This window comes from Camelina sativa, chromosome 20 (genome assembly GCF_030686135.1).
Source record: "Camelina sativa cultivar CO46 ecotype springtype chromosome 20, ASM3068613v1".
In the NCBI taxonomy this organism is placed as follows: domain Eukaryota; kingdom Viridiplantae; phylum Streptophyta; class Magnoliopsida; order Brassicales; family Brassicaceae; genus Camelina; species Camelina sativa.
Window position 1 is genome coordinate 31,789,115 of NC_141899.1, and position 60,169 is coordinate 31,849,283.

At 37.4% G+C, this 60,169-nt stretch overlaps 6 protein-coding genes and 1 pseudogene across 16 annotated transcripts; 4 read left to right on the top strand and 3 right to left on the bottom strand.

The window, feature by feature from the left end:
- The first annotated feature begins 254 nt into the window (after window positions 1-254).
- LOC104773970 (disease resistance protein RPS4B) lies at window positions 255-5,329 on the top strand. 3 transcript variants are annotated; one of them, XR_765226.3, is made up of 7 exons: window positions 255-844; window positions 966-2,148; window positions 2,242-2,556; window positions 2,655-3,467; window positions 3,566-4,328; window positions 4,415-4,743; window positions 4,882-5,329. XR_765226.3 is itself a non-coding variant. In XM_010498643.3 (6 exons), the coding sequence occupies exons 1-5, from the start codon at window positions 381-383 to the stop codon at window positions 4,283-4,285; spliced, it is 3,495 nt and encodes a 1,164-aa protein (XP_010496945.1). In that variant the 5' UTR covers window positions 255-380; the 3' UTR covers window positions 4,286-4,328; window positions 4,415-4,842. The 3 variants fall into 3 exon arrangements, 2 of the variants coding, with proteins under 2 accessions (XP_010496945.1, XP_010496944.1); XM_010498643.3 differs by lacking the exon at window positions 4,882-5,329 and having other exon boundaries at window positions 4,415-4,842; XM_010498642.3 differs by lacking the exon at window positions 4,882-5,329 and having other exon boundaries at window positions 3,566-4,842.
- LOC104771684 (uncharacterized) lies at window positions 4,963-11,884 on the top strand. 6 transcript variants are annotated; one of them, XM_087504526.1, is made up of 12 exons: window positions 4,963-5,102; window positions 6,571-6,595; window positions 6,668-6,819; window positions 6,900-7,173; window positions 7,323-7,413; window positions 7,504-7,628; window positions 7,724-7,805; window positions 7,901-8,018; window positions 8,135-8,298; window positions 8,400-8,514; window positions 8,623-11,553; window positions 11,678-11,884. In XM_087504526.1, the coding sequence occupies exons 3-11, from the start codon at window positions 6,670-6,672 to the stop codon at window positions 10,222-10,224; spliced, it is 2,721 nt and encodes a 906-aa protein (XP_087360652.1). In that variant the 5' UTR covers window positions 4,963-5,102; window positions 6,571-6,595; window positions 6,668-6,669; the 3' UTR covers window positions 10,225-11,553; window positions 11,678-11,884. The 6 variants fall into 6 exon arrangements, with proteins under 6 accessions (XP_087360652.1, XP_087360653.1, XP_087360654.1 ...); XM_087504527.1 differs by having other exon boundaries at window positions 6,738-6,819; XM_087504529.1 differs by having other exon boundaries at window positions 4,967-5,102; window positions 6,371-6,595; window positions 6,738-6,819.
- LOC104772815 (uncharacterized) lies at window positions 5,476-20,607 on the bottom strand (annotated as a pseudogene).
- On the top strand, window positions 10,380-11,556 carry LOC104771682 (uncharacterized). Its single transcript, XM_087504530.1, has one exon. It carries the CDS (start codon window positions 10,380-10,382, stop codon window positions 11,547-11,549), a length of 1,170 nt encoding a protein of 389 aa, XP_087360656.1. The 3' UTR covers window positions 11,550-11,556.
- Window positions 20,608-28,403: 7,796 nt separating the features above from the next.
- Window positions 28,404-29,716, bottom strand: LOC147919713 (auxin-responsive protein IAA13-like). Of its 2 annotated transcripts, none has more exons than XM_087505987.1 (2): window positions 29,160-29,716; window positions 28,404-28,882 (listed from the first exon to the last, which is right to left on the bottom strand). In XM_087505987.1, the coding sequence occupies exons 1-2, from the start codon at window positions 29,378-29,380 to the stop codon at window positions 28,468-28,470; spliced, it is 636 nt and encodes a 211-aa protein (XP_087362113.1). In that variant the 5' UTR covers window positions 29,381-29,716; the 3' UTR covers window positions 28,404-28,467. The 2 variants fall into 2 exon arrangements, with proteins under 2 accessions (XP_087362113.1, XP_087362114.1); XM_087505988.1 differs by having other exon boundaries at window positions 28,404-28,879; window positions 29,160-29,712.
- A 176-nt stretch (window positions 29,717-29,892) lies between these two features.
- Window positions 29,893-32,773, bottom strand: LOC104771676 (asparagine synthetase [glutamine-hydrolyzing] 3-like). Of its 3 annotated transcripts, XM_087505990.1 has the most exons (12): window positions 32,591-32,676; window positions 32,326-32,383; window positions 32,090-32,236; window positions 31,947-32,003; window positions 31,604-31,739; window positions 31,419-31,502; window positions 31,136-31,161; window positions 30,959-31,046; window positions 30,813-30,864; window positions 30,636-30,722; window positions 30,444-30,551; window positions 29,893-30,353 (listed from the first exon to the last, which is right to left on the bottom strand). In XM_087505990.1, exons 11-12 carry the CDS (start codon window positions 30,537-30,539, stop codon window positions 30,138-30,140), a joined length of 312 nt encoding a protein of 103 aa, XP_087362116.1. In that variant the 5' UTR covers window positions 30,540-30,551; window positions 30,636-30,722; window positions 30,813-30,864; window positions 30,959-31,046; window positions 31,136-31,161; window positions 31,419-31,502; window positions 31,604-31,739; window positions 31,947-32,003; window positions 32,090-32,236; window positions 32,326-32,383; window positions 32,591-32,676; the 3' UTR covers window positions 29,893-30,137. The 3 variants fall into 3 exon arrangements, with proteins under 3 accessions (XP_087362116.1, XP_087362115.1, XP_087362117.1); XM_087505989.1 differs by having other exon boundaries at window positions 32,326-32,773; XM_087505991.1 differs by lacking the exons at window positions 31,947-32,003; window positions 32,090-32,236; window positions 32,326-32,383; window positions 32,591-32,676 and having other exon boundaries at window positions 31,419-31,498; window positions 31,600-31,739.
- Window positions 32,774-36,287: 3,514 nt separating this feature from the next.
- On the top strand, window positions 36,288-38,847 carry LOC109131252 (uncharacterized). The gene is made up of 5 exons (XM_087506641.1): window positions 36,288-36,919; window positions 37,404-37,533; window positions 37,624-37,908; window positions 37,996-38,232; window positions 38,325-38,847. The coding sequence occupies exons 3-5, from the start codon at window positions 37,906-37,908 to the stop codon at window positions 38,688-38,690; spliced, it is 606 nt and encodes a 201-aa protein (XP_087362767.1). The 5' UTR covers window positions 36,288-36,919; window positions 37,404-37,533; window positions 37,624-37,905; the 3' UTR covers window positions 38,691-38,847.
- The last annotated feature ends 21,322 nt before the right edge of the window (window positions 38,848-60,169 follow it).

Sequence of the window (60,169 nt, forward strand, 5' to 3'; positions counted from 1 at the left end):
AAAAAAATAATTTATGTCTGAACATACGAACTAATATAAAAATTAAAAAAATTAAACAAGGTTTTAAAATATATAAAAATTTTAATTCCACATTTTAAATAATTAAATTAATTTTTTTTTCTTTAATCACCTAGTTATAATTATATCAAGTGTACTCAATACCACCTACATGGTTGGTTAACTATTTGTATCACCCTTTTACCGTTTAATAAAATATCCGAGGTGTTAAAAAGAAAAAAGAAATTATTATGACCAAGAAAAAGAAAAGATTAATTAATTTGGAAAATAGAAATCTGGACTAAATAGATGATTCAACTTGCAGATCGAACCCTGTTTCTCTGAAGAATCTGACTACCTAGAACCGAAACAGTGTTCTCGCCATGGCGGCATCCTCCTCCGATCTCCCACCGCAACACCAAGTGTTTATCAACTTCCGTGGAGAGGATCTACGCCTCGGATTCGTCAGCCACCTCGTCGAAGCCTTAGAAAACGATAACATAAAAGTCTTCATCGACAACTACGCAGACAAAGGCGAACCTCTAGAAACGCTGTTAACGAAGATACAGGAGTCTCGAATCGCTCTCGCTATCTTCTCCGGCAAGTACACCGAATCAACATGGTGTTTGAGAGAGCTAGCGATGATCAAAGATTGTGTGGAGAAAGGTAAACTAGTTGCTATTCCCGTCTTTTACAAGTTGGAACCGTCAACTGTGAGAGGCGTTAGGGGACAGTTCGGTGATGCATTTAGGGATCTTGAGGAACGTGATGTCACCAAGAAGAAAGAGTGGAAAAAAGCTTTGAAATGGATTCCTGACTTAATTGGCATCACTGTGCACGAGAAAAGGTAACTGATTAACCCCTAAAGCTCGATCCTTTAGTGATTACAATTTTTAGATTAGTTAAGGAACCTTTAATGGGAATCTAGGAAGGTCATGGTGATCTTATTTTCCTCATTCGTGTTGCAGTCCTGAGAGTGAAATACTCAACCAAATCGTCAAGGAGGTTAAGAAAGCGTTGAAGAGAGTTTCGTCGGAGGGAAGCCCAAAGGCCTCTGTGGAGCCATCAGAAGACATTTTCACTCGAACTTCATCAGGAGGCGAAAAGGATAAGACTTTTGGAATCAAAGAACGTCTCAAAGAGTTGGAAGACAAGTTGGATCTTGTTAAATACAAGGGAACTCGTGTCATTGGAGTTGTTGGGATGCCCGGAATTGGTAAAACCACACTTTTGAAAGAGCTCATTGAGACGTGGGAGGGCAAGTTTTCTAGGCATGCGTTAATTCATCAAATCCGTGAAAAGGCAAATAACTTCAGGTTAGAGTGCTTGCCTACATTGCTTTTAGAAAAGTTACTACCGGAGTTGAATAATCCCCAAATAGATTGTATAGAAGAACCATACAAAACTCATAAGGGTCTGCTGCGCGAACGTAAGGTTCTTGTCGTTCTTGATGATGTTAGTGGAAGGGAACAAATAGATGCTCTTCTTGGGAAATATGATCTTCACAGTAAACATGAGTGGATCAAAGATGGCAGCAGGATTGTCATTGCAACAAACGATATGTCCTTATTAAAGGGTCTGGTTCATGACACTTATGTGGTCAGGCAATTAAATCACATAGACGGCTTACAACTTTTTCGCTATCATGCCTTTCATTATGATCAAGCCATTCCTCCAAAGGTGGATTTCATGAAGCTTTCTGATGAGTTTGTGCTTTATGCCAGAGGCCATCCACTAGCTCTGAAGATATTGGGTAGAGAACTTTATGAAAAAAATATAAAGCATTGGGAAACAAAACTGAAAATACTCGCTCAAAGTCCCACTACTTATATTGGAGAGGTCGTGCAAGTAAGCTATGATGAATTGAGTTCGGCGCAGAAAGATGCATTTCTCGACATAGCCTGTTTCAGATCGCAGGATGTGGATTATGTAGAAAGTTTACTGTTTTCTTCTGACCCTGGATCTGCTGAAGCAATAAAAGTCCTGAAAAATAAGTTCCTGATTGATACTTGTGACGGCCGTGTGGAGATGCATGATCTGCTGTATACATTTTCTAGGGAACTTGATCTTAAAGCATCCACTCAAGGTGGTAGCAAACAACGGAGGTTGTGGCTTCATCAAGACATAATCAATGTACAGCAAAAAACAATGGTGAGACTAGAAGTTCCTATAGATTTTTATTGACCAAACTTAATCTGTTTTTCTCTTTGCTAATATTGTTCTCGTTATTGTTGTTGTTACCAGGGAGCTGCTGATGTCAGAGGTATTTTCCTAGATTTGTCTGAAATGAAGGGTGAAACAAGCTTAGACCGTGAACACTTCAAAAATATGCACAATCTCCGGTATCTCAAGTTCTACAATTCTCATTGTCCTCACGAATGTAAAACCAACAATAAGATAAACCTCCCTGATGGGCTTAAGCTACCATTGAAAGAGGTCCGATGCCTCCAGTGGCTGAAATTCCCATTGGAGGAACTTCCAAACGATTTCGACCCAATTAATCTCGTTGACCTTAAGCTGCCATACAGTGAGATTGAACGGCTTTGGGATGGTCTTAAGGTGTGTTTCTTGACAAACAGTTTCTTAGCCTTTTTGCGTTATATTAGTGAACCTAGGTAGTTTTTTCTGACTGGTATATAAATGTTTTGCTGTCACAGGATACACCAGTTTTAAAGTGGGTGGATCTCAATCACTCAAGCAAGTTAACCAGCTTGTCAGGATTATCGAAGGCTCAAAATCTTCAAAGATTGAACCTTGAAGGGTGCACAAGTCTCTTATCTCTTCGAGATGTGAATTTGATATCTCTGAAAATTCTCACCCTCAGCAACTGCTCAAACTTCAAGGAATTTCCGTTGATTCCAGAAAATCTAGAGGCTTTATACTTGGACGGAACAGCGATAAGTCAACTTCCTGACAATGTGGTGAACCTCAAGAGACTTGTCTTATTGAATATGAAGGACTGCAGAATGCTGGAAAATATCCCGACCTGTGTTGGTGACCTGAAATGTCTTCAAAAACTTGTACTCTCTGGTTGTTTAAAGCTCCATGAGTTTCCAGGAATGAATAAGAGCACTTTAAAAGTTTTACTCCTGGATGGGACATCCATAAAAACGATGCCACTGTTACCCTCAGTGCAGTATTTATGCTTAAGCATAAATGATCAGATCAGCTACATTCCAGCGGGTATAAATCAACTTTCTCACTTAACACAGCTGGATTTGAAGTATTGTACGAAGCTTACATCTATTCCAGAGTTGCCACCAACTCTCCAGCACTTAGATGCACATGGCTGTAGCTCACTGAAGAATGTTGCAAAACCACTGGTCCGTATCATGTCAACCGTGCAGAACCATTGCGCTTTCAACTTCACCAACTGTGGTAACCTAGAGCAAGCTGCAAAGGAGGAAATCACATCATATGCTCAAAGGAAATGTCAGTTGCTGTCAGATGCTCGTAGACACTACAATGGGGTCTCTCTCTATATTCTAACTCTATCTCCATGTCGCTCTCTGTATCACTCTGATTCTTATATTTCAGGAAACTCCACAATAATGATTTTCATTTTCAGGGTCGTAGTTCAGAGGCTTTGTTCAGCACTTGCTTTCCTGGATGTGAAGTGCCTTCGTGGTTTGGTCATGAAGCAGTTGGATCTCTGTTGCAACGAAAACTTCTCCCACATTGGCATGTCAAGAGGCTTTCTGGAATAGCTCTCTGTGCTGTAGTCTCGTTTCCTGACAGCCAAGATCAAATCAGCTGCTTCTCGGTGGCATGCACCTTTAAAATAAAAGTTGAAGGCAAGTCTTGGGTCCCCTTTACATGTCCAGTGGGAATTTGGACTAGAGAGGGAGACAAGAAAGACAAAATTCAGTCAGATCATGTTTTTATAGCCTACATTAGTTCCCCACATACAATAAGGTGTCTCGAAGACGAGAACTCTGATAAATGCGCTTTTAGTGAAGCCTCCCTTGAGTTTACTGTGACAGGTGGTACAAGTGAGATAGGAATATTCAAGGTGTTGAAGTGCGGTTTGAATTTGGTGTATGAAAATGATAAAAACAAAAACAGTTCTCATTGGGAAAAGTATGATGTTCCTGTTGAAGCGAGCTTTCAAGAACCAGAACACAGGATAATGGAGGAGGAAAGAAATATACACAAAGGAAGATGTGACGATAAACGGCCAAAGAAGAAGCGAAAAACAAAAAGGGATGATATTATGATAATATCCACTCTCACTCAAACTTGTGTCTCAAGTGTGACTCCAAGAATGGAAGATAAACTCAGTGGTTAAGCAAATGGTTGAAAAATCTCCAAGGTGGGATGATATGTTTCAGGTAAACCACGTTCTTACAAACACTCCAACTAGTCATTAAGCAGATTCGTGTATTGGTAAATTGTGGTTCATGAGAGTTGTCTCTAGGAGGTGTATCATCGAAGAAAGATACAAATATCATTGGTAGAGCAAATCCATCTGGAGCTGTTGGGTTCATTTTGCTCTCTGTGTGAAGTTAAAGCATCCGCTTCAACCAAAATCCCTTCTTTTACCATCAAGCCAAAGGACTTGGCAGAGCGATTTCTGTTTACCAAAGCTTCTCTTTTGCCATCACTTTATTTCCTTATGAGTTCAGTGGTTCACGGGACATCCTGTCGAGTTACAGAGCAGAAAGGTAATATTTTGTATGAGACTTTAAATGATATCTTGAAGTCAAGCTCAACTGTCACCTTTCAGCCCTGAAGCTGTTATACCGGGTAAGGTTGATCCCTATGTTGTTTTCTTATTTCTATGTGTAACAAAATAACTCAACGTGTTAATTATAAGGGTTCTAAGGAGTTTATGCTGTTACTAAAGGAACCTGTTCTTGAGTGCAATCTGTTTTTGTTTCCTAGCTCTGAATTCAAAGGAAATGTCCATTGATGTTCTTGGAAAAGCTAATGATGATTAACCCAAAAGACGCACTTGAACATGATGGGGCAGAAAAAATTACAAGAAAGATGCTGCATCTACAATCCCTAGAATTTCTACCAAAGGTTAGCTTACATATTACATTTAGTGTCAAGCTGAAACCTGGTGCGCCTCTGGTAGCAAGAGCCTAGAATTTCTACCAAAGGTTAGCTTACATATGTTCGTACACTTTCTCTATATTCTCGTATATTTCTCTGCTGTCAGTTCTTTCATGTTGAACTTTCCTTTCACGCCTAAACCAGTAACCAGCAAACTTAACCGTCTCAAGCTGTGTTTACAAAAACCATTAAAAGAAAAAAGAAAAAAGTTTTCAAGTATAGGAAGAGAAATTTGCTTAGACTTTGAATGGTTGCAAAATGTAAAATCCAAAAACCAAAATCTATAATCCAAAAACCACTAAAGAACTTACGAACATTCAGGTCCGTTAATAAATAAATTCATTGGTGAAATATATCATCCTAAATTTTTCATGTACATTTGTTTTAACTCTAGAAATTTTGGCCATTCTGCAAAAAAAATTAAGCATAAAAAAATCATTTACTGAAAATCCGAAAACCTTTATTTTTCCTGAATATTACATGCAAAGAGAATTACAAACCATTTATTTAAAAACAAAAAACACTTTAAATTACTATAGATTATAAATAGAGAATTTTTGTTTTATTTTTGTTTTTGTCATCTTCACTAACGAAATGATCGCCATTAGTTTTCTTTGACAAGTGTGCCCTTAGCCGCTTTCAAGATGCGTAGCATATCTCTCATGTTCATCCGTTCACCAGCTGCATTCGCAGTGCAAGCCAAACCAACTTCCACAATTTTGTTAAGGCAATCAATTTTTGTATGAAGTTCTGCACCACAAATATCGTCCATGAGTCCTTTAAGTCTAAGGTCAATCACTTCCACAATTGCATTATTTTGAAACCCATGACTTATCCATTTCACCAAACTTTGATCTCCTTGGAAGCTCTCGTCCATTGGGCTTTTCCCACTAAAAAGCTCTAACAACATCACTCCAAAGCTATACACATCTCCTGCTCGTGATGGCTTTTCTCCAAGTCCATACTCTGCATGCATGTATACGACAGAATATATATCTATATATATAAAGTTAACTTTTTCTCTCTTTTTGTGCAGCCACCTCATCCACTTCTCATTAATATTTATGGATTTTCGATTTTTATTTGGCCCAGAAAAACAATCACATAACAATCAAACTGACCCAACACCACATCCACTTCTCTCTAATATTTTTATGGATTTTCGAATTTTATTAGACCCAGTAAAACAATCATTTACCTATCTAACTGATAAAGTTTAAAGGCCCAAACCATTTCTAAATTCATCTAAACCTACTAACGCATTTACTCGCCGTCATGTTCTTGGTCGTTGGTGTCGGGGACGCTCCACCTTCAGACGTTTTTCCCTTCATTTACTCGCGAGCTATGGCGTTTAATATCTTCTCTTCCTACACAAACTATTCATATTCAATTCCTCCACTCCTCCATATTTTGATCGATCTTTCCATGTGTTTCACTACAAATTGGAAGTTTTTGTTGGTAACGGCTGATGATGTTGTTTCATCTTCTCGCATCTAATTCGCATCTAATGCACAGACCTCTACTTCTTCCTTAAATCTTCGTAAGTCCTTCTCTTATTTATAGCAATCTTTTGCAATTTACATTGTCTCAACTTACTGATCCATTCTCACAGATATGAATTCTGCTTTCGTTCCTTTCGCTGACCTCAAACTTGGTCGACTTGATCAACAAATTGTTGGTAGGATCCTCCGTTACTGGCCAGCGCGAAACGTCAAAAAAGGTGGACAACTTATGGGTGTTGATTTCCTACTCATTGACGAAAAGGTACCATTAATCTCTGTTGTCCCCTTTTGATTGAAACTCAATTATTTAGTGACCCTTTCTAATTTTTCCCTTGGTTCCAGTCTACTGTCATGCAAGGTTCCATCTACATCACCCACCTTCACAAATTCGAAGATGCTCTGCGTGATGGGGCAATTTACACAATCTCTGCGTTAGACGTCACCAGAAGCAACACCCGTTTCAAGCTGTCGGACTTCCACTTTTCCATATGCTTCACAGCAGCCACTCTATTTGTGGAAGCAGAAGAGTCCTTGTGTCTTATTCCTAAAGAGTTTTTCCGCATAAAGACACATGAAGAGTTGCTAAGGCTTGCGAACACCAATATGGAGCTGCCAGGTTTGTTCATGTTTTGAAACATTAAATATGTAGACTATTCTGCAAAAGTGTGTTTACTAGGTTGCATTCATGGTAGACTTTCTTGGGAATGATATGTTATAATATATCTGGTTGGGGAATTGAATTTCATATGTTTATGCCCTTAATAGATGTTATGGGCGAAATTGTATCCACCAAAGTGTATCGTAATGGGATGTCAGAAACTTTGGAAAGGATGTTAGTCCACATGCGTCTTGCAAGGTTCACCCTCACCCTCTTTCATCAAATACATCTGTTAATGTAATTCTTCTGTCGATATGTGTACTTACCAGATGTTGCCTCTTGTTTCAGTGGGGAGAAGGTCCGTTTAAGTGCATTTGATGATCATGCAACCTCACTTGACAAGTTCTTTAGCAAGAAAGAGGAGGGAACTTTCATTCTATTAGCGACCAATATAAACCCAAAGATTTTCGGAGGTGAAACACTTCATCTTATTGATTGTTTGTCATCAGATATTGTTTAACCCAGTATAAAAAAAATCTTTGATTTCAAACCCACCCATACTCTTCAGGTGAACTTTATCTTAATGCCACATCTGGGACTAAGTTTTATGGTGATGGAGACTACACAACAACACAACAGTTTGCTGAAAGGTATTTAAAAGGTTGTTTAAAATTTTTTATATTTGACAAACTTATTAAATTTAAATATTTAACCTCTACCAACGCTTAATTACACCGAGAAACAGGTTGAAGGGGAGAGATAAAGATGGGACCAATTCGATCGCACCATATCATGGAGTAGAGAAGATTGAACATGTATCCATCGAAGAACTCAATCAGTTTCTCGCCACTGCAAATCCAGAGGTGTTTTCCATCGCAGTTTCTTCCTTTTTGTGTTGGTTAAATAACTACATTGCTGTGATTAACATCTTATTATCACTCTTTAACCTCTTTATTATCACCATGCTGGTTTATTATAGGAAGCTGAATTTTTATGCACGGCGACAGTGACGGACATACAAAGTCAGCATGGGTGGAGTTTCATTTCCTGTGGAGAGTGTGGGACGAAAATGGTCAAGAAGGAGGCGTCCTTAGCATGCAATAACTACAAGTGCGGTTCAACATCTGCAATCGGAGATGTCAAGTAAAATTACTAACAGCAACATAGTTTACAATTGTTTTTCTAATCAGTTAGTAACTTGATTTCTAACTATTCTCTTCTTTGACAATGTCATAATTTCGAAGATACCGTGTTGAGTTGGTCGTTAACGACGGGATGTCAAACGGCGTTTTTGTCGCTTTTGATAAAGATATGGTCAAGTTAACCAACATACAAGCAACAACACTGACTTCGCAGATGGTATCTATAGAATTCTCAACTCTTTTAACGTTTACACAGTTCATTCTACGAATATTGTTACTTTGTGTACCATATAACACTTACTCTTTGCACTTCTCCTTCTACTAGGTCGACACCCATCAAAACTCTGAGTCTGACCCACATGCACACATTCTTCTCTGGCTAGAAGGTACAAGCAAAAACCCAGAACCAGCTGTCATAGACAAATTCATATCGGCTGAACTACCAGATCAGGAAGAAGATCCGGAAGGATTTCAACTGGTAGAACAACATATGATGCATGGACCCTGTGGTCTAGATAGACCGTACTCACCATGCATGGAAAATGGTGTCTGTAGTAAAAAGTTTCCACGAAAATTTGTGGAGAACACAACCATTGACAAATCTGGTTATGTTGTCTACCGACGACACAACGATGAGTCCAAATCTGTTTTGAAAGGTGGAACAAGATTAGATAATCAACATGTAGTACCACACAACCTACCTTTGCTGAAAAAGTATAAGGGACATATCAATGTCGAATGGTGTTGCAAGACAAGCGCAGTAAAATATCTTTTCAAGTATATTACAAAAGGTGTGGACAAAGCTACGTTTGTGATTGTGAGACCCAGAAAAGGGAAAGAAAAACAAGGGTCGAGTAAAGAAGAACCTCAGGCTGTAGATGAAATAAGTGAGTACCTTGATTGCCGCTATGTGTCTGCATGCGAAGCAGTGTGGAGAATATTTGCTTTCCACATCCATTATCACAAGCCAGCTGTGATACGACTGCAGATACATCTTCAAGATCAACATAGACTGCTTTTTGACCAGAGGCAACGTTTACAGAGCATTCTTACAAGAGATGATGTAGAGAAGACAATGCTCACTGAGTGGATGGCAAATAACAAAAGAGAGAAAGAGTCACCTAGCAAAGCACACAGGTCAGAAAAGAAGGCATTTGAGCTTACATATGTGGAATTTCCAAAATATTATGTGTGGAACACTACTAAGACCTGGAGTAGGAGGAAACAAGGTCTCGCAATTGGTAGGATAGTCCATATCCACCCCTCAGCAGGAGATTTGTTTTATTTCAGAGTATTATTGAATATTGTCAAAGGTCCTACATGTTTTGACGACATTAAGACAGTGGCTGGAGTTATATATGCAACATATAAAGAAGCATGCTATGTTAGAGGACTACTGGACGACGACAAAGAGTGGCACGATGTACTAAAAGAGGCGTCTTTTTGGGCAACAGCGTACCAATTACGCTATTTGTTTGTTACCCTACTGATCTATTGTGAAGTAGCTAAGCCAAGAGAACTATGGGACAAAAACTGGAGATACCTAGCAGAAGATGTGCAGCATAACAAAAGAAAGGTCTTTAATTTCTCAGGTTTGGAACTCAAAGACATTGAGATGGAGCAATATGCTTTGATTGAAATCGAGCAGTTACTAATAGAGAATGAAAAATGCCTCTCGAATTTCGAAGGCATGCCATTGCCTAACAAGGTTATTTTGAAAAAAATGAAACAAAGTTGCATCACAGAAGACTTGCAAATTGACGCTGACAAAGAAAGAGATAAACACAGCAAATTATTTCCATCGCTTACTGAAGAGCAGAAACGGGTCTACAATGCAGTTTTTAAATCCGTAGAAGAGATATCAGGGAGACTGTTTTTGTCCAAGGAGCTGGAGGTACAGGAAAAACTTACCTATACAAGACAATAATAGCAAAGTTGCGTTCGATCAGCAAAGTTGTCATCCCAGTTGCGTCAGCAGGTATAGCTGCTCTGCTCCTACCTGGCGGAAGAACGGCACACTCACGATTCAAGATACCAATAACAGTCGACGAAGGTTCAACATGTGAAATAAAGTCAGGTACAATGCTAGCTTCTTTAGTTACCAAGGCTGACTTGATAATATGGGACGAGGCACCCATGGCCCATCGCCATGCCTTTGAGGCTGTAGATCGAACAATCAGAGACCTGATGGCTTTAGAAGATGATTCAGCACTTAACAAACCATTTGGAGGGAAAACAGTTTTACTTGGGGGAGACTTCAGACAGATATTACCTGTTGTTCCCCAAGGAAGCCGCCAAGACACCGTCCAAGCTGCTATTAATCGTTCTCATCTATGGCCTGCATGTCAAATATTCAATTTGTCTAAAAACCTCAGACTTGACCAATCAGACGCAGAATTTGCAGCATGGATTTTAACAGTAGGGGATGGAACCTCAATGTCAGCAAGCACTACCCCTGATGAAGATGGAGGAGGTCGCAGAATAGCAATAAACCAATCTCTAATTCTACCAAACAAAGGGAACCATCTAGAAGAGATTACAACAGCTGCGTATCCAAGGTTCCCTGAGAGCTACAAGAAACGACAGTACCTAACCGAAAGGGCTATTCTCACTCCTCGCAATGAGACTGTACTCAAAATAAATGATTATCAACTATCAAAAGTTGCAGGTGACATTACAGAGTATTTAAGCTCAGATTCAATTCAAACAGAGCTGGCACCAGGAGGCGACTGGAACAACTTATACACAGTTGAATATTTAAACTCACTCGAGTTTCCAGGCCTACCAAACCACAAGATAAGGTTGAAAGAAGGTGTACCTGTAATGCTCCTCCGAAATCTAAACCAGAAGAAAGGGTTATGCAATGGTACGCGGCTTCTTATCACGCGACTTGGGCAAAGGATAATCGAGGCAGAAATTCTCACGGGCACCCATGTTGGTGAAAAAGTCCTCATCCCAAAAATTGTTTTGTCTCCTAATGACAGCAAGCATCCTTTCACCCTAAGAAGAAAGCAATTTCCAATTAGGGTGTGCTATGCTATGACCATCAATAAAAGTCAAGGACAAAGTTTGAATCAAGTTGCTCTCTATTTACCACATTCAGTCTTCACTCACGGGCAGTTGTATGTAGCTCTATCTCGTGTAACTTCGAACTCAGGTTTGAAAATCCTAGACGCTACCGCAGACAAACATGGTACTGGAGGGGTCATGAATATTGTCTACAAAGAAGTATTCACCAACATTACAACTTAAAGAGGTACTAAGCTAACTCACGCTGCTTAAGCACTTTAATATATGTCGAAGAAAGGAAATTTTTTTATAGGAGCTCCTCTTTTAAGCTGACGGAACTTCAACTAACTTTCTTCAATTATTGATCTCAGGTAAAAGAAGAGGACAGAACTCATTGGCTAATTCGCCTCTATTCCAACCCCCAAATTGCAGCAAAAGCAATTACGTACACTTTTTAAAAACTCCAGAGAAATGAACATTTTCAAATACAAGACTTGCTTAATCTAAATTCGTTAACGTTCCTTTTAAATTATCACATATGTATTATACATCTTTATAACGAACCATTATTTGACAAATGATGAGACTACTAACTTCTATTGCTTATAGACCACTAGAATAATGGGCTAAAATAGATTGAGATAATAGAAAAAGAAACAACACCAATCCAGAATAAGTTATGAAAAGGGCCTGCAAAAATATACCAAATGCGGCAAATACAAACAGAGTAGCAGAAGACCAAACGGAGACCCACAACATCCGCTCAATTAAACTAAAAAACGGAGATAAATCAACAATAAAGATCCGCCTGCCCACTACTCCCACTAACATAATTGTAATCAATGGCCACTACCTCCAGTAATGCAATTCTAAAAAAGTAAATTGATGTAATGCAAATCTGAAACGCCAAAGAGATCACAACTATATAACCAGGATAATGAGCACAAACGAAAAGGCAGATTCATACGACATAATCAACAGCGAAAATGCCTCCAAATAAAAAATTATCAGTCTTAGAAAGCTTACCACAAGATCTTCTTGGCGAAATTATGTCCAGAGTTGCAAAAGCTGGCCGTCAAGAAATTGTTCATTGCATGCGTGTCTCTCATGAACTAGCAAAAGCCTGCAAAGATGAAAGAGTTACAAAAAAACTCAGCCTCAAGCCACTAGACATGCATCCATTAGCAACATTACACAACTTTCAAGCACTTATGGAGAGATGTCTACAAACTGGAAACGCTGAAGCTCATTACATCGAAGGCATCAAACAATATTTCTACCATGACAACACAGACATCGGCCTTCATCATCTCCAAACATCTGCTGAAGGTTTGTATGAAAAAGGCATTTATCTATATGGAATTCTCATGTTATGCAGGGGAGACATAGAGAAAGGTAAACAACATTTGGATAAGCTTGAATGGGTAAAATCAATGACAAGATCTGATCGTTGTTGGAGCAACGTCAAACTATCTCTCCAAGGCATCCAAATCATCAAGAAACCATGCTACTTTCAATCCATAAGAAACAACAAACCAAACAAGATATGCAAGCTCAATGACATGGATACAAGATGCAAGAAGTGCTACTACTACAAACAGATGAGGAAGTTTGTTAACCTCAATTAGCATTAAAAAAAAAATGTATCTGAACTACTTTCAGCGATTTTCACTTTCTCTGCTCTTTTTCATATTGCTTTGTCAGTACTTATATTTTAAAACATAAGGTTTAATTTAACTATGCCCAGATTCACAGCAACATGTTTCCATATCAATGTTTGCCACAAACAAAAAAAAAATTGACAGGTCGAGTAACAGTGAGACCTAAGTAGGAATAAACAAGTTGTCCCCAACTCATTATTACCGAAATAAAAACAAAGTCAACATTAGCATGTCTTATTACTGCAACTACACTAAAAATACCGAAATAGTAGCAGCTAACGAGCAAAAAAGCGAACCACATCATGCAATTGGTCTACAAACAGAAAACAAGATACTGAAATATCCGCTGGTTTACAACAGGTTCTCTATTACCTTGTCATCATATCTCCCAAAAAAATGGCATAAAACAGTAAAGGAAAAAATTTACATTTTTCAACAAGAAACAACTTTGCAAAATAAAAAGTTAAGAAGCAGCAAAGAAATTAAACAAAAGTACAAGGACGGCAACTTCAATTACAAAAAAACGAATATTAAAAACACTAAAATGGACCTTCAATTCGACGGACAAATTGGGCTACAGCCTATTAACAAAACGCTACGGTAAGAAAAAAAGACAGCCCATATACAAATTTAAATAGAAATGATCCGGTACAAGCATGGTGAATTATTTATAAAACCAATACGTCAACAATTTTAAAGCTCATCAAAAATAAAATGATATATTGAAATTCCAACACATACGAGGGATCGGTTTGACATATGAGAAGAACGATATAACTACAACTTTAATGCCCCACTATACATTACAGGAAAAACGAAACGACAGCCACTTAAAAAAACCATATGGTCAAAACTTTTTATAAGCATAAAAACATTAATGCATGACCCTTTAAAACAACCCGAGGCCATCTATATATATTGCCTGCATATAGTTTTCCCTAAGAACAATAACAAAATCTTAAAAAATACAATCAGAGAGCAAAAATGGCCAACTACCAAAATAGAGATTACACCTTTTCCTATGTAACTCAGCCTACTACAATACAGAGCGTCAATACAATCATCCTGACAATCAGAAGGCCACACACAGGTGAACATCTAATCGAGATCCACATCCCGTTCCACAGAAATTACGAGGGATCAACATTGGTAAGCATAAGAGGTAACCTACTATACCATCTAGCATCTCATGGAATACCAGTCAACGAGGCAAGAGTAAAGATAGGATGGTTCCTACAATTTCTCAACGCAGTACTAATAGCAGAAATCCCAAGCGATAGGACCATTCTTATAAATTTCATAGTTACAGATTACAACTTCCAGGCAAACAACATCGTTACAACAGAGATGCTCATTGCCAATCTGGAGACAACAAAAAAACCACCAAGCGAAGCAGAGGAAAATGAAGATTGCGTTATTTGCTTGGAATCATTTAGAGGGGTTGCTGAAATCAACAGACTGAAATGTAACCATATCTACCACCATGAATGTATTATTGCATGGCTCTATGAAAGTAGAATTTGTCCAATATGTAGGGCAACTGATTTATAAGAAATGCATCAATGAGGAACAATGTTGTCAATTGTTACTTCATTTTCTAACAAACTTCTTTGTTTAGAGAACTACAATATAGTATGTTTTCCAAAAGTATGACCTTCGAATTTTGTAATCTTAAGTAATATATGAGATTAGAAAGGGAACAAAAGGCCAACAAAAGGTACCCCAACAGTAAAACCAAAATATCGGGAAAATATTAAACAAACATACATTACCTAACATAATGAATCGTAGGAGTCAGACTACCAAATTAAAACACATACTAAACGGAAAAATTAAAAATAGGTTTCTATATTGTTTAAAACATTCAAAATATAAAACGTTTAATATACATACCATTCATTTCTTACCATTCTAATTTTTTAACAAACACAACTTAATTTACATACCTTTAAAACGGTAGAAAATATAGAAGGACACCAAAATAAATATCAATACCCACTCAGCCAAATAACTGAAACATTAATGTTCTAAATTAATGATTATAACGAGTAACGGACAATACTAATTAACACGTCAATATGAAAGGTCGAGTTTAAACAAATAAATGGCATGCGGAGAATAATATTTTAACCACGAAGAAACGAAACTGCAAGGAAGACCGACCCTATAAATCACCAAAGGGAAAACACTTAAAAAATATACTTCTCAACTTCACCAAAATGATACCAAACACCTCCTATTCACTTGACGAACTACCAACCGACGTCCTAGGAGATATTATCTCAAGAGCTGCTCGGACTTCACGAAGGACAGTCAGACATGTTATGCTAACATCACCAAAACTAGCCAAAGCAGCCCAAGATCATCGAGTGTACAAGAATATCAACCTAAGGCCACTAGCAATGCATCCACTAGCAGCACTAAACAAATACCAAGATCTGATGGAAAAATGCATAGCAAGTGGGAATGCCGAGGCCCACTACATCAAAGGGATCCAGGAATATTTTCACAAGAACAACACAGAAGAAGGCTTGGAACACTTGAAAATAGCAGCAGCAGGTAGTTATGAAAACGGTATGTACCTTTATGGAATTGTCATGTTGTGCAGAGGTGACACAGAAGAAGGACAATTGTGGCTGGATAAGCTAGGCTGGAAACAGAACAAAGGAAAAGGAGATCAATGCTGGAAAAATATCAAGAAGTCATTACACAAAGTTAATGTCGAAAAGCTACACTGCTACTACACAACATTGGCATCAGTTCACCCAACCATCAACTGCAATCTACATAACATGGAAGCTAGATGCGAACAATGCTACTACTACAAGCAAATGATCAAGTTTGTATTCTTCATGTAACTTAACAATCGGAAATATGGTTTCCAAGTTTTATCATGATGTAATAATTCTCAAAATATCCACCGTTCGACTTCTTTACAAGTTTGTTTAATAAAAAACCAAAAACAAGCGAAATAGACGTTCTTTTAATAAAAAACCAAAAAGAAGCAAGACACGAAACATAAATGTTTTTAAAAAAATCAAAGATGGCAACAAAGATCAGCAAAATGGTCTTTGCCTATAAGGGGAAAAATTAAAATGTATTAAGAAGCACTACAAACCAAAAACACAGTTAAGCAAACCCAGAATAAAAAAGAACATTAGAGAAGACAGATCATACCAGGGGAACAAAAGAAACAGATAAATACAGCTGATAGTAGGTTCCATAGGTGATAAAAATTCAGACATTGTTACAGCACAAAAACAGGATTTCAATTAAAATTGCAAAGCGATTCCAAAATCAATTGAACAGAACCGAAAACTGACAATATAAATAAAATGAAAAAATCATAGGGAACGAAAACCACAGCTAATCAAAATACAATCACAAACGGCACTACTAAATCAACTTCGTTAGACCAAGCCCCAAAAAACATCACCTAATTAAATAGAAAATCAAGAAGAAGTCGAATTAACAGTTCTAATCAAGGAAGAAACCAGGGAAGAACCAATTACCCACAAGCGATCGGAAGGCACAAAGAAGATGAAGAAGACTGACAAGAACAACGAGATCCTTGTGGATCGGGAAGACAAGATCGTTAGTGAAATGGTTAATGCTACCGGCAGAACAACGGAGGTTGACAGTAGAAGGCGGAAGAAGAAGAAGTGCTTAATGGTAAGGAAGAGTCTCCATCCTTCATTGAAGCGAATCAGAGTCTATATTCTGATTTCGTTAAAAAAAGAGATAAAAGAAATAATTACTAATTCCAATTAACAAAATACAGTTACCCTGAGTGGATATGAAAGAGGATAAAATTAAAAATTCAACTGTCAAAAATTCAGAGCTCAACCTCTCCTGTACATCAGAAGAATGGATGGTCGGCATACCATTAATGACCTCACAAATTAAAAAAAGGTGACATAAGTAATACCAATACAAAAATCGTACCACTAAAGGGCCTAAAACTCAATGAAATACAAGCCCACACCATCAACCAAATAAAATAAAATTCCGGGAAAATACAAATGTAGCAATAAACATTTTTAAAAAACTTTAACAATACTCCACTAACTAATTAATCCAAATACACAAGTATTGAGAAGCAAATACTAATATGATATCGTACAAGCTCATATAATAAAAGCTATTTAAAAAGAAACAAAAAAATACAAACACATTTAAGAGAATCTGAGTCGTAGAGAAATAAATAACTCTATCACACCAGTTTCATTAATTTAAAATTCTCTAACTATATAATCAAACTATATACACAAATTTACCTACACAACTCAGTCTTTTTGTTTACTAAACATTAGGATGATTTGTTAGTAATAAATATAATAGATATATTTCAGAAGATTAATTCATTCACTTTATAAGCACCCATAAGTTTACTCAATAAACTATCTTTAACCAAAAAGCATCAGTAGACATTATAAATAATATAAAAAGCATCAGTAGACATAACGTAAACAGAAACAAATAATATACAAAAGTAAAACTACATCTTAAAGTAACTACAGCGCGTACCGCGTGTCTATTGCAATTTAAAAACAATGGTAAAATTAATATAGAAAAATTTAGCTTAACAACTCCATCTCTTTGGTTTACAAATTATATGTTTTGTCTTCTAAAGTTCTATATTATATATTAGTTCTTACTATTTGTAAAATTTCCCCAAAAAATAATATATATATATATATATATTTATTACTTTATACAATAAAACTGGTATTACACTTTAATCTAACTACCGCGCGTAGCGCGGATCCATTGCTAGTAGTTTATAAAAGCGGCTAAGGGCACACTTGTCAAAGAAGATACATAGCATCATGAATTCATGATCGTCAAATTTTTTTATTTAGTTATAAAATTTACTAGGCAATTCATATTCCACAGAAGAATTTATTGTTTTAAATTAAATAAAATATAAAAATTAATATCCGAGTACATACCTGGAGGAATATAACCAATGGAGCCTTTCAAGACGTGTGTGGAACTTATAGAAGCATGGCGACCATCATCAGATGCGTTGAATAACACACGAGCCAGTCCGAAGTCTCCCACCTTTGCAACCATCTCTTCGTTTAGAAGAATATTGCTTGGTTTCAGATCACAATGAACAACAGGAACCTCACAATCATTGTGCAAATAATCCAAAGCAGATGCAATGTCAATGGCTACATTCACTCTTTCTTCAAGACTTAAACCTACACTCCCATCAGAGTTTACCTTCCTGCCTTTGATCCATTCTTCTAAGCTCCCATTGCTCAAAAACTCATACACCAAAGCTAGAAACTCACTGTTTTTGAAGTCTATACTTGAGCAAGAAGTCATTAGTTTCACAAGATTCCTGTGCCTTACACTCCTCAAAGCCTCACACTCTGCGATAAAGCCTTTATAGTATCCTTGAGCTTTGAGATCGATGAATTTTACCGCGACATCAACTCCTCGTATCACCCCTTTGAATACTGATCCAAAGCTTCCAACGCCGAGAAGGTTGCTAGAATTGAAACTATCAGTAGCTCTCCTGAGCTCATCATATGAGACATTCATAAATGGTTCCTTGGAAAGTGAGGTACTTGATGTTGCAGATGTGGTAGACTTTGTTACTTTTCTTCTCAAAAGCAAGAAAGTTACCACGCCTATCGCAATTAAACCTACCACGCATATAACAATGATCACTATCAAAAGCTTTTTGCGCATCCGAGTTTTTCCACAAGTGGTGCGAGTGCATAGCTTCGGATTTCCCTCCATAGAAACGTTACTCTTATCCTTAAAAATCCCATTACTTGGGATCCATCCTTCAAGATTGTTGAATGAAAGATTCAAGGACTTCAAAGCTTGTAAATCTTGAAGCTTCAAGGGAATAAAACCAGAAAACTGGTTTGAAGATAGATCTAGAAACTCTAAACCTTTCAGTTCTGCTAACGTTTCCGGAATTGGTCCAGACAGATGATTCCTAGCCATGTTTAGCTTCTCCAAGCTCTGACAACCTTTGATAGAAGAAGGAACGTTGCTTGATAACTTGTTATCAGAGAGATCTAGGCTTACAAGGTTTTCGAGGCGACTTATATCTTGAGGAATAGGACCAGATAATAGGTTGTTAGATAGATTCAAGATGGCACTCAGGCTGTGAAGATTGAGAACTCCATTTGGTATGCTTCCATTTACTATGTTGTTGGATAAGTCCATGGATAGAACATTCTTGAAGTTTTCAAACGATGGTGGGATCATACCTTCTAGTTTGTTATGAGATAGATTGATCTCATTTAATGCGCCAAGATCGCCCAAAGAATTTGGGATTCTACCAAACAAGTTGATTTCTTGCGAGTTCTAGCACTTGTAACCCTTTCAAACTCCCAATCTCTCGAGGGATTTCACCAGTGAGTGAATTGTCACTCATGTTAAGGAGTGTCAAGCCTGTGAGATGCCTAATAGATTCAGGAATTTTACCCGTGAAGCGGTTCCCTCCCATGAAAAGTTTCGAAAGATTCTTCGAAAGATTGCCGATAGATTCCGGAATAACACCCTCCAAGAGATTTCCATCAAATGCGAGGAAGTTAAGATGAGAGCTATTACTCAAAGATTTGATGAAATGATCGAGATCTTGATCTTTATCCCAAACTAACTTGTTGAATCCAACATTGTACATATCTAGAAATGGGAGATTGCCTAGTCTTGATGGTACGGTCCCTTCTAGAAGGTTATGCGCAGCACGGATTACCTTAATGTTTGTGAGGTTATATAGAGAATCTGGAATCTCTCCGGTGAATTTGTTTAAACATATGTTGAAAACCAAGAGATTAGGAAGTGTGTCTCCTATGTTTCTTGGAAATTGACCATATAAGTTGTTTGAAGCAAGAACCAAATAGACTAGAGAAGATATGTTGTAAATACAAGGAGGAATTGTTCTAGTGAGGTTGTTTATGGTGAGATCAAGGACTTGTAGCTTTTGAAGACGACCTAATTCTTAAGGTATTGGACCACTAAGAGAGTTTGTGCCCAGGCTTAAAACAGTGAGTGATGAAATGTTTGAAAGAGATGGAGGAATTGGTCCATAGAAAAGATTTTTGCCCAAGTTTAAGATATTGAGGTTCTTGAGATCACCAAGTTGGTTTGGAACAAGACCAGTGATCGTGTTTGAGGTTAGATCGAGGATTTGGAGATTGACTAACTTGCTTAAGCTGGAAGGTAAAGATCCTTCTAAGCTGTTGGAGCTTAGATTAAGAACCTTTAGCCGGAAAAGATTTGTGATCTCTTTTGGAATTGTACCTTGAAGTTGGTTATTTTGAAGTTGAAGAGATGTGAGAAAAGAGAGATTACCAATACTTGGGCTTATGGAACCAGTGAGACCGCGACTAGAGAGGTTGATGGAAGCCACTCTTCTGTTGCGTGTGTTGCAAGAAACGCCAGTCCAGTTACAAGGAGATATGTTTTGGTACCAAGAGAAAGAAAGGGTTTGTGGGTTTTGGCTTATATTATGAGCCAGGGCTCATCTATGTAATTAACATATAAATGTTGTATATTTGGGTTATTTCCATACTTTGGTATTAGGTTAAATATTGTACTTGTATATAAGGCTTTGCCTACACAACTTGAGAAATGAGAAAACCTTTTATACCGAATAAGGTTTTTGACATGGTATCAGAGCTAAACCTAAAATTTTAGGCTCTTCGATCCTCTATACCCATACCTGTTAAAGCTTAAATTCTTTGTTTCATTTCTTCTTTTTCTTGACCTTAGTATACTCGATTATTCTGTCGGTATACATATCTTAAATCATGTCACAAGAAGACTCTGTTTCTAAGATGAGTTCGTCTCTGTCTTCCGGATCCAAGGCACGGGTTGAATCAGCACGGCGTCGGATCGATCCATATGATCTCTCTGCTGGAGATAATCCCGGGTCTGTGATATCACAACCGCAACTTCTTGGCCCTAACTATGATGAGTGGGCGATGAACCTTCGACTTGCTTTACGGGCAAGAAAGAAATTTGGTTTTGTGGATGGTACTATTCCTAAACCTAATGATGATTCCGATGATCTTGAAGACTGGTGGGCAAATAATGCCATGGTGGTTTCTTGGATCAGACTCACGGTGGCACCGGATTTGAGCAGCTCTTTGTCTCACCATGAAATCGCTCATGACCTATGGTCTCAAATACAAAAGCGATTTTCTGTTAAGAATGGACAGAGAGTACAACGGATTAAGACTGAATTGGCCAATTGTCAGCAAAAAGGATCTGCTGTTGAAGCGTATTATGGGACGCTGACCAAGCTATGGACGAGTCTTGCGGATTTTCAACGTGCCAAGACGGTTGAAGAAATTGCGAAGGAACGGGAAGAAGATAAGCTGCATCAATTCTTGATGGGGCTTGATGAAAGTCTGTTTGGGGCTGTCAAGTCTTCTCTTCTCTCCCGTGATCCACTTCCGTCGGTGGATGAGGCATATCAGGTTGTATCGCAAGATGAGGAATCTAAGCGTGCTAGTCGATTGTTGGGAACACGAAATGAAGGAGCTAGTTTTGCTGTTCAAACTGCTCCTCGTATGGCTGGGTCATCACCATTACGTGATCCGTCTGCGTTATGTACGAGTTGTGGGCGAAAAGGACATTTAGCTGATCATTGCTTTCGCAAGATCGGTTATCCATGGTGGTGGGGCGATCGCCCACGTTCTAAACTTCCAACTACTCTGCGCGGTGGTTCTAATCCTTCCGCTGTCGATCGTCGGGTGACTACTCTTCCTTTAAAGCGTGTTGAGACGTCACAAGTTCATCATGTCGCGACTTCCTCACCAGCGTTTGTGGGCTCAACATCGATCACAGAGGCAGATCGTGTGGGGTTTAGTGGTTTGAGTGATCAAGAGTGGAAAAAGCTAAAGGAGATGCTCAATACAAGGAAAGCTAGTACTAATGATCATCTTTCGGGTAAGTTTTTCATTGAATCTTGGATCATTGACACCGGTGCATCGAATCATATGACGGGTAGTCTTGACTTTCTGTTGGATGTTTGTGATATGGCACCAATGTTCATAAAATTGCCGGATGGTCGGTTCACTATTTCGACTAAGCAAGGGACAGTTTCTCTTGGGTCTCATCTTCGGTTACTGAATGTGTTTTTTGTTGATGGATTGCAATGTCATCTCATATCGGTTTCTCAGTTAACTAGAGATAGGAGCTGTATCTTTCAGATATCTGATAAGATTTGTGTTGTTCAGGACCGCATCACACAGACGGTGATTGGAGCGGGTGAACAGGACAATGGTTTGTATTTTTATCGAGGGATGGCCTCTGCAGCGGTAACAAGAGCTTTGGATCACCAAACTAAGGACGTATGGCACTGTCGCTTGGGACACCCCTCATCTACGACCATGGAGCTGATGCAGTTTTCTGTTTCTAGTAGTAGTAGTAATGTTTTTGATTCCAAAACATGTGACGTTTGTATTCGTTCCAAGCAAACACGAGACTCTTTTCCTTTGAGCAATAATAAAACTTCTTCGGTTTTTGATCTAGTTCATTGTGATTTGTGGGGTCCGTATCGGACAACGACAATCTGTGGTTCTCGATTTTTTCTCACCATTGTTGATGATTATTCTCGTGCTGTGTGGTTGTATCTATTGCCAAACAAGTCTCATGCTGCCTCTACTCTGCGCGATTACATTTCTATGGTTGAACAACAGTTCGCCAAGCAAGTCAAAACCATTAGAAGTGATAATGGATCCGAGTTTCTCAGTCTCGGTGGTTTTTCAGCGAGAAAGGCATAATTCACGAGACCTCTTGTGTTGGTACTCCACAACAGAACGGGAGACTCGAACGGAAACATCGACACATCCTTAATGTTGCACGGGCTTTGCGGTTTCAAGCACATCTTTCGGTGGAGTTTTGGAGCTTTTGTGTTCTTACCGCAAGTTATTTAATTAATCGAACGCCTACGGTGGTTTTACAAGGTAAGACTCCTTTCGAGATGCTATACAACAGACTACCGCCTATGAATCATTTACGAGTGTTTGGTTGCTTATGCTATGCTCATAATCAACGACATGGCGGCGATAAGTTTGCTTCTCGGAGCAATCGCTCTGTTTTCCTTGGTTACCCTTACGGGAAGAAGGGTTGGAAGATATATGATCTTGAGAGTGGTGTGATTTCTACATCCCGTGAATTTGTGTTTCTTGAGAATGAATATCCTTTTGCTAAGAATTCTTTGGAGTCTCCTACTCCCTTGACTCCTTTGACTTCTTGCTCTCCTATACCGGATGATGAGGATGATTTTTTGGCGCCAGTTTTGGCTCCGACTCTGCCTACTGCAGTTGTACCTGCTGATAGTCCTCGTGTTGAGGTCTCGGGGATCATCACTGATCCTACTATACCGGATGTCTCTTCTCCGGCATCTCCTTCTGTGAGTCCTACGCTGTCTTCACCAGAGAGTGATGACTCGTTTTCTCCGATATCCCCTGTTTCTCCCGATGTCTCTGCTGAGACCTATGAGTGTATTATCTCTTCTGTTAATGATGATAATGATGTTGGTGCTCCTATGGGAAGAGGATGTCGTGAGAAGTTTAAATCTAAACGTCTTGATGGTTACGTGACTAACACGACTCATTTGGAACATGAGGATGTTTTATTTGAATCTGGTTGGTATCTGATTGACTCGTATGTGGATTGTTCTCAGTTCTCGGCCAATCATCGTGCGTTTCTTGCTGCGATCACTGTGGGTGTTATTCCTCGCACATATGCTGAGGCTTTTGAAGATGAAAATTGGCGTGAAGCAGTTCGTGTTGAAATCATAGCTCTTGAAAACCAAGGTACGTGGACGGTTGAAACCTTGCCTCCAGGGAAGAAAGCCCTTGGTTCCAAATGGGTGTTTACTTTGAAGTACCGATCTGATGGAACGCTTGAGCGTTACAAGGCTCGTCTTGTGGTTCTCGGTAATCATCAGACTGAGGGTCTCGATTATAAAGAGACTTTCGCACCTGTCTGTAAGATGACGATGGTGCGGTCATTTTTGGAGGTTGCGGTTTCTCGAGATTGGGAGGTACATCAAATGGATGTCCATAATGCCTTTCTACATGGGGATTTGGAAGAAGAAGTCTTCATTCGTCCTCCTCCGGGTTTCCGTACTGCTGATAAAACACAAGTCTGCCGTCTACACAAGTCCCTTTACGGTCTCAAACAGGCGCCTCGTTGCTGGTTTTCGAAGCTTTCGACTGCTCTTAAGGACTATGGTTTGACTCAGAGTCACAAGGACTACTCCTTGTTCATTTTTGCTGCTGATGATCGTCGCATTCACGTTCTTGTGTATGTTGATGATCTTATTGTTACCGGGAGCTCGGCTATGGTAATCACTGCGTTTAAAGAATAATTGAGTTCCTGTTTTCATATGAAAGATCTTGGTATTTCTAAGTATTTTTTGGGTATTGAAGTGGCTCGAAATTCGACAGGCATGTATCTTTCTCAACGCAAGTACACGCTTGATATTATCTCTGACACGGGCTTACTCGGTGCAAAACCGGTTTCTCATCCGTTAGAACAAAATCATCACTTGGCTATAGTCGACGGTGAGTTGTTACCTGATCCTTTTCGTTATCGACGTTTAGTTGGTCGCCTCATTTATCTTGCTGTCACTCGCCCGGATCTCTCCTATGCCATTCATATTTTGTCCCAGACATTGGCAGGCAGCTTGTCGGGTTGTTTGTTATCTCAAAGGGAATCCGGGTCAGGGAATTTTGCTTCGAGCTGTTACTGATCTTTCTCTCTCGGCTTGGTGTGATGCTGACTATAATAGTTGTCCGTTGCAACGGCGATCACTCATGGCTTGGTTTATTCAATTGGGTGGTTCTCCGATTTCTTGGAAGACACGGAAACAGGATGTTGTCTCTCGGTCTTCGGCTGAAGCAGAGTACCGGGCCATGTCGGAGACTGTCTGTGAGATTTTGTGGTTGCGGGAGGTTCTTGTCTCCATGGGCGTTGATTGTTCTGCTCCTGTGCCACTTCATTGTGATAATAAGGCTGCTATTCACCTGAGTAAGAATCATGTTTTCCATGAACGAACGAAACATATTGAGTCGGACTATCATTTTGTTCGGGATGAGATTGTTAAGGGTGTTATTGCTCCTCAGCATGTTTCGACTAAGTTTCAGTTGGCTGATATTCTTACAAAGGCTCTTGGTCGCAAGGAGTTCGATGAGTTTTTTCTCAAGCTGGATATTCGTGATCTCCATACTCCAGCTTGTGGGGGGTATTATGAGCCAGGGCTCATCTATGTAATTAACATATAAATGTTGTATATTTGGGTTATTTCCATACTTTGGTATTAGGTTAAATATTGTACTTGTATATAAGGCTTTGCCAACACAACTTGAGAAATAAGAAAACCTTTTATACCGAATAAGGTTTTTGACAGCTTATGTGAGACCTAAACGAGATCAAAGCTTCTTTGTCCGTATTTAGAGAAAGCGAAGCTGAAGCTACAATGGAAAATGTTGAAATTAAAAACACATATAGAAGAAAAGACTGACGAGTGAAATTGCATAGAGGATGATGAACACTCAACCCCATTTTTTATGATCTCTTTCTAATCGATATCTCTCTGTTTTGCATATGTGAAAAGATCTAAGAGAGGTTTGACTATTTATAGTGATTTATTGGAAGTACGTGTTTGGTTGGAAACAAGTTTAAATTGGAGCTACGTATGGACACGTCGACATGACGTCTTAAATCAAATCTCCTATATAATAAAATGGAAGTATACAATTTTTTTTGTAAACTATATAATTTTTAAAAGTTGGTTACAAAATAGGTTATAGATTAAATATAGGTTGGTTACAAAAAAAGGTTATTGATTAATTGGTCTATATGAATACACTTAACAATATCCCAAAAAATCTTCTTAAAGAGAATATTTCATTGATTAATACAATTTTCAAAATAAAATTTTTAGTATTCCATGTATTGTTACAAAATATATACTGTTAAACATAAAAATATATGGTTAAAGAGAATATTCCATTGATTAATACAATTTTCAAAATAAAATTTTTAGTATTCCATGTATTGTTACAAAATATATACTGTTAAACATAAAAATATATGGTTAGACGTAAAAAAGAATAAAATATTGGCAATTTATCATACTTAATCGTGATTTACGAGATCTTATTGCAGTTGAAAATAAAATCTTAACTAAGCACGGATCATATTAAAAAACATTCACCAAACATGTTCAAAAATTAAAATAAAAACAAAAAACAAACATATAATCATTTCTCAAACATAAAATTACAAAATTAACAATATAAAACTTACAAAATAGGTATTTTTTTCAAGCCATTATATTTAGCATATGATTTTATTATATAATAATTTATCCAAAAAAACTTTTAAAAACAATCATATAAATTATATTTTACTGTAAAATTATAATTTAAATAAAAAAAATTTCAATCCGTGCTCTAGCACGGATCCTAATCTAGTACAAAAATAAACTTGACTATATTATGTGGACTACATTATTGACACTATTTTCTTTCATGTTTTCATACCTTAACTCAAACGTGTGACACAAATTAATACATTATTGAAATTGTTGAATATATATAACTTTTCTTCTATTAATATTTTGCTCACCCTTGGTGGACGAAGTGATGCACAAAACGTATGTTTTACTTACTACTATATTCAACAAGAAAAAAAAAAAAAAGAAGAGGAAACTGCAGTGCAACTGTAGGGAGACATTTTTTGATAAATAAACAATCAGACACAAATTTTGGTACGTAATCACGTTTGTTTATATTTTCTGAAAAGATCAATTAAAATATTTTAGATAATTATACGAATTAATTTACTGAAATGCTAGATGAAAATTTTTAGCTTATATTATTATTCTTTTAAAGTATCATTTATCATTCATTATTTATATGTAATTATTTAATTATATATGTTTGTTATTACTTATTTAGTCCCCCTATTTTTTTCTTCCCAATTTGTGTTATTTTTTTTATTTATGTATGTGCCGAACGTACGTCCTGATTAAAACTTAAACAGAAACATCTTATATTCATAATTTCTATCCACATTTTCCAAGCTGTATAGACATTATTAATATATAAACATGTAACTCTTATCTTGTGAACCTCAAAACTTCTTATATTGCATAAAAGCTTCCTTATTACAAAAGCAACATACAATTGTTTGTAATGACTAGACTAACACCTTGTACCTATACTACCCCTGAAACTAGTGTTGAGAAAAAAACGTAATTACGGCTAATGCCATTAGAAAAAAAAAACATTGGAAGTTGGGACTAAGTCTACCGATCCTTTGATGGTAGATTTATACACGTGGACTGATTAAAGGTGTACGTCAGATATTTTTGGTACACTTAGTTGTAGTCTTGGTACACTTAGTTGTAGTCTTGGTACACTTATCGGTCACTGTAGATGGTACACTTAGTTGTAGTGTTGGTACACTTATCGGTGGACGTACATGAAATCGATTCGGTAGATTAAGTTGGTAGAGGAATTTCCCTTTGATGATAGACTTTTGTTTTTAGCGCGTGTAGCGGCAAACGTAAAAGGGTGGGAAGATATTTATGGTAGACTAATGGCCTGTTGCGACAGATTTTTGCGACAGCCTTCTCTCCTTACAGATATTTTTGATATACTTGTTTGTTTTTTTGAAATAGTTTTCGGAGTGTGATGGTAGGTTTCTTGTCCGTGGTAGATTTAGTAAGCATTTTTGACAGCTGTAAAGTCTTACCAGAATAACACGAATTTGTTTGAGCTGTCAAAGACAGTCTAGCGTTGCGATAGACTTATTGGAGGTAGATCTAAACATGTTTGCTGTTCTTCCGATCTATGGTGTTCATGTAATAACGTTTGTAGCAGACGTCTTTTTCCTACTATGTTTCGTTAATCTTTCCTCTGGGTTCATCCATGGAAGAGCTAGATATTTGTTCGAAAATCTATATAACTCACTTTTTATAGGTTTTTAATTTAGAAATCAGATGTTGAGATGAAAATCTATAATAGTTGAGTAAAAAACCCACAAGTGAAACCAAAAAAATAGACATAAGTCGTAAAAAAATAAAGTGAGGCAGGGAAAATTAGGGTTTTCAGTCGTATGTTAGAGGTAGAAGACGAGGATATTCTGGTAATTTCGGGTTCATTAAACCTAAAATCGAACGTGTACGTACATATAAACGTGTACGTACATATGAACGCATACGTACATAATGTTCTTGAGATTAGAGTACGTACATAACATTCTTTTGCTTAGTGTAGGTCCATAAATCCGTTTTAATGAACGATATTATTGTAATTTTGTAGTCATCTTCAACATATCTTCTTCTATAACCCTAGCTAAAATTGTCGTTGTTGTTCACCGGAAATGGAACAAGTAAGAGATGTTACTAGAAAAAGTAAGAGATGTTACTAGAACAACCTATGTAATTCGTAATTGTTTATTTATCATATTTTCGAGAGGTAATGAACAATAACCATACAAAATTACATTTTAACTATAGAGGGTAGTATCCAGTCTCCTTCCTTATCTTCATAAGTAAGTACAAACTCAGACGATCCATCCAAAAGCCTCAACGGTTTAGTGAACTGACCAGTTAACCCGATAGTGCCCGGATTAGTGCGAAAGAACATATCTTCTAGTGTTTGGGCCAAATTCTCGTAAGAAGAATGAGCATTCAAATCAACTTTTCTTCCAATAGCAACTCCATCCATGTTCACCTTAATAAACCCAAGTTGCACTTTCCCATTCACTTTCTTTGTCACATCTTTAGGCTGATGATCATCATTCACTTTCTTCTTACCAGCTTCTTCTTCTTCTCTTGCCGACTTTGTAGCTTGGTTATTAACCAAACTGTTCATCCTATGTGACCCAATAGGAGGCCATCCCACAACTTGACTGCTACAAACAAAGCAAACATATCAGTCAGGACTTGTTCCTATATCCAAATTCAAGAACAACCAAGAACAGATTCAGCTAATCAAGATTCCTAATTCCAAAAACAGAGCCCTTGTTCCTACATCAAGAATACACTAAATCTTTCTGAATGATTGAGCTAGAGCTCTTTAACAACAGCTAAACACACTAAAGAGTCTTTAAGAAACTCCTAAACAAACTCTGTTCCGAGAAGAATAACAATTTCACATCAAACACTTGATTTAGTTGGAAAAAAACGAACCTTGAACGAGGAGGAGATGAACCAGCGTGAGAAGCAGAGTCAGCAGCACGTTTAGAGCCAACAGAAGGAAAATCCTTAGCAGTCAAAAGCCTACCACGCTCTCCCCACGCGCCACCACCTGATTTACCAGCAATCTTGGCCGCCGTTCCACCGCCGAGACTCAGCCCAAGACCAAGCTCAAGCTCACTCTCACCTTTCCCCATCTCAAGTTCAGTAATCATCAGAGACAGACAACAACAACAACAACAACAACAACAACAACAGAAACACAAAAAGAAAGAGCCCTAAGAATCCAAAATCAACACAAAAGAGAGAGTCTTTTGAGAGTCAAGAACGCAGAGCAGAGAGAGAGCAAAAGAAAAAACCTGGGAAAGCAGACAAAGAAAGAAAGAGAGAGAGAGAGGGAGAAGGAAACAAGAAAACAAACAAACAGAAAGAGACAGAGAGAGGATTTTAAGGGTTTCTTGAAATCTGAAAGAGAGAGTTTTTGAAGAAGAAGAAAGAGAGAAAGAGAGAAAGAGAGAGAGGATTAACCACACAACTTATCTTGTATATCTAAAGCCATACCAGGTCATCCTTTATCTTGTATATCGCTGAACTCAAACATCAACTCAGCCCGTTTGATTATAGTTTTGAATTTCTCAATACGAAATTGAAACAAAATCTAGACTTGAACAAAGAATACTGAGCAAAACACTTTGTGTTTAGAAGAAAAAAATTAGGAAGAATCGAATTCATGAAAACAACATTAATAATCTCAAGTAGCATCAAGCTTTCATGGATAGTCATAGTCTAACAACTGTAGAAAACAGAAATTCACCAGCAACTTATTATTTAGGTACACAATTCAGGGCTAACTCAACTCGGTCTCCATGGAGTGTTGCAAAACCCCAGAAGGAAAGAATAAAGATTGCCTATTCAGTCATCAATCCTACAAAAGAGGATAAGTAGTAGGTAGCTTTTAAACCTTGCTTATTCTCAAACAATCCCTGCAGTCTTCTCTGCTAGTTTCTGCACCTTCCCCGGACGAGGATCTTCTGCTTTATCTTCTCCCTCATAAGCTGCAACATGAACTCCAAGAGCCGCACGACCTGACGGATCAAGATTCTGTGACCAAGATGCGTCCCACTCTACAGCTTTTGCTGTACTACATGCCACACTTGGACCTCCTGGTACAGTCGCTCTAGCTGCACTCTGCTCATTTGTATATTACGAAAAACATATCAGAAGCAAAGATCAAGACAATCAAGGTGACAAAGTTAGTTATGTGGATGAAATCATTACCTTAGGGAAGAACTTTTCAAAGATGGTTCTGTAGTAGTAAGCTTCTTTTGTCATAGGTGTGTTATCAGGGAAGACAAAGCTTGCGTTCATCAGCATTGTGTCAGAGACCTTACCAAGAGAGAAATGAAAGCATCACATTATCAAACTGTGACTTAAGATTCTATATATGAATAAAAAGAGATATCTGATTACATGTTTGTTTGCATGATCTTTTCGACCATCAATCCAGCTGTATCCTACTCCATCACTGAACTGTTCTTTCTGCCTGTATAGAATGTGCTGCATTTACCCCCAAAAGTTAAAAGTTATTAGCAAAGCTGGAAAATTTTCATCAAGGCTCCAGGAAGCACAAAGTTTTTGTTATAAAACCTTTGGTAGATAAGGGTTTTTCTCATCATCGAGTCGTGTATCATCGGTTTACCTGGTGTGGTTAGAAGAATCTTAATTAAGAACAAAAAGGTGTGCTTTCAAACAGACAGAACAGAGCAAGAAGACAAAATAGAATGAAGTGTTACCATTTTCAAGAATGTAGATCGGAGGATTGTTATAGCTCTGCTTTAGATACGCAAGAACACCTTCAAGACCCCATGGAATAGCCTCCCACTTCAAGAAAAGAAATTGAGTAAGGAAAAAACTCCAGTTTCATGAAGATCAAACAAGAGTTTTTGGCATAAATATATGTATATATATACCTCGGAAAATGAATAGTTCCCAATGGCTGTTCAAAGAAAGAAGAGTTATCAGTTAAAAAGAGTTGAGAAGCTTATGAAAATAGAGGCTCAAAACAAATTTAATATTGTTATGACACAAGATTATTTAAATGTTAGAAGCTTATGAAAATAGAAGCTTATGAAAATAGAAACAAATTTAATATTGAGAAGCTTATGAAAAGCAAATGTTAGAATTTCAACCATGTGGTTTAAGAACTTTCAATTCAATCCCAAAGGAACACATTGAGAAAGGAGGGATGACTACCTGTCCATAGGCAAAAACAGAACTGTTAAATCCAGCCAGACAGTTCTCTACAAGAGGGGCTCCCACAAGCTGAAAGATCTCTTCCTGCAAAGAAGACACGAAATATAAAAACTTCTTAGCCTATGTAAATCATGAGATAAATAAGTAAATACAGTGACACCCCAATGATGAAACTAAATACTTGCCTGAGTTGACTCCAGGACAGCAATCGAGTCGAATGTGAAAGTCTGTTCATTGATAGTGTGAGGCATCGTTGGAGAGCTTTTTAACTATCATCTCCTCTTCCTCACCTTTGCTTGGAGGCTTCATTCTGACTATAACCTACAAAAAGACAAATCGAACTAACCGTAACTAATAGCAATCAAGAAATTAGGGATTTTAGAATCTGGAACTTAATTTGACCAAACTCATCCAACAAATTAGGGTTTTTTTTTTTTTTAATCCTCGAACATTTTCCAATTTATGGGCAAGAAATGCATTAAGGAAATTATAAATGTGAGATAATGGAAAAAGGAAGACTAAACAAACCTGAGGACCGCAATCTTTTAGATGATTGAGTTGATTTCTTTCTCCTCCTTATCCTCGCTAGAGATAAATGATAACAGAAGTTCATAATAAGTTAAGCACACAAACACAAAAGGTAACAAAGAGAATACAAAAATGTTCAATACCTAGTCTGAGAAATCTACGACGAAGAACATCATTAAATCTGGCTTCAGAAGCTTCTCCAATCCTCATACCGCTGAATACTCCCAAGTTATCAAAGAAATAACACTTGCAAGAAGCATTCGCTGGGAATAAATCACGATGAAAAGCACCTGAATGACACAAAAATGCATTTAGTAAAAGAGACCCGTCCAGTTATAGAAACATCTCGCAAAGCCTTTTTCAAATTAAGAATCATTACTTTCAGCATCCTTGAGATCTTCCTGAAGCTTGATAATCTCTTTCTTCCTCTCCTTAGCCTAATTTCAAAATTAAAAAATCGAAAATCTCAAAGCTCCGTTTCACAACCGATAAAAACACACAAATCATATGACGTAGATTTCTAAACCCCGAACATGGATTTCAAAGCAGAGAATAAAATAAAAACTAAACTAGATCTGAAATTTTGTTGTCGAGAGAGAAAGTGAATCAAATTAGAAGGAATCAATCTGATGTTTTTTGCCCACCCAATTTTAAGAGAATCAAAAAAAAGTAATTGATCATTCAAGTTTTTTTTGTTTTTTTCTCTCTAAAATCAAAGACAATTTAAAGTAAAAGCATAAGATCTCAAGAGCAAGAGCCTAAAATCTCAATTTTTTTTTTTTTACCAAATTTAATTATAAATGACATAAAACGTAATAAAACACACAACTTAGGTATAGAAGTAATTTGCAAACTTTTATGTGTTATTTGAGTAAGTCGAAAATCTCAACATGTTAGTCTAGTAATAAACCTACTTTTATGTAATATTCTAGGTAATTTCCCTTTTTTTTTTTTTTTGGTCAAACCCTCAAAACTTCCTCTGATCAATATAGCCACTCCTTTTTTCCGTGCTAAGAGAAGAATGAGTTGTAGGGTTTTTCCCCTTTTGATAAGAGACAGAAAACAAAGAAGAAGAAAAAACACCCTTTGACTTATTCTCTTTTTTGACTTGTTCTCCTTTCCCAATATAAGATTTAGACGAAGTATGACTTCTTCAGATGCTGTTAATTTTTGCAGACGGTCTGAGGTTCACAAGAACTAGTGAACTACACGTGTCTACAATACATTGTTGGTGTTGGATATTGTATGTAAACCCTGCGTCGAGCTGATCAGTTTAGTCAAAAAGCCGATGCGATTGGTTTCTACCGGTTCTAGTGAAAAAGCCGGTTTCAAATACACAAAGAATGAACCACCAGAATTCGGTTTAGTGATGAGAGGAACATAAAATAAAATAAAATAAATAGACTTACCCTTTCCCTAGTTTCCACAGTTATTTGGTAACGTGCAAAGTAACATAACTGTGGTGGGACTGGGAGACATGCGTTACAGTGACAATGAGGAAAAAAAAACATATAATTTATATATCTATACATATTGTTACAATTCGAGCCGCTTCGTACTGCGTGCGTACAAGATGTCATGCCATTCGGAAGCCTATGTTTCTTTGTTACTTTGTGAGTAGGATCATACATCGTTGTTTACATTCTCGTATTTAAAAGACCTTGGTGTCTAATGAGTAGTGTTGATGTCCATATCGGTCACAATTAAAATATTTAATTCGGTAAAAAGAAGAACGAAGTTCTCTTTATAAGGTCGGGCTACAGGATGGACTAGACGAGTCAAAATAGCGAATGAAAGACAATAGACGAGATACGAGCTCGTCGATTCTAAACTTTGGACAAGATGGAGCTTGTACTTTCTTTCCGTATTCTCTTCTCTTTCATGCGGATCCCTTTTTAAGAGCATTGTGCGCCTGTTTTTATAGGTAGCTGTGTCAGTTCGTCTCCAGAAAAGTCCAAAATACCCTCCTTCCTTTGAAGTTTACTTGGACCTTTCCTAGGCCGAACCTTGTACTGGAGTGAAAACCTACCCCTAACAAATAGCGCATGCAGACTTAATAATTTTGGAAAACAGAGTTTTCTCTCGAATTAGACTAACAGTAACAGTAACAGGACAATTCCTTCTCACTTGGAAACGTATAAGACGACCACTACCACTTGATTTATCACCGTGAAGTTCATCTCCCAAACCCAAAAAGAGTCCACAAAGCTCAAAAACCATATCAAAACGGGCAGATCTTGAAAATAAACGCCGAGACCATCAGACCAACGAAAACTATTGAGTTGGAGCATTATAGTCGATAGACATATTAGTGATGATAGAGACAATGGACATGGCTACTTAAGGGAAAAAATTTTACGAAGTCACAAAGTAAAGTGACCTTACTTCAGTTATAGAAAATCCTATTTTGAGAATTTAAGTTCCTTATGAATATAAAGCATCAATGTGATATATACTCAAACTAATAAAAATGTTAGTAGCACGTCAACAAACTTTTTGGAGATTTCCATTTTATTAGTTTGAGAGTATATATACTGATGAGAAAGGAACGGTATAAATTAAACTCCCTTTCTTAACTTCCGATGCACTGTTACAAAGAATAGAGCCACCATCACATCACCGATTCATCAACTCTATCTCCCTAAGCGACACATATGTGATATGTCACTCATATATAGGCTAGCTATATCATAACTCATCTTCAGCCCCACACGTGCCTCTCATGTGCTTTTCATATACCCTTATTGCTTTTAGTTTCCTTTTAGAAAAAGTTTCTAATTGCGCACATTAGATTAAATGTTTGATCGTGTTTATTTCATTGTAAATTTTTAACTCACTACAAGAAAACATGCATTTTGAGACTACATTTTGTGACTACTTATTCAGTCGCAAAATACAGCGACGCTTTTGAGACTAATTTTCGACGACTCAACGACTAACAAAAAATTGGAGAGAAAAACGTCGGTTATTAACAACGAAACATAAATGTCACAAAATGTTCTTAAATTAGCGACTACATTAGGACTAATTTGCGTCGAAAATAACTTTGTCTCATAATGGTCACAATTTTGCGACTACTCTGTGATGAACTATATAGTTGGTAAAGATAGTCGCAAAAACGTCGCATATTGAAGACTTATTTGCGTCCACATTTTATACCCCTATTTAGTAACAAAGACGTCACAAATTGCAACGATATTGTGACTGATATCTGAAGACTTTGCGACTAACACCTGATTTAACCACACTTTTAAGACTGTTTAGCCACTCTATATATTTTTTATTTTGAAATTTCACATTTGAGACTCATTTACATGTTTAGGTTGAAGTTTATGCTTTGTTTTGCTCACCTTATCAATAATAACTTTCTGAAAGTATTAAATTTCCATGACTATAAAATAAACATCCATAAGTTCAAAATTTATCTTAAGTGTTACATGTTCTTTTATATGAGAATGTGTTGCAATGAAGAAAAATTCAAAACTAAGTGAAGTAAACATTGTTTTACTAAATCTTACTATTACATGTATTTTATACTACTAATATGAGTTCTCTTTAGTGATTTATATCAACAGTTTTGTTCATAATGTGTAGAATTCAAGATTTTTATTTTGTAACGTATAAATGGTAGTCTTAAAATGGTCACATATTGCGACTGATTTGCCACTATATTAAGACTATCTCAGTTTGTCACTATTTTGCTACCAATTAGAGACCTGTTTTGCAACGATATTGTGACTGATGTCTGAAGATTTTGCGACTAACACCTGATTTAGCTACACTTTTAAGACTGTTTAGCCACTCTCCATATTTTTTATTTTGAAATTTCACAATTGAGATTCATTTACATGTTTAGGTTGAAGTTTATGCTTTGTTTTGCTCACCTTATCAATAATAACTTTCTCAAAGTATTAAATTTCCATGACTATAAACTAAACATCTATAAGTTCAAAATTTATCTTAAGTGTTACATGTTCTTTTATATGAGAATGTGTTGCAATGAAGAAAAATTCAAAACTAAGTGAAGTAAACATTGTTTTACTAAATCTTACTATTACATGTACTTTATACTACTAATATGAGTACTCTTTAGTGATTTATATCAATAGTTTTGTTCATAATGTGTAGAATTCAAGATTTTAAATTTTGTGACGTATATATGGTAGTCATAAAATGGTCACATTTTGCGACTGATTTGCCACTATATTACGATTATCTCAATTTGTCACTCTTTTCCTACCAATTAGTGACATGTTTCGTTAATAACTAGGTTAACTTACTCTATGACTAATTTGCGATTCTTTTCGTTAATAACTAGGTAAACCAAAATGACTTCTCTTCGTTTATTATTAGCCACTCTTGATCTAGGGTTAACACTTTATCCTCTCTCAAAGGGTGATTTACCGATTTCTCTCCCAAACTATTCTCTTTTCATTCATCTGATTTCTCTTTTCATTCATCGATCTAATGGTGCTCAGGGGTAGTAAATCTAGAGGTCGTGGAGGCAGGACTGCATCGGGTGTAAGGACATACAATGGTCAAAACGCCACCAGAGGTGTCTGTGCTCACAAAACTTCTTCTCACTCGTCCAACCCATCGGCGACACATTCTGGGACCAATTCGCATCAAAGTCGTCCTTCGCAGTTTCCGCCGAGGACACAGTCTGGGAACCATTCCGGGACCCAGTCGCATCAAAGCCCTCCTTCGCAGTTTCCGCCGAGGACACAGTCTGGGAACCATTCTGGGACCAATTCGCATCGAAGCCTTCCTTCACAGTTACCGTCGAGGACACAGCCACGGTCTCCTACTCTTCCACCACCGGTTCCTGCTCCAGAAGCTGTACTGCAACATGTTCTGAATTTCCAGTTTGGTGTAGAGCAACCAAACCCTAATGGGGAAGGTGGCGACGAATGAGGAAACCCACATCCTAATCCACCTCAACGAAATCTTAATCCTGGAATCGAGACTTTATGGTATAAATTCTCCTTATTAATATAAATTCTCCTTGTTTTAGTTTCATATAAGTTGTGTGATCCTCTTAGTTATATCGGTTCGATATAAGTTGTGTGATATAAATTTGATATCGGTTTTAGTTTGATATAGGTTTGATATAAGTTGTTGTTGTGATATAGGTTTGTTGTGGTGATATAAGTTGTTGTTGTGATATAAGTTTTATATCGGTTTTACTTTGATATAGGTTTGATATAAGTTGTTGTTGTGATATAGGTTTGTTGTGGTGATATAAGTTGTTGTTGTGATTCTCATTTGGTATAAGTTGTTGTTGTGATATAATTGTTGTTGTGATATAAGTTGTTGTTGTGATTCTTATTTGGTATAAATTGTTATTCGGTTTTAGTCTTGTGATATAAGTCTTGTGACCATTCGATTTTAGTCTTCTGGGACCATTCGGTTTTAGTCTGTGATATAAGTTGTTGTTGTTCTTGTTTTTTATAACAGGTTTAACAGACACGAAGGGAGGCTGTCTCCAGCGATTGCTGGAATCTTTTGGAGGAAGTTTGATGGGCCTTACTACAGTTGGAAGGTGACTCCAATACCCATTCAAGAGAGATACTTCAGGACGTTTGCGGTAATTTTGACTCTTTCACAACATTTTATTGTTTACTCTATGTATGACTTAGAATTGTTGCTAACTTAAACTGTTTGTGTGATGTAGCAGAAGTTTATGTGGGATTCCGGGATTACTGACCTTGTTAAAGAAGGTTTCTTGAAGATAGCCAAGAAGCGGATGAAAGGCATTGTCAGTCAAGCAAAGAGGAGTGGTGTGCAACCATCATGGATTGGTGATACATTATGGGCTGAGATGTGGGAACATTGGGAGACACCTGATGATATTGAGAAGAGTGAGAATGCTTCATAGTGCAGAAACTCTACTCGTGGAGGTGTTGGAGTGCACAAACACTTAGCCAGTCAAAAATCATTTGTGCAAGTTCATCAAGAAATGGCAAGTCTTCGGTTTCCATCCAATTACGTAACTTCTGATTTTCTAATACTGCTTATGTGAATTTAATCTGTTTGACTATCATTGTAGGAGGAAGAGTTGGGACGTCGTGGATCACTTAGCGAAGTGTTTATGAAAACACATACTCGGGCTGATGGAATTTTTGTGGATCAAAAAGCGAAACAAGTTGCTGAGACCTATGAGAAGACCATAGAAGAGAAATTGTCTGAAATGAATGAGGATGGTCTACATACTTCAGATAATTCCCCTGAACATTCAAGTCATCGAACTCTCAACATTGGTCAAAAGAATGAGATCTTTCTTCAGGTAATTTTACTTAATGTTTTTGATTTTCTTTTAATGAGGTTTAATTATTCTCTCTTAACTGAATGTTTACTGAATGTTATGTTTTGTTTCAGTGTACTCAGACAAATATCAAAGGCAACCCTTTTAGCTTTGGATCTCTTGTCGAGACACTTAACAAAAGAAAAAGGAATGAGAGCTATGCGAGCCCATCAACTGTTCAGGATCTTCAAGATCAACTTCGGCGCAAGATAGCTGAACACGAGGCTGAAAATGCACGACGTGATGAGGAGCATCGACAGTCTCAGGCTAGCTTCCAAAAGCTCCTCGCCTTCATGAAAGAAAAAAATCCTGAGTTGGCCGAGTTTATGGCTTCTGCTTCTACTGACCATGAACCAGCCACACAAGCCATGAGAGTAGGCACCACACAAGCCACGGCAGCTGCCAGTTCTCCTTTGTCTAACACTTCTTCCACCCAATGAACTTGATTTGTATTTCCTCTCATTTAGGATGATCTTTTGTGTTTAAACTCTTTTAGGATGATGTTATGGTATGATTAGGATGATGTTATGGTATGATTAGGATGATGTTTTGGTATGATAAGGATAATCTTTTGCTATGATTAGTATTTTTAATCATCATTTTCTTTTTAATTAATAGCGTTTTAAATTAGAAATTAACCAATACAAACATGTGACCAGTTTGTGACCAAACCAAATAACAAACATGTTACCAGTTTGTGACCAAACAAAATAATAAACAAAAGCTCCAAATTCAGACTCTTGTAATTAGTCCCAAAATCGTCCCGCTATAGGACTCTAAATATGGTCACAAAACAGTCCATAAGTAAACTTGGTTGCATTTCTGTCGGAAATTTGCAACTCCAGCTATCAGTCACTTAACAGTTGCTTACATACGACTATACTTTCTAGTTGGAAATCAGTAGCAAATTAGAGACGATGTTGCGACCGTTTTATTTTGCGACCATTTTTTAACGACTCCCAAAAACGGTCGCTAAGAAGCCGCAAAACCCTTATTTGCGACTACTTAGCGACTATTTTAGGAGTCGCAAACGGCGTGTTTTCTTGTAGTGACTGTAGAATGAAGAAATTGGTGCACAAAAACACAAATTTTATTAATAACATTTTATTTTTCATTTATGTTTTTGATATATCCATACTATAGATATAGCAGAATCACTTTTCACAAAAGCGAAGACATAAAAATTGATGGATATTCGAAATGGTAAAAGTAACAAAATGTAAAAAAATATATATACACTTATACAGTATTGATAAACAATATAAACCTGTAAAAATACTCACGTTTCATATAACCAGCAAGCAATCAAACTAATACATACAAAATGCGTTAAAGTTGGTGTTTAGGACGAATTACAACGCCTTTGACTATAAGCCCTGACCTCCACATATTGGCTTCGTGTTCATACAATGAGAAGCTGATCTCTCCTACGCTCTCCTTAGACATAATGAACTCACCGGCCGAAATATCTAACCATTGCTTCCCAATGTGTTCCACAAAGCTCACACTCTGCTCTTGAGGTGTCTCTCCACCACTAGGCACGACCAACTTCAGCTTAACCGGTGCCCAGTCCCATCCATAAGCTTCATCTTCTAGCTTAACCACGAATATCACCTAGTACTTTATTCCTAGAGACATGTCTTTTGTGTCGAACTTTCCTGACACATCTAACCAGCAAACTTGATTCAACAGCGCGGCTTCAACGACTTCCTTGCTGCAAAAAAAAAACAAACAAACACCCCGTTTATATATTAGAAGAATGCTCTATATATATATACTAGATAAGGACCCGCCTGATGTGCGAGTTTTAAAATTTTGTAAATAATATTAAATTTAATACAAATATATTAAAATTTGTCGTACGTTATTTATAAAAAACATTTTTTTGCTATAATACGCTAATTTATATCCATTTACAAATTTTTGATTTTTGTTACCATTAAAAATATATTTCTTTACACCTAAGTATATTGTATGGTACAAATATATTATTTATCACTACCTAGGAAAATAGCTATATAAACACATTACGTCAACTATTATATGTCTATTTATTTTAGCTATTGCATAGTTTCTTTAATCACTAAAATTGTTGATTCAAGAAACTTTTCGAATAAAGAATATATTACATAGTATACAAATCAATGATGTATCATCACTATAGTGTATGACCAACCATTGAGAGAACCTCGGCTCCGCCCCCTCCCTGATGGAGAGAATCATGTGTCCAACCTCCTCCACCATGAAGAGAACCTCGGCTCCGCCTTCCTCTCTTGGGAAGATAACCTTGCATGCGTCCGACCTCTTCCACCATCGAGAGAACCTTAGCTTTGCCCTCCTCATTTGTGGAGAGAACATGTTTACGTCTTTTAGCTATCTCAAAGTGGCATGCCCCGGTAACCAATGAAACTAAAAACCCTTTTCCAATGTCACAAATTTTTTTGATAGTAACTAATGTTAAATTTCTCAATGTATTCATGGAAGTTTCTTTGACACATCATGATGTACGTAACCTCTGTCTCCGAGCTCCTACGAATCCATCAAAAACAGTTTATAGTTTTCCAATCTATCTATCTATGTTTGTTGTAAGCTTGTGTATGATTAGCCTATTTTATCCAACCATTAGGTGTATTTTTTACATCTAAGTATATTGTATGTTACAAATATATTCTTTACCACCATCTAAGAAAATATCTATATAAACACATTAACCCAACTATTATACGTCTATTTATTTTCATTTTTGCATAGTTTATTTAATCACTAAAATTGTCGGTTCAAGAAACTTCTCAAATAAAAAGTATATTACATAGTATACTAATCAATGATGTATCACACAATTATGTATGACCAACCATAGAGAGAACCTCGGCTCCGCCCTCCTCCCTTATGGAGAGAACCTTGTGTCCAACCTCCTCCACCATGAAGGGTACCGTGGCTCCGCCTTCCTCCCTTGGGGAGATAACCTTGCAGGCATCCAACCTCTTCCACCATGAAGAGAATCTTGTCTCTGCCTTACTCATGTGTGGAGATAACATGTTCACGTCTTTTAGCTATCTCAAAGTGGCATGCTACGGCAACTAATAAAACTAAAAGCCCTTTTCCAATGTCATAAAATCTTTTGATAGTAACTAATGTTATATTTCTCAATGTATTTGTGGAAATGTCTTTGACACATCATGATGTAGCCTCTATCTCCGAGCTCCTATGGATCTATCAAAAACGGGTTTATGTTTTTCTAATCTATCTATCTATGTTTGTTGTAAGCATGTGTTTGATTAGCCTACTTTATCCAACCATTAGGTTGATGGGGTTCTACTCTTTATCTTCTTTTGAGATTGAATGAATGGTAACAATTATGTTTGCATAAAAAAGGGTCTATGACCAACCAATCAAGGTTGAAAAATTAGAAGAAAATTAATTTGACATGATTAAAAAATATTTGAAAATTGTAAGCACGGTAATATATGAATCTCAAATTAGAGATGAAAATATAAATTAAATAAAACAATCTAAAAACACTAAAATAAAATTTAAAATACAGTATTAGAAAAGAAGACGCATATATTAATCTTACATTTTTGTTTGGGTCAACATATTAATCTCTTACCTATTCCAAACTGAAAAAAGAGAAAGTAGGAGAAAGTTATGGTTTTTAAAAATAAGGAAAATTTTCCATCCCATTAAAACTTTTTTACCAATAGAACAAAGTTTAAAGCATTGTTTTCGAATAAATTATTTTATTAGATGAAAAATGTGAGATGATTTATGTTTATGTAGAAGTGAGTATTTACATTTTTTAGAATTAATAATTAACTGTACATTTTTCTTAATACATTTTCTATTTTTTTTTGAATTAATAACTTAAAATTAAAAATAAGTAAATAAAATAGAATTTTAAATTTTATGAAATATATAATCTCCTTATAATTCTTTTTTTAAGAAACTGTTTAATTTTTGTAATTTTTTGATAATTATCTTTTTACATTATTAATATTGTTTAAATATTTTTTTTTTGTTTTTTGTCATTATCTCAAATTTATCTTATTAAATATTAACTTTTACACATGTCAAAATCTCAGATTAATAACTTGACACGTGTCAAAATCCTGTTAATGACTAACTTTCAAAACCCAACTTTATATAATAAGATAATATTATAGACATATCAAAAATATAATTGGAAAATAAAATATCATTAATAAAATTACCTTTTTTGTGCAAATTTTCTTCATCTATGGTTAAAATTTACATTAAATAAACAAAATCCGACATATAATTCAATATGCATAATCATAAACTTTAGATCAACGCTTTGTTCATATGCATCATTTGCACTGAGTTAGTGAGTTGCACATATAAAAAATAAATCTCATGACTACGATCTATCACGTATGAAATAAAAGAGAGCATATATAAAACAGTATTTAGAAAACATTAACAAGTCATTCAGTTGCTAACTGATTTATCAGTTTCATATTCATAAATCTTGACAAAATTTCTCGCTAAAATATATAAAATATTGAATGAAAAAATGTAAATTAATGAAAGTTTTAGAGCTCTTACTTGGGTTTCTCGTTTGGGAGAGGGATCCAAGACCAATATTCAGGGTTATCGGACCATGTGATAGAGAGATCCCTTGCATTGATCATGAAGACCTTGTCGTTTTGTTTCTTAAGAACCCAAAACTTTATCTGTCCAAATGAATATACTCTCTCGTATTCGGTTTAATTAGTTCTAACCTAATCCTAAAATCTAAACAACTTTTGCTCTCTACGGCGGCGACTGCGAGTGCGACAGAGAGAAAGATTTGTCCGATTTCTTGTTTGATTCTTGCGTTTAAATTCATATCGTCCTAGCTCTTAATCTTCAAGGTAAGTTCTTCTCTCTGAATCTTCTCCAAGCTCTTCTTTCTTAAGCTTCTCTAAGTTCTTTGATGTTTTGTTTGTAATTACTTGGGTCTTTAAAATTGCAAGAATAGTGTAAATAAGGCATCGTTTATGAGATATAAGTTGTTGTCCGTTATGATTCATACTTCATAGTATTCTTACTTTGATCTTCTTAATCGAGAAAACAGTAGTCTAATTGTATTCTTAATCGAACCGATTTGGACTGTGGTTGTTTGTCTTAGGCTTAAAAGTTCATGGATCACTAGGCTAAATACATGCATTTTCCCAGTCACACCATACAAAGATGTGATTACTTCTCTATATATTATGCTATTGGATTACTTGACGAAATGTTTTTTCTTACTAGATAATTTGGTGGCCTAAATAATTTTGTAACTAAAGTTCATATAGTCACGTACGTTGCACAAAAAAAAAAAAAGTTCATATAGTCAAAGATCACACGACAATATTTAGTCATTTTCATTACTTGATTAATAACAATCTTTTTAGATGAATTGTGCAAAATTGTATTTTGGAAGTTGACTTATAGCGAATTTTTAGTGGCGATACAAAATTATACTATACGATTTTCTATTCTTCTTTAGCTAGCTTGATGAATATAGTTCTGTAATGCTTGAATTTGATTATGTTACTCGTATGTACAAAAAAACGTTCAAAAGTGTCTGTATGGAGCGTTATCCACCTAAGTGGTCCAACGTTATCAACAGCTCATATTTTGGATTTACAAGACAATATAAAATTTTATTTTTAATTAACACTAGGTTGACATCGCATTAGGCCGCGAGATATTTTTCTAAATTCGTTAATTGTTTTTTTACTTGGCAAGTTTATTTATTAATTAGAAATATAATTTTTAGTAATTAAATAAAATTTAGTATTTAATGTTTTACCTTTACTTAGATTGTAGTGTCTTTTATTTATTGAAATTTTTTTATTTATTTATATGGCTAAATTTTGTAATTACAATTATATTCTCTATTTGTCAACGTTAATATCTAATGAGAAAAATAATGTTACAAATGTAAAAATATAATATATTTGTTAATTGGTAATTTTTTTTTTCTGGTATGCAATTTTTGAACTTGTAGATTATCTCCACATATCATGGATTTTTTTGGTTGTTCAAATTGCAGATTTTGTCATCCTCTAATTATTGAAACGAAAGTAAATTTGTTAATATAATATTTTATTTATAAGATTTACATAATAAATCTATACCAATTTAATAAATACCACAACTTACTTCAAATTATTATGTGTAATATTATATACACCATTTTCTTTATAAACGGGTGTATATCTTTAACAAATCTTTAAATAAAATATTTCTTTATACCTAATCATCTAAACAAATCTCTTATTCTTTCTATAATATTAACAAATTTAACAAGACAAAAAATATAGAAAATATATAGAACAAGATAAAAAAAATTTGGATATATTCACCAAATTAACAAGAAAATAACCAGTTATACCAAATCGACATACATAAATTCATGACATATAATAAAATACCAATATATAATTTATGGCAGTATGAGGTTGCCTTGGCAAAATCCTCTGTTCAGTTTGGTAATACTGTAACGTCCTGACTGCCACCTCTCAGTAGGTCCCATGTCCATGGACCCACTTTCTTTAATGGGCCTCACGTCTCCTCATTAAGTCCGTGAGCCCATCCATATCCGACGGTCGGTTTGCTATATTTGGGAGGCTTTAAAGACTTGTTACCATCCCTACAAATCACCACATGACTTTTCTCTATGTTTTGTCCTCACTCGCACAGTTCCGACAATTACTTCCTGGAAGGTCACCCATCCTGAGACTACTCCAGCATAAGCCTCATGTCCCTTCTCGATCATCTTCCCGACCTGCAAGGCCGAGCTCACGAGACTCTCCGAAGTCGGTCTCACTCCTTCAAATACCAACTTCCCTTCTGGACGCTCAAACTCCACTCTACCCCGATGACAATCAAGATGAACCATGTGACGATGCAACCCATCTATCCCCAGGATAACATCATACCACTCCACCAGACTGATAAGCAAATCCACTGGACACGACTCCACGATGATATGAATATCAACTCCCCTCGCCCATCCAAGAACTCTCAGAAACTTGCCTCCCGCAACTCTGACAACTCCCGGTCGCTCTTCGGGATCTCTTCTAATATTGGCGTCTCTGCGCACTCTAGAGTAATGAAGCTATGGGTTGCTCAAGAATCAAACATAATGTGGGACCTAAACCCGTCCACCAACAAGGTCCCTATACAAACCTCATGTGCGAAGAACCTAACACATTATCACAGACAAAACATAAAATCTGAACCTACTGAAATTCACAAAGTCTGGGTACCAAGAACTATACTTCTGATCGCTCCAGCACTGGTTCCACCAGTCTCCATGATCATGTACACTGGTGGTGCCTGCTCAATCCGTTTCACCTGCTGCACTCCGTGCTGCACCACTGCCACTGTCATTTGCTGCAACTTGGGACACTTGGGCTTGATATACCCATGCTCCCTACAGTGATAGCAAATACAAACTGCCGTATGAGCTGCCGGTGTGGCACTCCTCTGGGAACAGCTAGCTACCTTGTGATCCATACTACCGCACCCGTAACACCCGACACCACTTGGTCTCTGCGTAGCCTCCCACTTCCTCTTGGTTCCCTGTGCAGGCTTGCCCCCTTTCTGGAACCTCTACGATGCTGAGCCTTCCTAGGCTGGAGCGCTGGAATAACCATCAGGATCTCCTCCTCAATCTCTGCCGCAGTCTCAACCAGCTCTGCCCGTGTAGTGATGTGTGTAGAATTTCACTCCAAATCTTTTACTTGAAAAGACTACACGACGACTGAAAGTGCACAGTTAATCAATTGTAGTATTTTAGGATCGATCCCACAGAGAGTAATAGCAAACACAAATTGAATTATAAGAGAAAGAACTATGGCTAAGACTAAAGAAAAGATTGGGGTTTTGGTTTTCCTAATAACTATTACAAGAAAATAAAAAGGGTTTAAAACTATAAGACTAAGGCGTTGGGCATTTTGGGAGTCATCTTAGGGTTTTCATGGTTCTAAGCAATATTAAGTGTTAGATCTAACAAGTAAATACTAATTTTCGGTCTAGGTTCTCAACTACGAAACACTAATGAACTAACAAGCTATTCTCATAGAATGAAAGTCTAAAGTCTTCACACTCCGTTACTCAACTTTCGCAGGCAACGTCCCATGTCAACCAGCTAGTTAAACAAGTTCGATACATTCACCAAACTTCGCAACTCAACTTACGCAGGTTACGAGCAAGGCTTCGGTATAACACTAGTTCGGAGAAGTAGGATAACACGGTTAGCGCTCCTGTTCTCTAGATCAGTGCTTGGTGATCAATCCAAGCATAAGCATTAAGATAAAGATGTCCCAAAAGAACTCTAATATAAAACCGAAAATAAGATCTAACAACCTAATAGAAGCGAACCTATGAATTCCCCTTGAATCACCCCATAGAACCCAACAAAGTAAACTACTCGCTCATGATGCTAAGAAACAACATTGATATTATAAAGTATAGCATTAAAAGTGAATCAATAAACAAAAGGGTGTTCAAAGTAAACTTCTCTATTTGTCACAAAAGTAACTTGATCCCAAAGCAAAGATAGAATGAAAGAACTAGAAAGAGTAGAAAGAGATTTGGTGTCTTCAACGATGGCTTCTAAGAGGAGGTGAGAGAGCACGAGCTTCGACGGCAGTAAAGGAGTCTCTGGTCGGCTGCTAGAGGCGTGAATGAAGATCTTAGAGGCACAAAGGAAGCACACCTCAAAACCCTAGATCTTAAGAGTATTTATAGGGTTTTGTTTAGGGTTAGGGTTTTGTAAGGGTAGAAACGTCTTCTCTTCTTGACTGTAGTACAAGGGGCGGCGAAATAGGCTTATGGACCGTGGAGGAGGCTTGGACTGGGCCGCCGTGGTGGTCGGTGGTCAGGCCTTGAATAAAAGCCCATCGTTAAGTCGGTTCTTCTTATGTCGGTTTATAGCACGTCTCGGTAAATCGGGCATAACTTTCGTATGGCTGGATGGATTGACTTCGTTCTACTTCGAGGAGATAGATGACTCTTCCAGTTTTCCAAAGACGCCAAACATGATATATTTTGAGTTATTGAAGCTCTCCAAAAGTTGCCCGTACTGTAAAGCTCTGGAACTTTCCTAAAACGTATTTTATTTTCTTTTTAGTCCAAATAGCTATTAAACCTGTAAAACCTTGTTGAAACCTAAAATACTTGATAATAGACATTTTATACCTAGAATCTCATCAAACTCTTCCTAAATGCATATGAAAACTATAGCTAATATGAGTAAAATAATGATGTTATCATGTAGCATAGCTCCGCCCTCTGCAGTGGACCCTCAAATCATCACGAAGGGTCATAAACCTCCTGACCTGAGCCTCCTCAGACTCCATCGCTCGACCCCCATACATCAGAAGCCGACTGAACTCCACATCCAACTCTGGATGCATCAGTATAAACCACATAGGGCTCCCTCTGCTCTAGCAGTGCTAACACTGGTGTAGTAGTCAACATCTCCTTCAGGCTTGCGAAACCCTCCTCGCACTCCTGTGACCATGCTGAGGGAGACGGGCAACATTGGTACAGAGCAGTTTTGGGGTGGTTCTGACCCTACCTCTGCAGATGTGTGGAAGGAGGGAGTGGAAAGTGGTATCAGAGCCGAACCCAGACGAGTGTGGAGTCGAGTGGGCTCTCACTGTCAGGGGTTGATGGTCTTGGTGTGCAACGAGAACGTTGTTATCTGTTAGTGGGGGTGAATTATGACACCCTGGTTTCAGAGACTTGCGGAGAGGTTTAAAAGAATTGATTTGGTCAACTATGTCACCAAAGTGCACTTATTTTTTAGGTCAAGGATACTCAGAGAACTTTAGAGTTAAGCGTGCTTGAGCTAGAGTACGTAGTCTCAGGATGGGTGACCTTCCGGGTAGTGATTATCGGAACTGTGCGAGTGAGGACAAAACATAGGAAAAGATCATGTGGTGATTTGTAGGGACGGTAAACAAGTCTTTAAAGCCTCCTAGACGTAGCAAACCGACCGTCGGATATAGATGAGCTCATGGACCTAGTGAGAGGACGTGAGGCCACTTAAAAAAAGGTGGGTCCATGGATTGGGATTGGGCATGGGGCTCACTAAGAGGTGGCGGTCGGGGCGTTACAAATACGGTTGATGAGGGGAAAAAAAAAGAGCTCCAGGGGGTTCTTGGAATAACAAATTTGGGCGGTATGGGTTCATATCAAGGTTTACCTGAGAGTTTGGGTGAGTCTAAAACAAAAGTTTTTTCTTTTGTTCGGGATAGGCTGCAGGGTCAGACAATGGTCGGTCAGCAAAACTGCTATCGAGAGGGGGAAATGAGGTGATAATTAAGTCAGTAGCAACTACTGTCCCGATGTTTGTGATGACCTGTTTTCAGCTACCAAAAATAATCACATCTAAACTTACCAGTGCAGTGGCAAATTTTTGGTGGAGTACCAATGGTCAGTTGGGGATATGTATTGGTTAGCTTGGAAGAGATTATGTTGTAGTAAACAGTTGGGTGGTTTTGGTTTTCTGAATGTCGATGATTTTAATTCAGCATTGTTGGCTAAACAGTTATGGCGACTAATTAAGGCTCCGGACTCACTATTCGCCAGAGTCTTAAAAGTAGCTATTATAGAAATTCCAATCCGGTGGAACCGGTTCGGTCATACTCTCCCTCATATGGGTGGAGGAATATTGTTTATGCTCGATCTCTGGTAAACAAAAGGCTTATTAAAAGAGTTGAGTCCGGGGAATCCATTTCTATATGGACAGATATGTGGGTACCGGCTCAATTACCGAGACCAGCAATAAGTAGGGGTCAGGTTAAGGACCGTGATCTTCAAATTTCCACTTAATTGATCGTGGAACCAATTCGTGGCGGATGGATTTGCTCAACGAGTTTTTTGATCCTTTGGATGTTGCATTAATAGGGGCTATACGGTGTATGATCAAGCATGATTTCCGTGATGTGGCTTCCTACATGGACTGTTCAGACTTGGTGAAGATGGTGTCTTCTCCTTATGATTGGCCAGCTTTTTCAACATACCTTGACAATATCAAGATTGACTGGGAGGAGTTTTCTTCTTTCTTTTTATCTTTTGTTTCTAGAAATGCAAATATAAATGTCGATTCTTTAGCACGCCAAACGCGTACATCTCCCCACAATATTTTGTTTGTAAACAGTTTTCCACCCATTGACTCTTTTGAATTAATCATTTGTTGACAAAATATATATATATGTATATATATATATAATTTATAACAATATATGCTATATATATATATATTTTTTTAAAAATACAAGAAGAATTTCAACCCCTACTTTAACAGGAATCCTATTATAGTATATATAGTTCTTTTGAGTTGTTAATCTTTGTTCTAAAACAAGATTGTCGAAGACCTCCCCAATTCATAAAGTTGTTCCGTATATTACTTAGAGAACCAGTGTCAAATTAATAATTGCCACTGCAAAATAATTTATATGAAGACAAGTTGACTTGTTCATATCAATAACAATGAAGAATTGAGCCCTCCAACGCAGGGATACCATAATCAGGTCATGTAATCTTCCAATGCATGATACGATTACTTAATTTTACTATCGACATAATAAAAGGATTTGAACCCGCGTAAAACTATGTAGGAACACACTTTAATCAAAATGAATAGACTCTGGTCTGCACTCGTCTCAAAGCTTCTCCTTACGCAGTTCACAACCGTCTGGAGTCATATACTCACACTACTAGTTGATGTCTCACTGGGACATGATTTGCTCTTCTTGGTGTGGTATGTGTTTCAGTTGTCCATACATTCTCTGAGGGGGGGGGAGCGCAATATATAACCGGCGTCATGGTATAGCTCCTCTGCCTTGCACAGTTACTGCAACGACTCGATCAGGATGTTCGAAACATGATATATTCAAAGCTTCAAAGGGATGGAAAGTTTGATGGCTGCATGATTACTTGCCTTGCCTCGAGATAATTCTAATAATTCTTCTCAAGAACACAATTTTTTCTCTTTTGAAATGTATTTTGGCATAGCCTCAGCAAAGTTGCACTTTGATGTAAAATAGTATTTTATTTGAATAAGTTTTACATTTTATTCAAAAAAAAAAAAATAGCTTCACTATTATATATGATGACTTATTAAAGTATCCAATATATAGTTTGTTTTCCATCGTATTATAATCCCTGAGCCTGCTCTTTCGGTCACTGGTCATATATGAAAGGGGTATAGAGCTTGGAAACACGACAAGCAAACACTTTTCTACTCAATCTTATTAAACAAAGTTATTGAGTACAAGATTGAATATAAGCACTCTTCTCTCCTCTATCTAAACACAACCTAGTGTAGATCTAAGAGAAGAAACTTAACAATCACTTTCTTATCCCTTTTTGCTAGTCTTCAAGTTTTACACAATGGTTTTTAAGTGTTTAAAAAAATTATGCGGCTCACCCTAGGCTTTTTATACTAACCTTCACTAAATCCTAACATGAATATCTTCGTATATACTTCTTATGGTAATCATTTGTGCTCTAAGCCGTATCATTCCTTAAACATCGAGATGGATATTCTCCATTTCTTCTCTCCTCATTCGGATTTATCTTCATGTCCAACTCATAACACTTCATTGACACATTATCTTAGCCAATCCCAGCTGTGACACGTGATAACAGATTTTTCACCAGGGTATCAATTCTCTATGCAGTTGCTGTACAAAGGATTATCAATCCAAATGGTTGGTAAGCTAGCAGATAGAATGCAATAAAAAACAAGCAATTCAAGTCAAGTGATAAAATGGGTTTTTACTAACAACCTAATATGAACAGAAATGAAAAGAACAAAGCAAGGAACTACTCGACTGACATACACGATGCAAGCAATCGAGTACCGGATCAAGTAGATGATCGGTTAACAGGAAAATAAGAACACAATGATGAACAACTCAAGGGTATACACAAAGCTGATGATCGAGTATCAGTTCGGGTGAAGGGTCGAGTTAAAGATAAAAGCTTAATCAGAGAAATACGAAAGCTCCTAAGGATGGGGTAATCGGCTCATAAATATTCCTAATTGATATAGAATGTCTTACATGCCTCAATCAATCTATTCCCTAGACAGTGAATCTCTAAACCTTGCTAATTCATTCTCATGGTAGAAACAACCAACCTTAGTCACTTCCCTACCCAACTCTCATTGGAGAAACATGACCAAGCAGGCAATAACATATGATCCACTAATGTCAATGAACTAGATATTATCCGCGGTACACCGCGTGACTATATTTTTTGTTTAGAAATATAATATAAAATGTCTTTATTACATTAACTATATATGTATATAATATATTTTGTATTTTTTAATCTACTATAGTTTTACATCAATGCATTATGTAGTGTATAATTTCCATTGTCTACATGTAGTGGTTTATTATATACAAGTTAGGATATCCTTATTATTCATTAAATTTAATTTAATCAACAAATATATTTTTTTGTGATTTTTCTTTTTCATTTACAATGCAGAGATAATGGTATTACATAATATATTCTATTTTTATAATTATATGAGTATACTATAATTTAACTTTGTAATTTTGGTTGTTTTATCTCTATATCATTTAACACTTTTGTATTTATAGTGTTGCAAGTCGATTAAAATGGTGGAGTGTTTTTTTTGTAAAGTTTGATTTATATCAATTGTTTCTTATTAGTATGGATCAAACTTCTATATATTAATATATTAGCTACTGAAAAACACTTCGGTGAAGAAGTAAATTTTTTTTTAACAATTTGTATCAGTTCGGGGCCCAATTTTTTTTTAATTAAAGTTATTATCAATATTTTAATCACTTGGCTTTCAAACACATGAAAAAATAAGTTATTATCAACAGTTTTTTTAGAGAATGAATTAATTAAATATATAATATTTAATGCTAATGGGTGTTGGTCCGATACTTTTGGAAATTTGAATAGGAGAAAATCTTCTTAAGTTAGATTCCAAATTTCATATTATTTAAAATAAAAAATAATTGTAAAATTAATGTTAATGGCATGATTGTAAATAAGTTCCAACTCGAGGATTTATTTCATAAATGTCTCCAAAAATGTATATATTGATTCCTTACTCATCTAATCTTTTAGGCTAAGTGAATAGATCTCTAGAATTAGTTGGTTCAAGCATTTCAACAAACATCTCTTGATAATGAAACACCCTAGATCTAGTCTCAACCTCTCGGTTTGAAACCACCATTAAGAACACTAGTCTAGAAGGGAATATTTAATAAGAACAATCAAGCTAAAACATCCTAATCGATCATGAACACTTACTAGCCTATCCCATCCTTAAAAACCTTGGTTCATTACTCAGATCTCATGTTAATCGACATAGATGTATAGACGAATAAAAACTTCATAGAACAAAAGTAGATGATATACTGAAAAGAAGCAAAACGTAATGTAGAATCAATGTATGAGAATCACAAAACAAAATAAAGGAAAATCCTAACAAAGCTTAAAATGTAAATTGTATCTATCTCTCTCTGTGTAGCTCTCGCTCTCTCGTTCTTCTCTGTGTGGCGTGTTCTCCCTGAGAAAAATAGGAAAGGGTTTATATATTGAAACCCTTTTGACCTAGCCGCACAACACCGTCCGAAGGCCTACACGAGGCTAGGGTCGGGTACCTCCTCGGGTTGTGCTTCGGGTAGTTCTTCCTGCACTTAGATCCGCTTGATCGGGTTAAGGTTTTGGGCTGTTCTTCTTGCACGATCACACCATCGGGTGCTTGCTCGGGTTCCACCTCATTCTTGCTCTTTTTAGGCTCGAAAGCACCTGTTTTCATCCAAAATGTAACAATGCAATAATGCAACACCCAAAATAACCTAAATGCAAATATCTAAGGTTAAAAACCAAAAATGCTAAATTTAGGCTATATACAATGCAAAACATGACTAAAAATATGCCAAAAAAGGTGTAAAATAGAGAGTTATCAACAGCCCCAAACTTATCTCTTGCTAGTCCTCTAGCAAGAAAGTAAGAGGATGAGGTTTGAAAGTGAGGATTCAGAGCCAAAACTTTCTGATCTATTAGTTAAATTCAATGTCCAAGTTATTAACTCTAAGATGCACGGTGAAGGAGTCTACTTAAGAACTTTCGCCACGCCCTTCACAACAAAACCTTATTCTATCTCTAATGTACACATGCATTCAGATTCGTCATTCCCTTTAACATTTATTAGCAATAATCCATGAATCAAGCAATGCATTGTCGTCAAACTCATTTGGCTAGGATGAATGGGTTAGTGACAAAGGTGGTCTCTTTCTCAAAGGGTTTAACTTTTTGAAACTGGTTTCTCTTAACAAAAATGGATTGAGCTTTAGGAGAATGCTAAAGGTAAGCTCTAACAGATGCATACAAGAATAGGATCCCATCTACCCAAAGACACATATATCGATTTTGATCCTTTCTAATCTACACCAAGCAAATGTCTAATTTCTACCCTTTAGCTTAAGCTTTTCTAAACTTTTTTTTTTTGCTAGTCTTAGGGATGGTTTTGTTAAAAATCTTCTAGTGGATATCTAACTATGGTTCTCTTTTTTTTTTCCTTTTAAACCAAAAACTCCCAAATCCCTGAAACAAGTTCCCACCTAGTCCTATCTAGTTTGGATAATGCAAAAATAGAACTACTTAGGATCATATTCTTGTCGGCTTAAACCTAACACTTTCTACCAAGCTCAATCCTGAAAAGGCCTAATCACTCAAAGAATAGCGGTGGCTTGAAAGAAGGGTAAGGTTAATGGTGGGGTGAACTGTTCCAATAATGGGAATCACCTACTTGGATTAACAAGGGTGGTAAAAAGCAAAAAGATAATCCAAGTATGTGTGTTGTGTTCATGAGTTTGATTTCAATGCACTACTCGATAATTATTAGTCAGAATTAAGTTCAAATAGGATAGGGAATGACATCAAAACACAGCATGCTTCGACTAAGTTTCAAATGCAGGCATAAGTATTCAAGGTGTGGTTCAGTTCTACCTTTTCAAACTCAATCAACAAGCATCAAACAGCTAATAGCAAGGGCATTGAATTTATCCTAGTTAATCAGCAAGTTTACAAGTCTATAGTCATCATAATCCCTAATGCAAATGCAAACAATCCTACATGAAACAATCTAGACTAAATCCTAATATGTAAATGCAACTACATGAACACTTCTTTTATATAAAATTTTTGAAAAAAAATTTCTATGCAAATAGATGCGGACTCAAATGAATAAAACTAGTATGCAAAAGTTTGAAATAAGAAAATAAAACACAATGTTAAATACATTCTAGGACCCTCCCCCAAACTTAAATTACACAGTCTCTATGTAAGTAAAAGTTAGAAAAAGAATCCCAGAATCACAAAATGAAACAAACTAAAATGCAATTATATTTACAAAGATTGGATGAAGGTGGTACCTCATGGGTTGGTAAACAAGGAGGTTGTGGCAGCCTCCATGCTCGCCAACGTGTATCCAGGGTCGTCGCCGGCTTCAGCAGGTGCCGGGGTTAGCTCATCAGAGAGCTCGGTTACGTGCATAGGCGACTTGCTCGGACCATCATTTGAAGGGTTGGTCGGGTATGGCATCGCTCACCAGGTAAGGCATCGGGTAGTATGATGGATACTGGGGGAAAGGGCCCAAGTGGTCACCCGAGTAGCTGCTCGAAGGATGCATCAGATATGGCATAGAGATGAAAGAAAAACCTATCACAAGTACTCACTTCCTGACTTATTTACACAAAGATAACATTGGGGCTTCCTCCCAAGAGAGCTTGTTTAAAGTCACTGAGCTTGACTTAGGGGCTTGTTGGACTGGGGCAGGGTCGGTGAGGTAATAAGATGATCCCCCTTCTGTGACCTCGCTAGCGATGTACTTCTTCACTCTCTAGCCATATACGGTAAACTCGGACCCATCCTTACCGAGCAAGGTTATTGCTCCATAAGGCATGACTTCTTCAATTGTGAAGGGTCCTGACCATCTCGATTTGAGTTTTCTAGGAAAGAGTCGAAGTTTGGAGTTGAACAGGAGAATTTTTTACCAACTTTTAGATCCTTGTGCTGGATTTTCTTGTCATGAAAAGCCTTAGTTCTTTCCTTGTATATACTGGAATTATCATACGCTTCTAATCGTATTTCATCGAGTTCGTGGAGATCCATTGCTCTGCTTTCTTGGGCAGTTTTGATATCCAAGTTCGAAAGCTTTGTTGCCCAGATTGCCTTGTACTCCACTTCAACCGGGAGGTGACAATTCTTTCCATAAAGAATCTGGAATGGCGTTCGCCCAATCGGGGTTTTGTAAGCTGTTCTATATGCCCATAATGCATCGTCTAGTTTGAATGCTCAATCTTTCTTGATGATCCCCACAATCCTAGCTAATACTGCCTTGATCTGTCTGTTACTTACTTCAACTTGCCAGGGTTTGTGGGTGGTAAGCGGTTGCAACTTTATGCTTGACCCCGTGCTTCCGTAACAAGCCATCGAAAACCTTGTTAATGAAGTGAGTTCCTCCATCGCTAATTATTACTCTAGGGATTCCATACCTAGGAAAAATAATGTTTTGAACATCTTGACTATGACCTTGTGATCATTAGCCGGGCTAGCAATTGCTTCAACCCACTTGGAGACATAATCGACTGCCACCAAGATGTACATATTTCCATTCGATGGTGGATTGAAGGGTCCCATGAAGTCAATTCCCCAAACATCAAAAACTTCAACCTCCAGGATGGGTTGTTGAGGCATCTCATTCCTCTTGCCAATGTTGCCTATTTTCTGGCATGGGTCACACTTGGTTATGAAAAGTTGTGTGTCTCTGTACGTGGTTGGCCACCAAAGGCCGGCTTGAAGGATTTTTTGGATGGTCTTAAAAGTGGCAAAATGACCACCATGGGCGGATCCAGGGCAGTGTTCGAGTACTCTCTGTACCTCTTCCTCAGCTATACATCGTCTGAACAAACCATCAGTCTTTTTCTTGTATAAATAGGGTTTATCCCAGTAATAGTTGTTCACGTCCCTGAAGAACTTTTTCCTTTTGTGGTCGTCGTAATCGTGAGGAACTTCTCCGCACACCATGTAGTTCACGAAATCTGAGTACCAAGGTAACTTAGCAGACTCGATCGCCATGAACTTGATCAGCCCTATCGAGTCGGGGACAGAGTGTGCGATTGTGTGCCCTATCGTGTGGCTCATTTCTTCCAGGAAATCTATATGCATCAGCCTCTCTTTGGGCATCGAGTCATCTATATGGACCGAATCCTCAATCCTCAGCCTAGACAAGTGGTCGGCTACACCATTCTGGAAGCTTCTGACGTCCCATACCGACCTTGGGGGTTGTAACTGAACCATAACCTCAATTTTAGCTTTATCAACCTCAATCCCTTTCTCCGTTATCTTGTGGCCAAGGACTATCCCCTCTTGAACCATGAAATTACACTTTTCCCAATTCAGCACTAGATTAGTCTATTCACACCTTCTTAGCACTTGGCAAAGGTTTGAAAGGCAAGAAGAGAAAGAGGATCCATACACGGAAAAATCATCCATGAATACCTCCACCATATCTTCTATTAAACTTGAGAAGATAGACGTCATGCATCTTTGAAAGGTCGCAAGAGCGTTGCACAAGCCAAAAGGCATTCTCTTATACGCAAAAGTGCCATAGGGACATGTAAAAGTGTTCTTTTCCTGATCAGCCGGGTGTATTGGGATTTGGAAAAATCCACTATATCCGTCAAGGAAACAGTAATAAGGGTGGTTAGCAAGCCTTTCCACATTTGGTCGATGAAAGGCAAAGGAAAATGATCTTTCCTAGAGGCTGCATTAAGCTTCCTGTAGTCTATACACATTTTTTGCCCCGTAATCTTCCTAGTGGGGATCAATTCTTCTTTCTCATTTTGGATCACAGTAATCCTGTAACGCCCCCAAACCGCATCTGTCACTCGGCCGGACAAACCGCGGACAGGCCCGGGAGAGCGTCACTAAGAGGTAGGCAGCGGCAGTCCAGTCGAGGTTCTACCAACGAATTAGGTTCCCCGACCAGTCCACTAGCCACCACCTATCCGCTGCGCCTACACCTATGGCTTTGCAACCTTTGGGGCATGCGCGGCGTTGTGTGGGTCCGGACTAGACCATGTACTTTTCCACTTTTCCGAATATATAGAAAATATCTCGATTTACTTATGTATAATGTTTGCGATCAAAACAAGAATACAAAGTAAAACAGTTGGATTCATTTTGACAAAATGCATGTCAAGGAAAACAAGAAGTTTCATTCAAGCAATCACATAACACAAAACATCCTATCCGGTTTTCCTAGTTGCCCAACTCTACCCACATACTTTCCCTGCAAGAAAACAGTCCAAGGAGAGGAATCCATGATTACTCAGTGAGTTGGGAGACTCTCTAACATGCAAACTTCTCAATCCAACTACCCCCAAACATCTACTCACAACCACAATCAGAATCTCACTAAGTGGAAGCGATTAGCAAGCAAGTAAGCAAACAAGCAAACAAGCAAAGAAGCAATCACGCAATCAAGCAATCAAGCAATCAAGCAATCAAGATCTAGAAATGACCCAACATGACACTTCTAGACTCATAGCCACCATAGGCTATCTCAACACAACTCCCAAAACTCATGGGAATGAAATTACTAGTGATGCTACCACCCTTGGTACACACTAAACTTCCTCTCACACACGCAACCTAGGGACCCAATGACCTTCTGTCCCAACTCCCCAAACCATACCGCGTTGAAACCACAAAGGCTACCAACCGGATCACACACACTTGCATCGTCATGTACAAAATTGGTCTCGTCTCTCACTAGACACCGATTTGTCCAGCCACGAGACCCTCAAGGTTAACTCGCCGGAACTTCACATTCACTTGGGGACAGATGTCGATTGCTAGTCCACCATGACACATGAGAACTAGCTAGACAAGTATTTATTCTAAGTCTACCGACACAAAGAATCAAGTACTTAATTATCAAACCATTTCTAAGCAAGAAATCAAGCAACTCATGCAAGAAACAAGCAAGGAAAAATCAACCAAAAATTTTTAACATGCAAGAAACGAAATTCAAGAATTTAAGACCACATCCACATACATGCAACTCAACCAATTCTCAAGGAAAAATTAAGAATCATTTCTTAAATATTTTTCTTTAACATGCAAGTGATTCTACCCCAATTTTCTCTAAATTCTATCATGCATGCTACAAACAAAATTCTTAAAATATGCAATTAATTATTGCAAATTTCACCCATTTCACCACTTAAATTTTTCTACCCATCCGGTTGAGAAATATTTCACCAATGATGCATGCATGATCATCTATATCGGATCTGACCTTACATGCAAGCGATTTACTTAATTCTTTATGCATGCATGATCTTTTAACCTCAAACAAGACTAGATGCCACACTACATGTGTGCATATTAGTCTCTACCCCATATCTCAACTTGTTGCCATGTATATCTAAAAGATAAACATGCAACACTCAAGAAAACAAGAGAGTCACATGAGCCCCCAAGCTCATGTACTTCTCTAGACTCACACCAAGAGTAAAACTCAACAAATCTAGGGTCTCATCTTCAACTCACAGTGATTTAGGCCGATGATTGACTGAGTCGAGCTCCACCTCCACACCGTGAATCCGATAGCGCTTCGCCTCCTCTTCCTCCTCTAGCTCCGCCGAGCTTCTTCCTCTTCCTCCCTTGGAAGTCTTTTGATTGTCTTCAAGAAATTTGTTGAGAGAAAAATTTGCAAGAGTTTTGTGTTTGAGAGAGGCTTTGTCGAAAATGAGAGACCAAAGAGGCTTTTTATAAGCCCTTGGTCAAGTTTTCTGTCTAGGCAAGTGGCAATTTGTGTTTGATAAGTGACAGAAATTTTGCATACAGAGCACTCCAGTCTCACTCACCCGCGAGTGGATCTCACTCTCTAGAGAGAGAGCTTGTGATGGTGACACATGGCATTTCTCAGCCCTCTGAGAGACCTTTCCACTTCTTCCATCCTTCCCACGGCTCTCTTGCGTCCCAAGCTCCCGCGCTTGTCCGCAAATACACATTTTTACATCCGAATTTATTTTTCTTCGTCAACCTTCGATTCTCTCATCTGAGACTTAGTCTTTCTTCGTCAGTTCTCGGTCCTCTCATCCGAGATTGACTTTCCTCGTACGTCCCCGGACCTCCCGTCCATGACATACACGTTTCTCGGCCGTCTCCGGACCTCCCGTCTGTGACGTCTTTTCCTTGCCATTCTTCCACGGCCATTTTCTTTTGGTCTCTGATATGTCTATATTTTGTCTCTCCTTAGCCTATTTTTATCATGCATTTAGCTAGGATAACTCATTGGTTTGCATCGTTTTCTGGTTCTTTCTATACACTTTGCACGTCTAGGTAGTTCTTGCATCATCCTTGCATACATTGTGCATTTTGGAGTATTTCAGGTATTTAGGAGATGTTGGAAGCCATTCTCGTCCGAGCCATTGTCACCATCTCTATTTCATCGAGCCATTGTCACCATCTCCGTCTCGTCCGAGCCATTGTCACCATCTCCGTTTTTTCCGAGCCATTGTCACCATCTCCGTCTCGTCCGAGCCATTGTCACCATCTCCGTTTCGTCCGAGCCATTGTCACCATCTCCGTCTCGTCCGAGCCATTGTCACCATCTCTGCTTCGTCCGAGCTATTGTCACCATCTCCGTCTCGTCCGAGCCATTGTCACCATCTCCGTTTCGTCCGAGCCATTGTCACCATCTCCGTTTCGTCCGAGCCATTGTCACCATCTGCGTTCCGTCCGAGCCATCCGTTCGAGCCATCCGACTCGAGTGGGATTTAGCTTTCGACGTCTTCATCAAAGTTGTAGGGAATTGAGTTATCTTTCCAACGCCGTT

Excerpts from the sequence above, each read along its gene's own strand:
- LOC104773970 (XM_010498642.3), top strand. The coding sequence starts at position 381 with ATGGCGGCATCCTCCTCCGATCTCCCACCGCAACACCAAGTGTTTATC. Across the intron at positions 2,149-2,241 it reads ATGTACAGCAAAAAACAATG|GGAGCTGCTGATGTCAGAGG; the intron begins GTGAGACTAGAA and ends TGTTGTTACCAG. Across the intron at positions 2,557-2,654 it reads GGCTTTGGGATGGTCTTAAG|GATACACCAGTTTTAAAGTG; the intron begins GTGTGTTTCTTG and ends TTGCTGTCACAG.
- LOC104771684 (XM_087504526.1), top strand. The coding sequence starts at position 6,670 with ATGAATTCTGCTTTCGTTCCTTTCGCTGACCTCAAACTTGGTCGACTT. Across the intron at positions 7,174-7,322 it reads CACCAATATGGAGCTGCCAG|ATGTTATGGGCGAAATTGTA; the intron begins GTTTGTTCATGT and ends TGCCCTTAATAG. Across the intron at positions 8,299-8,399 it reads TCTGCAATCGGAGATGTCAA|ATACCGTGTTGAGTTGGTCG; the intron begins GTAAAATTACTA and ends ATAATTTCGAAG.
- LOC104771682 (XM_087504530.1), top strand. The coding sequence starts at position 10,380 with ATGCTAGCTTCTTTAGTTACCAAGGCTGACTTGATAATATGGGACGAG.
- LOC147919713 (XM_087505987.1), bottom strand. The coding sequence starts at position 29,380 with ATGATTACTGAACTTGAGATGGGGAAAGGTGAGAGTGAGCTTGAGCTT. Across the intron at positions 28,883-29,159 it reads TCATCTCCTCCTCGTTCAAG|CAGTCAAGTTGTGGGATGGC; the intron begins GTTCGTTTTTTT and ends CTTTGTTTGTAG.
- LOC104771676 (XM_087505989.1), bottom strand. The coding sequence starts at position 30,539 with ATGCTGATGAACGCAAGCTTTGTCTTCCCTGATAACACACCTATGACA. Across the intron at positions 30,354-30,443 it reads TTGAAAAGTTCTTCCCTAAG|AGTGCAGCTAGAGCGACTGT; the intron begins GTAATGATTTCA and ends ACAAATGAGCAG.
- LOC109131252 (XM_087506641.1), top strand. Across the intron at positions 38,233-38,324 it reads AGAATGAGATCTTTCTTCAG|TGTACTCAGACAAATATCAA; the intron begins GTAATTTTACTT and ends GTTTTGTTTCAG.